Source organism: Electrona antarctica (genome assembly GCF_951216825.1).
Source record: "Electrona antarctica genome assembly, chromosome: 22".
Taxonomy (NCBI): Eukaryota; Metazoa; Chordata; class Actinopteri; order Myctophiformes; family Myctophidae; genus Electrona; species Electrona antarctica.
Genome location: NC_136805.1, coordinates 23902487 through 23974575, shown reverse-complemented (window position 1 = coordinate 23974575; position 72089 = coordinate 23902487). Strand labels below are relative to the sequence as shown.

The following is a 72089-nucleotide window of genomic DNA, read 5'->3' as shown; positions in this document are numbered from 1 at the left end:
TCTGCTTTTTCTGAAAATCTTCATCCCATTTCCTGAAAAGTAAGTGGTAACTGTTTTGGACATGCAAGGTTTCCACCCTGACAGCGATTCTCTGTAAGTTTTTTGAGATCAGGGGTCGATCTGTGCAGGTGGAGATGAGAGGTGTGGTGCTAGAGGCAGGTTTATAGGATGATAGGCAGGCGGTGGCCCCCTTGGCTGAGGGCTCCTCAGTTTAGGGTCAAACTGCATGGGGAACAGAAGTTCATTGCAATAGCAAATAGTGTTTTTTTTATTAGACACTCAAAAGGGAATGGGTCTTACAGTTCCTTCTTTGGATGAAACAACAGTTTTTCAGAATAATAACAGATGCCAGACAATAATAATAATTGTCTGGCATCTGTGATGAGCTTATATGGTACAGTAAAAGCAAGAAATCAGTAAAACTGAGAGAAACTGAATGGGGGAGACTAAATGCCCCCCGACCGCCGGGGCAAAATACGTCATCGGGGGGCCGGGGTGGTGATCGCCAGCCATCAGTGGGTTCCGGTCGCCCTCGCCGTCTTTTTTTAAATGTATTGTATTAACCGGGGCCCTGCGCGCTTGCTGGTATATTTGGTTGCTAACTATCATCATTTAAATGGGGACACCTCAGTCAGGTCCCTGGACCCCTCTTTGAGAACCACTGAACTTAAGTGTAAGTATCATACCAGTGAGTATGGTGGTGGGGGGTCTACTGTGCTGTAGCGAGGAGGGAGTCTGGTGGTGGGGGGTCTACTGTGCTGTAGCGAGGAGGGAGTCTGGTGGTGTGTCTGTCGCCCTCTTCCTGTGTAACAGACAAATTGATGACACAGATTGAGGAGGGCCTGTCAGCTTGTGCTGGCACGGCGGCACGGCTTGCCCTATTCTTCCTGGCATGTATATAGATGCTATGAACACCACCATGATGGGATATCTGGGGGAATATATTTACATTGCAGAATCTGAGAGAGTTTATTGTCACACCTTAAAAATACTTTACAGAAAAATATGACATTCATTTGCCTGGGCTCCTCAGACTTACAACACCATCAGATCACATCATCAGGCATCAACATCTAATAAAAACTATGGAATTAAAAATAGATATTCCTTTATTTTAAATAAAGGAATAATTCTGTAATACTGAAGCCTAAACATCACATTTGCATGTGTGTATATATATAAATTATATATCAGGGTGAACATTATTCCTTATTCAAAAGTCTGATTTCTTGATTAAGTTGATATAGGCCTACAAGTGATCTCCCAAACCATCTTCATTATGCTGGAGGCCATTTTGACCTGTTGCTTAGCCATACTTACATGTACTCATTGGGCGTGACAGCCATGGCTAGACTTATAACAAGGTTGCTGACATTACTGAGGAAGAGGAAAAACAATAATTATAGGAACAGCAGATCCAGCTGGTGACGATTGTGTCATTTTATCAAAATAATAAGGGGAACTGTTGGCTTCTGCTATGTTAACTCGGTTCTCATATCAGACTTCCCTTTGCTTTCCCTTTACAGGTGTTTCAGATGACCCTGAGGTTAACTACAGTAATACTTAACTAGGCAAGATCTCTATGACATTGTGTCAAGAGGATAAATTCAGCAGACTTTGGTCATTGCAAATGACACATGGTCATCAAATGGGTGTGACCTGATGTCACACAGATCAAGACAATGTTTCAATTTTGTTCTGCAATCAGTCCAAATCGAATGTATAGCACCAGTTGAACTAATTGATTAGTGAATGTGCTATCATGGCGGTTATGAGACCTTTCCTGACTAGTGTTATTATAGACTTATTTAAGGAGATATTGCCATGTTAAGGAAAACAGACTGGAAATTCCTGCATGTTCAGATCAAAATGAGTGACCAGACTGTCCTTCTGAATGTCTAAATCAAGATGTTATGTGCATAAATAAGAAAGTTGTGATAAACGCATTATGTAGCAAGGCAACATTCACATAAACCATATTTCAGTTCAGGTTCATTTATTAGTTTGTCCCCGAGGGGCGATTTGTTGTACAGCAAAGCATCATAACAGGCAGACAAAATAAATCACATAAAATACAGTAAAGACACATGGGTACACATAAAACAGGAAGTCAGTTCAAGTTATCAGTGTAGCATTGGAATTCATCACTCACACATACAATTGTGAAGAAGAGAATATGATCTTTTGAATGTGCCTTAATGTTCTGTGCAGTATTCAAGTTTAATGATTGAGGTTATAGACCATATAAGCCTGTAAAATATTTTCTTATCCCAGCTTTCGAAAACCAACAGTTTGACACAACATTGAGAGCAATAAGCACATCAGCACATTGTGAATCTTTGTGAATGTAATCTTACCTTTAGTTAATTAAGATCTCAACATGTATACTTCTCTTAACCTAAGTGAGTTTTCTTGGAAACTTGAGTCACAAAGGAGAGGTTTTATAGCCTTATTTCTCAGTTTAAAGTCACAGCTCTTAAAGTGCAGCACTATGTTCTGATAGGCGGAACATACTGTTATTGGATGGAACCAACCTGAATGACCCGAGTCTAATCTCCCGATCACACACACACACACACACACACACACACACACACACACTTTGTCTTGCTGCACAGGTCTCTTGGTGGCACGATATAACCAAGTTAAATTATACACAAAAATTGGGGTAGTCTTAAAGGGAAATGAGAAGAATTGTGGTTTTACTTGTAGGCCTACATAGCAAAAAGCTACTACGTGCCATATTTTGTAAAATCCATTACCATGAATGGGATTTTGTTATCACAATGACAAATTATTCAATTGATTCGCCTCAAAGACTGCTGTCTAGAAACTTTGAAAAACAAAGATATACTGTACTTACTCAATCGTGATCATGGAATTCTTTCTTTTTCTTTCATTTGATGGATGCAGAAGTTTGTAACTTGGAGATTGTGGCTAGCTATTTACATTCAGTGCACATAAAATGTAATCTAATAGCTCAATTTCACCCCCAAGTCTATCTCCATGCTCGGTTGTCAAACCTATTTACATCCCATGAAGAAATAATCAGAGTGTGTGTCCCGCTGTGATTATGTGTCAGAGTTGCTTAATGTCTGAGATTTTCTGCGGGTATTCTCATTTTGTGGGCACTACACTAGACTTGTTCTTATTGACAGATCAACACAGATGTTTAATAATGTTTAGAATTATTTTAATCATTTTCTGATTCAAATACCTAAATTGAGCCTAATATTGTAACTATTGTTGTAATTGTGAAATTTTGGGCTCAGCACCTTTGATTATACACAAACTAAGGCATTTTCCTATTAATTGCACTATTCAAATAATGCTTGGTTTGTTTAGATCTACAATAGGCCTAGTAGTGTAAATTGCCACAGTATTCCGTTCAATAGAGGTTACCTTAAAATATAATCTGTATGGTGTAGTTGAGCACAATAGAAATTAACTGTCCAATTATGAGTTTCCTGTAGGGACTCTTCAATAACAACTCCAAGACAAATATGCAACATGAGGCGTTCCACAGCCTCAGCAACCTTTTTAAAGTAGCAGAGCTTACCTGGGTTACAGTCAGTGACGCAAACAATTTACAGTATCATCATCACTGTTTTGACACAGTTGGGAGGGTGAATCAGTGTTGAATCCCAGGGGCCTGTGCCAGGTGAAAAGCCTTTGATGGGCACGGTATACAATAGGGGTAAACATGACTGTCAATTAATTGTGGTGATAAATAAAACGATAAATATGTAATGACAAGGCAAAATAACATTACCATCCATTACAATAAAGGGAGCGGAATAGGTGTGTAATCCACGTTTCAGCATGTACCGTAGCTCAGGAATGCAGCCTCAGTGCTGTTGAAACATGTAGAATGGAGCTCCTTGGCTGCACTCCATGCATAGGAATGTTCGCTTTTGAGGGGAGGTGGGGGACGGCATTGTGCTTTGCAGAAAAAAACAATTTGCTCGAATTAATACTTTGATGCCGGTTTCATGCAACAGCAGCCCAATACAACACCTCTTCTTCATACACGTTCTTTTATTCATGTTTATCAAAGTATCTCTCTGTTATATAATAAGCTTGTATGTTGTGTGCTTATGCAGCAGCAGCACAATACAAAGCCATTCTATGGTCAACCCAACCGCAAGCGCGCTCATCTACACAGCTCATACGGTTAGGAATACATGACGAGGTTAACACCATAATGTTCACTATCGTAGGACTGGTGGTGGTGGTGGAGGAGGAGGTGGGGGTGGAGGAGGTACACCTGATGAAGGAGGAGGAGGAGGAGGAGGCGGTGGAGGTACACCTCCTGATCCAGGTGGGGGGGGTGGTGGTGGTGGTGGAGGAGGTACACCTCCTGATCCAGGTGGGGGTGGTGGTGGTGGAGGAGGTAGACCACCTGATGAAGGTGGGGGTGGGGGAGGGGGAGGAGGAGGAGGAGGGGGGACACCTCCTGTTCCGGGTGGGGGTGGCGGTGGAGAGGGAAGCCCATTAGATGGACTGATGGGTGGTGGGGGTGGAGGTGGTGGGAGGCCGGTGGGTGAGCTCATGGAGGGTGGAGGAGGTGGAGGAGGCGGAGGGGCAGGGAGGCCCGAATCCAGGGTGGCAGGAGGAGGAGGTGGAGGTGCGCTGGAGGCGGATGGAAAGGTGGGCACTGACGGTGGGGCCACTGCTATACCATGGCTGGATCTGGATGGATCAAACAAATGCACCGTCAACACCTATGAACAGTTGTCCAAATACCATACTGCTTGCATGTCATTAAGCGGGACAAGAACTCTTTTTATCCCACGATTTTGTAACCCATTTGTGCCAATTGTTGTGGTATTATATGCTGTTGTATCATGTGAGTGTGTGGAAGTGTGTTTAATTGTTGTGTGCATGGGTGGGATTAAACCAGCATATTTTCTTGTATGAAGTTATGAAGATATTTGACAATAATTCCTGATTGTGATTGGTTAAATGGAACAGGGAGGAGCTATTCTTACCCGTAGCAGTCAGTAAAGCTGGACATGGACTCGCCAGGCACAGTGGGAGGAGCCACAGGACACTCCACTGGCCCTGGAACTCGACTGCTGAAATGAAATGATGGCAGTCAAATGTCAACAGGTGATCCCCACACAAAAGTCAGTTCAATAACACTTATTCCTGGAAAACAAAGGTTACTGGTACACCCTCAGGAAAAGGCTTGGGTTATATTCAAGTATTAAAAAATTGGAAGACAACACACTATTTTAATACCGGTACAATGCTCTGTGTATTAATCAAAGAATGTACGGTATTAACTAGTAAGTAACACTTCATGAAAACACATATTGGGGAAAAGCATTTCGGATTTATAACTAAAAAACATTTACAGTAAATTGAAATTATGATACAGAAGTATTGCAGCAGGTACAACAGTGTCGGAGTACTGAAAACAGACAGCCTATAACCCATGCTAGCAGCTTTCAATATATTACATGACTCTTTGAATGTTTTGTAAACTGACTGCTGTGGATATTGTGTGCACTGCTGCAAAGCTTATTTCCCAATTCCCATCGGTGATGAATTAAAACCTTGAAGTTGAACATACCCAGAGTTGCTCCCAGAACTCTGTGTGCTGTCTGTGGTTCCAGCTCTCGGTCTGTGCTGCTGCACCTGGGGAAAAGAAGATGAATGGAGGTAAAGAGACATGCCTGATCTATGACTATGCCAGAGTCGGCCATATATCACGCCAGAAGTCCAACTGGGACCGTGGCGTGCAATAGAGAATGCATCGTGCTATGGATCTTAAATCTAGTGCTAAAGTATTCCGATGATGAAAATGAATGTGAGCAGTAGTTTGATGTGGAAAGTGGCACTATCAAGGTTTTTTATGGAGTTTGTTTTGTGATGATATAATTTATGTTTTAATATAAGAGACGTTTTAAATCTCACCAATAGCGCTGGCCTAGCGGCCCGGGCTTATTAACTAAATGTAACTTAAATCAAGGATCTGTCAAAATCCTCACCTGATGGAAGCAGTGTCCGATGTTGTCCAGAATGGTGTATGATATGGGGACTCTTGAGTAGCGGCCATCTGGCTCCATTCCAGATTTAGGTGGGGCCATACATTTGTTGCGGGACATCTTCTTTACGGTAGTGTTGACGCCGATCTCTCTCCTCGCCACCTTTTCATGATGTATAGCTACAGTCTGGTTGAGACCACAGTTTTAATCATCCTTACTCCATTGAACAAACACATTTTCACTTCGTTCATATGATCAGTACTAGATATCAGGTGTTTATGTGTGTGCTGCCCCTGTATATACAGGTGCTGCCTCAAGAGATGACTATAAGTAGAGATGCACGATATGATCGGTAGCATATATTTATGGCTATATCAGCCATAAAAATGCAATATCGGTGTCGGATCGGTCTCAAAATAATCCCGATTATTTTCACTGATATTGATGACACAATAATGTCACCGCCAATGGCTTTGTGCTCGCAGAGCAGGGCCAGTCTGCCTGTCTCTGTCTCTTTAAGAGCATCAGCTGTTATTGGGAAGGTTTGCTTACTATCTACTTTCACCAGCAAAACAAAAATTTAAAATTTCAGTTCATCAATATAAATATATAATTTAGGCTAATAATGTAATATATTGGTATCAGAATCGGTATCGGCCGATATGACCCTGCAAATAATTGGAGATCGGATATCGGTCATAATTTCAATATTGTGCATACAGTGAGCATCGCAGTCCCGCCCCCTTTCTTGACACGACAGGCCCAGGAAATAATTCCCCCTGCATTTTTCCCATAGACATTTCAAAAAGTATTTATTTAAAGATATGTAAGCCTCGAACAAAGCCAACTCGGATCGTGACAAATCATGACAACAAACACAATATTTTGGGCCGAACATATAATTACAAAGAAGAAAAACAAGAAAACTTTTTTTTCTTGTGTTCGGCCTTAAAAAAAATTGTTTGTTGTCATGATTTGTCACGATCCGAGTTGGCTTTGTTCGAGGCTTACAGATCTTTAAATAAATACTTTTTGAAATGTCTATGGGAAAAATGAATGGGGAATTATTTCCTGGGCCTGTCGTGGTCTTGAAAGGGGGCGGGACTGCGACGCTCTATACTGTAAGCAAGCATGTTGGAGGTAGAGCATGAAAGGAGTAGCTCAGCCTACCTATTATCCAGTGAGTTATGAAATACCCTCCATGCCACTGATGAATACAGTCATTTTCTGACCAACAAGGTGGCTGCCAACAACATGTCATTATAACAATACTATTCTTCTTGGCAGACATTTATTTGGTGTTTTTCCTTTTCTTTTTAACCACTTTCAAGCTGGCATCCATATTTTGGGCATAGTATAGGACGGTAATTTATTTTCCAAAATATTAAAAACATTTCTGAATTGTCTAAAATAGCATAAATAGAAGCTATACAAGCTCACAGCACATTGCACCGTGAGCTTGCATTTGCTATTTCCTAAAGATGTTAATACATGTTGAACTTGTGAAATTGAACATTCGGCACAAAGAGTACTTTTACTTTTGGCACTTTAAGTATATTTTGATGCCAATACTTTTGTACATAATAGTACATTTTGAATACAGGACTAACTTCTAACATAGCATTGATACTTAGGGCCGATTCATACTCCTATTTTACCGCTGTTTCGGCGCTGTAGTGCCGAAATGATTTCGGCTCGTCAGAAATTTTCAGTAGCACCGAAGAGCCGACTTTAGGACGGTACCCGCCCCCCCGAACCTCAAATGACGTCACATTGTAGGCTCTACAGCGCCGAACCGACTTTTATTCGGCTCTAAAATAGGAGTATGAATCGCGCCTTAGTTAGCTACTTCTTCCATCCCTGTTTTGGACTGTGATTGCTCACCAGTGAAAGCATATTGACTGAAGACTCCATGTGTTTCATCTGCACGGCCTGTGCATCCAGCAGTCTGAGCACAGCGGTGGCCAGGCTGTTGATCTGATACGTCACACTGGCCAGTGACTGGGTGGTCAACGCCTTGGCCTCTTCAATAGTTGAGTTCTCTGCCTGTAAAAGAGTTCAAGTCACGGCAGTACCATATTTTATTATGGGATAACTGTATTCTACAACATTTCAATATCTATTCTTGAAGCCACTTCACTTCACGTAGGCTACAATGTTATTGTAAGCCATGATGAGACAGTAAATAAATAAATACAAATATTAAAATAAAAAAACGACACATAACTGCAACCCGGAACTTTATTCCGGGTTTAATGAATAGCCACACAACCCATTTTACCTAGTTTGTTCAAGTTATGTGTGTATTCCTCAAAGTCACTCACCTGAAGATAATTATTCTCGCAGTAATCTGCTACTTTAAGGAGGTTACAGTGGTTCTCGATTAGCCCTTTCCTCGCAGCTGGTCCTTCTTGTAGTATTTGCGAAATAAGCTCTGACATTTTAGTTTGGTCCGCCATGATTTCTCCCTAATCGTTGGTATTAAACAACTTTAAAAAAGAAAGAAAATAATTATGTTTAGCTGCTGAGACCGAGTAGGCTTAGTTTGTACTAACCTACCGCTTCATAGTCCGCCGGGAGGGTGAAAAACTGTTGGGAAGTGTCAGTCGCTCGTAGGGAGGGACCGCTGCTGAATGCGGAATGACCGCAGGCTACGAGCTTTCGCGTCTCAGCCTCTCAGGTAAGGAGGAACCATTGGTCCATTGGTGGTTCTCAAACGTTTTATTTCAACTCAATACCTCCCGCCTCCCGGCCATAACTCCGAGAATGTAGCCTACAGTACAATATGGTCCGCAAGGCACAAGGCAAGGGTCCATTTGTAAGTGTCCATTTGGAGACCTGACGGTCCCTCCCTGGCCCAGTGGCCCTGCATGATGGACCTTGGACCCCAATTTGAAAAACACTGCACTACAACACCACACAGCAGGTCCAATTTGAGCTCTGCGCTGTGGAAGATCGAAAACAGTTGATTTCATTGTACAAGACAGGCTGTATCCCACCGTTGTCTTGGTGGGCTACTGCTAACTGCGCTAATTAATACTTCATTTATGTCCGAAACATGAGCCAAACATGAAGGGAAATAAACAGAACATGCGTCGATCGAAATAATAATTTAATTTGACCAGCAGAGGTCAGTGTAGGCAAATAATCTATGGTGAGGGAAAGTTAAGCAGTCAGATACTCAGATTCATAGGTCGGACTCGGACGCATTTACCTGATAATAATGATAATGATCAGTGCATGGTGGTCAGTATATACAAATGGTACACTTACAGATTTACTCTAGTACTGTTTCTTTGAGTATCTATGTAGGCGGCAGCCGGCAGGCCTATCTGTAACGTTAGCATGCTTGAATTGTATTTGTAGGCCTACAATACTTTTGACTCCACTACATTTTCAAGAAAGGAAAACAGTAGGTAGGGGCCTAATAATTTGGTTGAACTAGTAGGCCTACTTATAGTCCACCACTGATGATGATGATGATGATGATGATGATGATGATGGTGACAAGGAGGAGGATAATTATTTTCAGAGTACAGTACAGAACAGAACATAGCCGGATAGCACCACTGATGATGATGATGATGATGATGGTGATGGTGACAAGGAGCTAGGAGGAGAATTATTTTCAGAGTACAGTAGGCCTACAGAACAGAACATAGCCGTATAGATTTAGAAGTTATGCAGTGAGATGGCTAATTATAACAACCTCAACAACACTGGTTTGCTTCTAATTTTAAACAATCTGACATGTAATGTGATTATAATGACCGAATATTCAATTTAAGTAAACATCCATTGTTTTGTTAAGGATATCCTGTATCAAAGGCTGAACTAAACATGGTTGTGTGTGTGTGTGTGTGTGTGTGTGTGTGTGTGTGTGTGTGTGTGTGTGTGTGTGTGTGTGTGTGTGTGTGTGTGTGTGTGTGTGTGTGTGTGTGTGTGTGTGTGTGCGTGTGTGTGTGTGTGCGCGCGCGCCGTACGGTCATCACTACCAACATTTTCTCAGTTAGCCCTGACATAATCTTTGACATAGAATACATTTCAGCTTGGGCCATTTTGCATATTTAATGACACAATTTGCGTAAAATAAATAAATAATGAGTAGTGGTGGAGTAGTGGTCAGTCAACGTTTGTGGTAAATTAATATTTAAGTGGTGCAACCACTTCATTAAGGAGCTATGTGTGTCTGTACCTGCCTGGGTCCCTGGCTGGGTCCCTGGTTGGGTCTGAGCACGAAAATAGCGTTTGGTTTGTTTTCACAACCAAGTGTCACTGTTGCGCAGCCTAACACACACATACACACACACACACATATTGGCTGGGTTTCCCGAATGCATTTAGTGTAAGACTATATATATATATATATATATATGCGCACACACACACACACACACACACACACACATTATTTCTTTCTTTTTTTAAATATTTTTTTTAATTGAATTTTTATGTTTTCACATAAAGATGAATCAAATGAGACAAACTAGAAAGGTATAAATTAAAAGCACAATACAATAAAACAGACAAGAAAAACAAAAAGCACAAAAACAAAAAGAAAATGGCGAGCAGCACATACACAATACAGTCAGTTATTTTTTAGGGGAAAAAAAATATATACAAATATAAATACACATATATATACATATATACATACACAACACACATGGGCACATCAGAAGGCAAATTGCAAGAGTACAGCTGGGGCTCTCCAATCCAATGAATCACTTCCTTTATAAATCACAGTAGATAGATCCCTGGGCAAGTAATCTATCAGCGGCTGCCATATATTCATAAAGTTATTTTCTCTCTCTTTTAATTTGGCACTGAGCCTTTCCATTGGAAGTACTCTGTAGATTTCTCTATAACACTGAGTCACTGATGTTTTTCGTGTATCCAATTAAACAAAATGCATTTTCTAGCTACACAGAGAAGCTTATTAAGTAGCTTAGCTCTTCTATAGGATCTAGCACCCCAAATTTGGATGGCAGCCCTAATGAAAATTGCAAAACACGTTATTTCAATGGTAGTGGATGGAGAGAAAGGATTTTTGTCCAACCACGAAACGGCAAGCAATGGGTGCGAAGAGGGGCACAACCACGGGCGGGACTTGACAAAGGGTGAATTGGGCAATATGGAGGACTGGAGTTCAATTATCATAGATTATGCACATGTAACGACTCAAACATGGTAGGCTACTTTTTGGTTTTTAAGTTATTCTATTAAGCACTTATTTTTTACAAATAGTATTATTCCTGAGACCGTTCAACTCATCACTACAGAGGCAGCAAATACCACAACAAACTGTTATTTGTCCAGCTAATATTTACATAAAAATAATTTATTATGACTTTTAGACACATGTGGTCACTAGTCACTATCAAAAGTCATAATTTTTGTATTGTGGAAATCATTATACAATAAATACATGCTTTGATAATGGTGTAATTTCTTTTGGGTTACTTTAGGATAAAGAAACAAATGTATATGCAAATTAGGGGACACTAAAATGGACACCCTGTATTTATCCAAATATGCAAATGATCTCTAAATATGCACAATATTACAATGGCCCAAGCAGAAGTACACTTGAAAAGAAAAAAGAACACACATTAGGATCAACTGAGAGAACTTTGGTAGTGACGATTATCAAATAGTTCTAGGATTTGCCCAGTCTATTTGTATGCTGCTGTACTCCATTATCTCTAGAGAGCTTTTCCCTGGCTGCAGACAGTGTTTACAGAACTAATGGGATCACATTCTTTGTACACAACATTGGTATGCATCTATTCTGTCATCAGGCAAATTTTAACAATCATACCACCTTGGGGACACTCATTACTAAAGCACATAATGGTGTCCCTTTCCTGCATATTGTACGGCTCTTCCTGTCAAATGGTGAACAATCTAGCTGCAGAAAGCACTGCTACAGCTTTGATATCTATTCTGTAAGGCTGATAAGATGGTTGTGAGCAAAGTGTCAGCGCCATCCTTGATCATTATTCCTGTGCTCATATGTATGTCAACAAGACTGTAAATCACACGTGATAATGGCTCCAGTGCACCTTTTGTCCATTATGAGTTGCTCTCTGTACCTATAGTACCATTTAAAACAAGGCAATATTCATTTGTAAATTAATTAATGGTTGATGGACAATTATGACCCCATTAATTGAGTCAAAGTATAGATACTGCTGGTCAAATATTACTCGTATAAGGTGACAGTTGCTCAGTCAACTAAATGTGTAAATATTCAAAAGTACAAATTCCGAAGTATATTTTCTTTTTAACATCAATGCATTATTATATTAAAATGTAGGCGTTATTGTCCACCACTGGTTTAGTGACACAGAGTTACATTAATTCACAACATAGCTGGAGATCAACTCCTATAATGTGTAGACATACAGTTTTGTTAAATGTTTAACCTAGTCAGTCAGATTGATGGCTATATTGCCTACTACGGTATACTGTATAACTTTGACTGTGATCGGTTTGGATTCATACAGGGCATGTAAAAACAAGCAATGAGAAATATCTGACGTTGCCATTGGACTTGATACATGCTTCTTCTATCTATCCAAAGCTTTCTTTGGAAGGGAATCATTTATTTTAGTAGACATATCAGCAGTGTTGATTTTGACAGCAAATTTTGATTTAGTTTGGTCATAGTTTATTGAATAAAATGTCATTTAGTCATATTTTAGTCATCTGAAAAGTTTTCGTTTTATTTATGAGTAAATGTCATAAGAATTTAGTTGACTAAATCTACAGTTGATTTTTGTCAAATAAAATGTATTTTGGTGGGTCTTGATTTCATGCTTGGTTGCATGCTGGAAATAGCTGATCTACAAGCGACACGTTGTGCACTTGTAGATCTGCTATTTTTAGAGCACAACACCCTAGCAACCAAACATAAAATGGCTTGTCTTTTAGTTCTTATTTGGAGATGAAATTGACAATATATTTAGTCTTAGTTTTAGTCATTGTTATAGTTTTAGTCGACACAATGAACACTGCCTATCAGTACGTATGTCATCAGCCATTTAGTTTATCTCTATTTACGAGTCATTAGAGAAACATTAAGATCTTTAGTTATTCATTAAAAAAAGATAAGGCTTCCTGCAATTAGCCTTTTATTTGTTTATGGTGTGCGGCGTGCGTTCATTCTCTCCTCTTGTTCTGTCATCCAGAGTCATATTAAAGGTCATATCATTAGCAATACTGGCATGGTTTTAATTAGCAAAATTGCAAATGTTAAATTCACACACTGTTAGCCATGTGCCTACATTTTTGCTGTACATACACAAAGTTTGAACACTAGCACCTAACAGTTTACTACCGGTATATTCATCTTGTACAGTTAGCATACAGTTTTGGAACAGAAAACAATACCCAAAGCATTTTAAGGTTGGATCTTAGTTTTGTTCGCTTCGAAAAATCATTTTGTGGATAAAGTAGGATTGATTTGCACTGCATGCACACATATTAATTTCCCTTAATGGTGTTGTAATGCATGGCAATAACATAAACCACCTGTATCTGGCAATGATAAATCATTTTAAGTCATTTTATAATGTTTTCTGTTCTGCATGATAATGCATGTAATGTATACCCATAAAGACGCTAGTTGGATACAGTATGCTACCCCACATTTGAAATAAACATGACCTAATTATGAACTATAGGCGCTCTCTGATGGGGCACAATATATCCACTTAATCTGCTGACTCTGAGGAGACTGCGTAGCCTGCAATGTGTTGTGTGAACAATAATTAGCTAAGATAATGTTTGGCAACCTGATAGCTGAGTTATTAGGGCCTTGATTCTCAGTTTCTATGCATTAGGGGTTACCAGTGAGTTACCAGTCATTTTGCTGGGGGCCCCCTGGAACCTCCTCCACTCACCTACTCTCTCTCAGTTTTTGAGTGGTGTAAACCACTCCTACAACTGGCTTTGTTAGTTTACGTGTCTGTCCGTACCAAAAAAAATGAGCATGGTTGCTATGGTCACCCAGTTCACACGGGTGTGATTTCATTACGTCAGACATTACGTCAGACCACAGCTGATCAGTCTATATAAGACCTTACACCACTCAGTTCACACGGGTGCGATTTTTTCTATGTACAGTACCTATCAAATATATATTGACCCAAAAATGCCCCCCAAAATAATAACTTTAACCACAACCCTAGCATCCCTATTTTGGGCACACCGTAATAGGCAAACATTTTGGAAAAATGGGCGTGTCATGGTTGAGAGTCTTGTGAAGCTTTGTGCCTCATTCATTGTATGTAGGTCATTCATTGTAGGTCTTGTATTTCTATTTATTATGTTCCCTAGTCTAGTTATCTCAGTTCTATGGCGCTGTCTGCCCCAGCTGTATCGTGTTTGCAATCACCCCTCTTGTGTACTGTATATGAGTCTTATTCCTTGTTGGGTCATTGTTATGTGTTACATGCAGGGGTGGATTAGTGAACGGGCCTACTGGGGCTCAGAGGACCACTAAACCAATTATTATATTTACATTTCCTATCAAAGTGCTTATACTAGTACTTTACTCATGTCAATGAGAGCTCCAAAAGCCGTACTAAAAACTGAGGGATTAACCTAAACACTGACTTTGAGGATATCACAAGAAACAAACCATCATGATACTATTGTTATTTGTTATTGTTGTTTTATACAGCGGTGTCACTGCGACTATGGCTCAAAATGAGCCGTACAAGCTCATAATGCGTTGAATGCAAAAGGTGTTATGAGCTTGTAGATCAGCTATTCTTGGCATGCGACACCAACTACAACGAAGCTTAAATTCCATACTAGTTAACTTTATATGATTTTTCAGTTAAGTGTGTATGTGCACTGTTGCTGCTGTTGGGGTAAAGGTAAATGTAGTTATTCTCCTCAAAGTGCTTAGTGCAAACTGACTGTTGTTCTGAAGTACCATTGATCGACGGCCCCCGTTATAACTAACGCAAACCCTAACCTCTCACTAAACTAAATAACGCTTGTGGGACTACTGAGACGTTGGGTTAATGGGCAGTCCCTGATCCCAGTCTCAGTCTCCATGTCTCTTTCCTGTTCCAGCAATGGAAGAATGTTGGAACAGCATAGATTCAGTATACAGTTGCGGGTGCCACCGATATTGTCCCTTATCATTTGACCCATTTAGGCCTGACCTCAACATTTTAAAAAATCCTTCTAAATCCTCCAGTTTTCTGAAATAAATATTTTCACGATATTTCAAAAATAGCAGACCTACAAGCTCGTAGCGCGCCACTCGGTGGCACGCTATGAGCTTGTAGATATGCTATTTTTCAATAGCTAAATTATAACATAATGTTTAAAACACCAAAAGGGGTTCCCGCCCAAAATGGGTTAACTGTCCTTTTGCGCAGATCACGCAAACCTCAGCAAAAAGAAAAGGACAATATCGATGGCCTCCAACTGTATACAGCGAACCTGCCCTGGTCCTTGTGTCACGTCTCTTAGCTGCCCCAGCAATATAATAAAGCTTCAAGGGGTTTCAGCCCCTTTCCATGCCTGCATGTTTGTTTTACAGTACCTGCACACTCAATTCCCTATGCTCCCAGTCCTCAAGTCCCCTTCCTCGTGGACCTTGGGCGATGTCAGCAGCCGTCCTAGACGCTTGTGTCACTTATTTCTAGTTCCCTAGTCTAGTTATCTTAGTTCTAGGGTCCAGCTGTATCTTGTTTGTAATCACCCCTCGTGTATATCAGTCTCAGCTCCCCCAGTCAGTTCCTTTTTGGGTCAATGTTTTGTGTTGCATGCGTTAGTTTACACTTTACAGTATGTTCTTGAGTTCTTGTCTTTGTTACTTGTTTCACTTGTATGTGTTATACATCCAAACTTGGGTTTTTGATCTTTGCCTGCCTCGCTGTACTGCATTTTGGTTCTCACCCACACACAAGGCGAACATTTTCCGAATATATCAGATCTACAAGCACATTAAATCAGCTATTTTCAGTGAAGATGTTTGATCTAGAGGTAAAAAGGAGTGGGCCAAATATAGACCTCAGGGGGACCCCGGTAAAAGAAAATGTGCCTGAAAGTATAGGCATTCAACCATTTTGTCGCTGTACTAGTCTGACCCCCCAGCTATTACATCAGCCTCTCTTTACATTTCTAAAAGACTGAAGTGCACACCTGCAAGCTTTTGTAACCATCAATTACCTATTCAGTCATTGTCCCACACAAATAACGATTACTTCCACACACTTTATCTGCTGAGATGTCAACAAGGGAAAGGTCACTTCCTCTTTGAGTAAGTTCCATCATTCGTGAATTGTATTTTGTTAAGCCATAAACAAATTCAATGACATTGTGACCGCAGGGGCTAATAAAATCCAATATGACCCTATACCCTGGCCCTGACCACCCGTCCCCCAGCAACCAAGGAACCTATTTAAGAAGGAACGGACATTATGTCACTTTGTCTGTCCAGAAATTCCAGGTATACATATTTATATTACTGTACATAACTTTGAATGCAGGACTTTTACATTTTAACAAAGCATTTCCACTTGAACCCCAGCATCCATACAAGTAAGACGCGCGAACGCGGGAAGTGAACGCAGCTCGTAAATTGCAATAACAACAATTAGAATAAATTACGTACTTTTTTAAGGTTTTTTTTAAGTTCTCTTTTTTTTAGTTTTTCTAAGATTTGTTTTAAGATTTTTTTTTAAGTTAAGTTTTTTTTAAAGATTCTTTTTAAGTTACGTTTTTTTTAAAGTTTTTTCTTTTTAAGTTTTTTTTTTAAGTTAAGTTTTTTTTAAAGTTAAGTTAAGTTAAGTTAAGTTAAGTTAAGTTAAGTTAAGTTGTGTGTGTGTGTGTGTGTGTGTGTGTGTGTGTGTGTGTGTGTGTGTGTGTGTGTGTGTGTGTGTGTGTGTGTGTGTGTGTGCGTGCATGTGTGTGTGTATGTTTTTGTGTGTGATACAGCTGCGCCCTCTGGTGGTGGGCGGGTGGTGTTACAGCGTGACACACAGACACACAGACAGACAGACATAATCTGCTGGGTCTCATAGTAAATGCTCACTGCGTTCGCAATCACTGCGTTCGCAATTATGGTGAGAACATTAGCCACAAATAGTAAATCTACAGTACAAGATCATATAGAGCTTGTAGATCGGCTAAGAGATTTGTTGACGGAAAAAAAACGTCTCATTTTACAGGGTTTATGTAATTAAGGAAAAGAAAAACACACACACACAACTTACACCACTGAGTAAGTGTTGTTGGGAAGCCAATGTTAGCTTCCCAACAACACAAAAAAATAACCCATTCAAGAGGGCATTTCTACATCGCTGACCGTTTGTATGGAGTTTTAATTGACATCCAATGAGTAATGTGAATGAAGAATGAAAGGTGGCAGCGGTCAAATGAGTTATGATGATTCAGTGTATTATGATAATACAGCCTGAGATGAGCTGCGGATAATGATGCACATTTAGCCACACACACTTTTCATTCCCTCGCTGTCCAGGAAATAAAGAAACCTTGTATCTCCAATATTTCAACTTTATTCCGTAAATCAACCACTTTGGCATTAGCCCAAAATAGCCGATCTACAAGCTTTGTGTTTGTTCTCTTTTGACAAAGAGAAAAGCGGTCCAGTGCAGAAGCAACTATGGTCCAGTTTTCTAAGTGTGGAGGGTTTAAGTGGTTAACTTAATTCCCTACTTTGTCGCATGACCACGCAAACATAGCGAAAATGGTCGATCTGCCATTGCGTTGTTAGTTTGTAGATCTGCTATTTCCTCTATTGTTTTTTTTATATTTTTTTGTACTCATAGTGCACAAAAAATTCACATAAAGTGCACAAAGACCCGCATACCGTCTGCACTTGCAATATGAACACGTTTATTAGGCAACGTCTCGGTCAAAGACCTTCTTCAGGCATCAGTATTCATAGTGCAAACATGACAGCTTCAGATGAACATTCAGTTTCCAATGCACCTTTTTCCCCTTTTGAGCTGACAAACAAACACAAAACCTAGTGTTCAAAGCTGAAATAATAATAATAAAAGCAAATGAAGAAAAGAAAATAATAATAATGTAAATAATAATAATACTATATGATATACGAAAAAACTATATAACCTATAATAACTAATAAGTAGAGGACAAAGAATAAATAACAATAATTATATATGAAATATATTGCATCAAGGTATGTGGATGTGTCCATTAATCAATCAATATAATTGTAGTAAGGGAAAGAAAGGATAAAGATTTGTGGCACTGGGAGGCAAACTGGAGCTTTAAGTTGGAGGGAATGCATTGAAGTGGACGAGCCAGGTGGGCAAGCTTATGAATAACACTATTAGTATTTCTGAATGATTGTGTAAAATAATCAGTTCAGGAAAATAAAATGCATCATCACACATTGTTTTCTGCTGTCTTGCTTTTCAATGTGTATGTGCAACAGAGTATGTAAAGAGTACAGAGCACGGTACTCTCCAATGGACTACTGTTATCACAAGAATGTCAATCATTAACAGCCTGTCAACCAATTCTCGCGATACTGCTGATCGCCAGTGCTATTTAGATACTTCAATAGAATTGCATTGTGTGCACATCATAAAACAACGGATGTCTTTTATTATATGACAAAGGTTGCAATCATTCAAAAATATTGTTTGTTCATAAACTATTCCAACTGGCTCTCCTGTTCCAGTTTGTCTCCCATATGTGTCAGTGTTCTTGCCTGGCACAGAACGCTTCCCTTCATTTAGTTCAGTCAGACAACTCTTAGAGTGAATTTAGAATATATATTATTTATTGAGCATAATTGAGCATAGATATATGAAGCATAGATTGGCGTCAGGGCTCTGTCCCTATTCATTCCCTGTAACATTAACATTTTAGTTAAGTTGTAAGCCGAATAGAATTACAGGGAATGAATAAGACCCCCATGCAGGGGGATCTAGAAACAGAGCCTGTATACAGGTGGATGCTGGGGAGGGGGTGGGATTTGCAAAAACTTCATGAGCAGCAGGTTAGCAGCAAGCAAGGCAGGGAGACAGCAGCAGCACGTCCGCACAGCAGGAGAGAAACCAGGAATGAGCAGGTAGGCAGATAGCCTCCTCTGATCAGGCAAAGAGTGCATGAGACTAGTCACCTGATCAGGTAGGCACGCTCACGAGTTGTCTGCCTGAACTAGCTACGCAAGCTTCGCATCATAAGTTGTCTGCCAGGAACCAGGATAATCATTCAATTGCTTGTCATTCAGTTAGAACTGTTTATATCCTCTTGGGGAATATTTACAGTTACTGGTTTTGTAACACCATTATGTAATCATTGTAATGTGAAAGTAACATTCTGTAAAAGCTGATTCTTAAAGGACCACTTCACCACTTTTCAACCTATCTTCATATAATAGGTCCTCACTAATAATCATGAAAAAATGGCGCAACTTTTTTCTACTCGGTCTGTGTCTCATAGGAGGGCTGTGGGCAGTCCTCCAGTGACATCGATGTGGAATACAAGGTAATAGAAACTGCAGGCTTTCTAGTCCTGAAAAGTTGCAATACGAAAATGGAAGTCATCGTTATCACGATAATGAAAATCTAAACATTTTTGTTTAAAAGAAAATCTGCCTAATGATGATGTCACTGGAGGACGGTTTCTAAACTGCCCACAGCCCTGAGTAGAAAAAAAATCGTGCCATTTTATCATGATTATTAGTGAGGACCTATTATATGAAGATAGGTTGAAAAGTGGTGAAGTGGTCCTTTAATATTCGGCTCAAATCGCCTGAGAACACAGCTTGTGAAATAAAAAGAAGGCATATTGTACTGTAACATTGCACCCCTGGCAGAAACATAATGCACTGCTGTTTTATGAGCTTGTTTTTGCTGCAGAGCTTTGTACTGTAAGCGCTTAACCAGCCATTTGACTTTAAATGGCCTCAACTCAATTATGACTTCAAGTAAAATCACAAAAGTCTCATAAACCAGGGATGAATTACCTCTATATTACTAAAATGATTAAGTCTAGTTTAGATATAAGTATGTTGAACAATAATAGTATTGACAGCCTAGATATTCCCTTTTGAGATAACATTAATAACATTTGATTAACATGATGATTGTATCAAAACGTGTCAATGGCTTCTGTAGATCTGCTAATTTTGGGAAGATGAACAGGAAGAATGTCAAACTAATTTATTTACTGGACTGTTAAGTAAAGGAGGAAACCGTTAAATTATTTATGACATTTGATTTGTAGCAAAGCATATTTGATGTTTATTTTACCTGTTAAATTATGTATGACATTTTTTATCCATAAAACCTGAGTTACGCATGCTTGTGTACTACTGGTGCCGTGCACCAAAAGATGTACAAATTCACATATCGCACCGTGATGCTTTGTGAGCTTGTATCTGCAATTTCTGGTGCATGACACCAGCACAACCACCACAATATTATTTTTAAATCACTATCAGGCATAACTCTAAAGGTCCCTGCACACCGGACGCGTTTTCGGATTCTTAGCAGTCGTTTTTCCGTCGGTTTTCCGAAAAAACGCGCCCAGTGTGCAACCACCTTAACCCCTAACCCCAACCTCTGACCGTAACCTCTGGATGCCTAATCCTTCTTAACCAAGCCAGCAAGGCTGGCCAGCATTGAAGCGCTGAGCCCTACTGGTTAGAGCTGGTACTGCAGGCGGGCCTGTGCATTCATGACGAGAAAACCTGACAGCAGCTGGGGTTTAACATTGAGCGCTCGTTTGCACTTCCGCATTTGACCACCAAAATTTGGTGGTCAAGTGCGGAAGTAGAGCGTTCTTCCAGGTGCTTCAAAACGCCACTGAGCAACTTCCATTGAAATAGCTGTCGCTCCGGTCCTCCCTCTATCCTTTATAACTCTATGATCCTAACCCCCCAACAGAATATTTTCCTAATAACCAGTAAGACACCGTGGGGGCGAGAAGCGACGGAGGTTGCGTGCATGCATCCGCCTGGGTGACGGCAGACTGCTGGGCAAGCGCTTGCTCTTTGGCATGGGATGGGGGGCCCAGGTAGAGAACTCTACAGTCTACACTCTTTTCGCCGGCTGCCGGGCTCGGCTCAGCTGCACTAACTAACTAGAGTTTGAATGGACAGGTATCAGTCAAATGGGAGACATCGAAGGTGAAGGACGGGTGGGGAAGGATCAATATATGGAATGTCAGAACCGGTCAGCTCCATATTTGGAGATCTAAGGATTTGAGGTTTGAGGTCAGATGTAGAGTTGCTGGCCGGCTCTATATATGCAGATCTAGGTGATGCAATCTTCTCCATGTATGGATATCCAGGGTTTGATGAGGTTAGTGTCGAACTTCATATAAGGAGACGGCCATATATGGAGCGTGTTACGAGGCGTGATGGACCATATATCGTGGCATGACGTGTCATGATGTGTGACGGACTGACGGCCATATCTGGTGGGGTGATGGAGCCACTGAGAGATTTTGCAGGTTTTCATAGTAATCTGCGACCTATGGTCGCAATAAGCCTTACTCCAACACCATAAAACAACCATTTCCTTTGTGAGGGCCCAGGAATATTATTGGCCCTCACAAGCATAGTAATACAAGTACACTACACCACTACGCTGTCATACTGGATGCACAAATGGACTCACAGCGGCCACATCGAGTGGTGTACAACATATGCCGCTTTTATCTGTGGAGATTGGATGCTGTAGTAGGCCATCGCAGCTTCACCACACTTCACAGACTGCCATTACGGCTGCCGAATTCAATTACGGTGCCGAAGTGTGCAGGAAGGCTAAGCTGCACGGACACACTCCCCTACACACAAACACGCACACGCACACGCACACGCACACACACACACACACACACACACACACACACACACACACACACACACACACACACACACACACACACACACACACACACACACACACACACACACACATAAACCTAGCAGCAGCACACACTCATGTTAACTCTTTTATTGGCTGGTGTCAAAGACTTTGGACTCAATTCCAAATGTCTATTAACACATTTACAACATGTTCTGATTCAGAGCTTAAGACAGGGCCCCTGTCACATTCTTCTCGACCTGCTGCTGTTGGTCATGTTACGATTTGTGAGACATTGTTATGAACCATTTTTCTTCTTTTCTTTTCCTTCTGAATTGCCAGTCTGAACCAGGCATACAGTATAGAAATGTGAATAATTTCAATGTATATTCATTTCCTAGTCACATAGTCACCATACCTGTTAATGGACAATCTGGTTGTTGCAGAAATCAAATGTTTGACCTTTAGATGTACTGTTTTTTTGTGGCTTTCGCCTTTATTTTATATTTTTTATGGAGGGATAGAAAGTAGGCTGACATAAAAATGGGGAGAGAGATGGGGGGGTGACATGCAGTAAAGGCCGTCGGGATCGGGAGTTGAACCCGTGGCACACTGCCAAACTGGATTACCAGCCAAGGTGCCTGGACCGGCCTTGATGTACTGTATTAAAGGGACATTTTCTGATTTCTGATCTATATCTGATCTTTATCTATCATAGATAGAGTTAATTGTCTGGCTAATGATGATGATAGATCAATAAGTAACCAAACGCACACCAGCTTTCACTGTTTCATGTGTGTCACACGTGCCTCAAGGTTCCTGAGGTCATAAATACGATATCAACCAGCTCGTTGATTGGCCCAATGGTTAGGAGAAGTTAGGTTGGTTAGTCAGACATTTGTTTTTCAAAAGATTCAGAATGTTGGCATTTTTAGAGTGAGGATGGATGGATTGTCTGGAGCAGGTTTTTCAGATTCTCTGCATATAGGAGTTGACTTTTCAAAGTTAAAATGTTGACCTTTAATTATAGCAGCCTCATCAGGCTGATTGGCGTCATATTTGTTGTGCAAGTCATGCACACAACTTCCAATCATTGATGAAAATGTCATCCCTCCACATTTACCATCTGACAGGAATTTGCTAAACCATGGCAGGATGAGAAAAATTATAATCCGGCACAATACAAAAACAATAGGTTTTGAGTCCTTCGGGGCTAAATAAAATAAAATCAGGCAGTAACGGTCGGAGATATAGGCGTAGTTAGGCTTTCATGTTCATTTTCTATTCGAGTCTAAATGTGTATGCGTTTCTTAATGTGCACGTTTGAATATGTAGGCGTAAGATGTAACAACTTCACTGGATATGCAAGTATTATGCAAACCAGGGTTATTGCTGTAATCACACTAATGATATGCATGCAAAAGCTTCAATTGAATTATAGACATAACCTGATTGTTCCCAGTAATCAGGCTATTTGTGTGTATATGTAAATGCATGTCATGTGACAATGACCTTGGCTATTAGGACTTGGATGAAGAAATATTCGGTTGAAAGGAGTTCTTGGTAATAGTCACATCACATTATTCACAGTAAGAAGAAGAATCACCCTTTAGTTTACACATCTATATTTAAATAATTATGCATCATTAATCGTTCCAATCATTAACCACATACCCACAGTCCCTATTGTGGGGGCAAACATTTGGCAAAAATGTCAGATCTATATGAACTTGTAGATCGGCTATTTTGACGAACAGGTTAGGAATAGAGGGGAAAGGAAGGGGTCTATTGTGGAACTTCAGTCAATGAAGTATATGGTTTAGGTGTTTAACAGATTTGATGGTGTGCCCTGCCACATGTTGCAAGGGTTCATAATGCTATTTGGAGCGAGAGCCATTTGAACGTAGTTGTATAAAGTCCAACAACAACAAATGTGGAACATCGGCATAATCAAAAATGACGTGTTTATCAGATCCACAAGAGAAGTAGTCCTTATCTGTGCTGTGCTTACCTGTACTTTGACTTTCAGGATAGTATAGGTAGGGCAGAGGTCGTCAGTGCCAGCTGGGAGGACCCAGGCCTAATGCTCAAGAACAAGCTCCACTCCACTTCTCTCTCTTTTGTCTTAGTTTGTGTGTGTTTGCATAGGTAAGCAGACTATTGTTATTGCACTCCAGCGCTTAAATCGTTGAAAATGTTTACATTGTTTAAAAACGTTTAAATTGTTCAATAACTCTCTATTCTCCCCTCCAATTGGCCAGCAATTCAGAACTCTTCCCAAGGCATTTGTGCGCTTTGCCAACTGAACTCTTCTTATTGAACAATATTCCTATAGAGATACGCAACTACACTCTTTCTAGTTCTTTTGTGTTACTGTTACACCATGCACATAACACTCTTATGCCACCTATTTATCACCTAGGACAAAGGAAGGAAACGCAACATACACACATTTAAAAGATAAGTAAAACAATGTAGAAAAATACATGCATTGTGGGGAGATGGAATTATCAATAACATCAGTAATGTAGAAGATGCATGATGAGATGAAAATGTGAATCATGTGGGTGTTGTATGGTATTACACAAAATAAGGATAATAAAAGCCAATCACAAACTAAACCCAAACATAATGTCTTGCTGTGTCCCAAACAGAAACAAATCTGCCTGCAAGGACAGCATTTGAATGCAGGAAGGCATCAAGGCCTGTCCCATTCAGAATTCATTCAAGTCAACATAAAATGCTGACTGCTAAGGTGCCAATTCTGAAGACGGCACTGGCGTACGGTTCTCAGGGTAGGATATCCACAGTTACATGTAAAATATTAATATTGTTGTTAATGTAGGGCTAAATGACTCAATTATTGCAGACATAACCTAATGTTAGTTTTGTGGTACTGTACCAATATCATTAATCAAAACGTTTTATTCTTGCTTATACCTGCTTGTGCTTGTAGAAACTAGTTTATTTTTTAACTACATTTTACATTTAATATTGTATTATAGTGAAAATGGGATGGCATATTAAAAATAACAAAAAGATTGTTTAAACATAGATACAGTAACTGTTTCTAACATTAGCCTTTAAGACATGGCTTATGTAAAGAAAACAGCTTTGACTGGATGTAAGCCATGAAAAGGTTCATGATGAGCTTCACTTCTTGGAAGCCTGTCTCAATCACAATCATTTCCACACAAAAATGCTACACTCTGAGGATGGCAGAAGCTAGCCTTCTGTAGTAAGGCAAACATTGCTTAAAGCCTGAGAGCACTGTGCCCATGCAGCACCTCAGTTGGCATTGAAAAACATTGAAGACCCCTACTGTAGGGGATCAATCTTTTTTTATATGTCTTATCCTGTTTACTATACCTCTTTCTACAACTTTCTCTGGAAGTCTGCTTGTGATTATGAAGTTATGTTAATAATAACACATTTCCTTTGCTGGCTTGTTAATTTGGTATGAATCATTCTTTTACTCACTACCAGAATGGGATTGTAAAAAGCAGCACAGATACAACTAGAAAAAGTGCCCTTCTGGGCACAGGTCTCCACCAGGAGGATAGGACTGTGTGAGATGTTTGGCAAAATGTTTAGGAGTAATATAAACATGTTTTTTTGTTTTAGTTTTTTGCAACAATTTTCTTCATTTTGTTGAGGAAATGCAGAGCCACTCATAGCATCTCTGAGGATAGAATTCTGGATGAGCAGGACATGTGCAGCATTTTGAACGAAAAAGAGAAATCCAACAGACTCGTCTTGATCACATGACTACAGAGATCATGTGGACCGATTTGCGTGAGATTTGGATGAAATCTGTGTGGCTAACATAAGCAATGTGTTTTGCAGAAATCGGCCTCATGGTGGCGCTATAACCGGCAGATGTGGAGGGATGCAGGGACAATGTTTTTCCATGGCCTCTAGGGAATGCGCATACATAAGTTGTATACAGATCGATGCAGTTATAGCTAAAAACAGGAATTGGCCTGTTATAGCGCCACCGTGAGGCTGATTTGGGGAAACATTTTGTGGCATGTCGTCCTCGGCCTAGTGGAAATGTGCGTGTATAATTTCACGGAAATTACACACTGTGTTTGTGATTTGTGGCATTTTGTTCGAAACGGACCAATCGTGTGAGCTTTTGAAGCCAATCTTAGCCAATCAGGATGGAAGATGGGAAATGGTGCCGCTCCGTGTTGATCACATGACTATGGAGATAGTGTATAACGAATTGTGTGATGTATGGATAAAATGTGTAAGAGTAATCTACGTAAATGTGTTTTGCCTAAATCAGCCTCATGGTGGTGCTATAACAGGCCGTTGAGGAATATTTGGGGCAGAGGTTCGTCGTTGGCATCCAGGGAGTGTGTGTGCAAAGTTTGGCATGGATCGGGCCAACGGTGCCGGAGATTAGCTGATAACGGACGGACGGACGGACGGACGGACGGACGGACGGACGGACGGAAGGAAGGACACACACACACACACACACACACACGGACGGAGTGCAAAACATACTCTCTCCCCATGCCTTAGGCCTGGTGGAGACAAATATAACCATTTTTCAGGACAAGCTTGATACCTTCCTACCTTAGTGACATTTGTAGCATTTGTGGTTTCTCCCTATTGGTGGAAGTGAAATACATTTAGACTCACTTGGAGGGGCTACCCCTGTCACTAAGGGTTTCTCCTGTAACACATAAAATAAATTTAGAATAAACGATACAACATAGAACAACGCAACACATGAATGAATCCCCTCCAATATACTGTACATGTATTTACCATATTAGAAATCACAACTAAACCAGAATTCAGTTAGACACTTCAGCTCAGGACTAACCATTTACCATTTATTGCAATGCTATTGCATTCAGATTGGTGGTGTGACTCTGCTCCTGTGATACTATAGATTATCTGCATGAGCATGACACAGAATCTGAGTTCACAAACCCCCCAAGCAGAGACTAAAATACAGTTATTACACAAACATAAAATGGAACCTTTTACCCGTCTGGACTGTCTGGTAACCACGGAGCAAAGAGGCAGGCAGGGTCTTTACGCAAAGATGTTGGTCTGCTTAAAGATGGAGTGCCATGATTTTTTTTACTGTTTCTGTTTTGTATGTTGTCTATGGAGTTAACATTCTAGTCAAATAGACTAGAAAATTCAAATAATATATCGTCCCTGTATATTTTTGTTTTTTTCCTGAAAGCTGAAAGCCTTTGAGTCAAAAGGCCCAATCAAAAATACACAATTTTTGTGAGATTATTACCCTAACCCCCCATCATTTTAACACTTTCTTCCACACTTTCTTCCTCCTAGTATAATCATACCTGATTATCATGTTTTATGGGGGGAAAAATCACGGCACTCCATCTTTAAAGTCCACTTGAGTTGCAATGTGGGAATTAATGAGGCCTTGTGTGAGTTAGCTTGTAGCGAATGAGAGTGAAGTAAGGAGAGTGAGGTTGAACGTGGAGAATCAGACTGATTGAGACTGATTATAAATATTTCGGTTTGGCGATTCTTTCTTCGCCTGCTGGGTGTGTGCACGGACGGTCCAGTGGTGCCTGGGATTAGCTGCTCACAGACACTGCCCAGACACAAACGGGGCAAAAATGTAATCCCTGCCACCTGGCTGTTCCGGCCTGGCGGAGATAATAATATAGGATTTTCAAACCTGCCATTTGAGCACTGCCTAAAGATGATGACACATACAGTACAGAGTACTGTAATGAAACCTCTCTGAGAAGATTCCTGTGGCATGACATACCATTGTTCATGCCAGAATTGAGAACAACTCAACGGATTTGTTTCATTTACACAATAATTATTACTTCAAATCCCTATTCACACTTCACACATGTTTCATATTGTTGCTGTCGGACAGAAACATTGTATCTTCATATTTCGTACAAATATTTCGTTTTATGTTTTTTCATAAATAAATTCCTTACTACTTCATCAAACAAAAGTAGCAAAACATTTTTTTTAAGTTAAAGTGGTTAAGTCTGTGGGTGTTATTGAACCAATAAAAAGTATTAATAAGAGCTTCTGACTAAATCCATTGCAACAAAGGTTCTTTTAGTCCATATCCTGAAAAGTAACAGTTTTGGACATACAAGGTTTACACCCCACAGTGACGATATTTCCATGTTAAGGCACTATTATATGAGGTCCACGGAGCACAATATACCCACTTCTATGAACACTCAAGCCCTCTATATTGATGGAGTAATATGTTCTTTTCTTTTTAGAGTCTCCCCCCAAGGAAATAGTGTGCTGGCAGTTGCTGTGCAACAGCCAATGACATGATGAGCTTCAGTGTATGCAGTGGTGCAGTTTGGACAATCATCCACAGTGCAGATGGTAAGAATGGAGACTGAAGAACAAAATAAAAAAAAGATCCAAGGCACTCTTCTGGCAAAAAGTTACAAAGCCTTTATTAATAGGACTGTTTCATGGTGAAAATATTACAAACAATAAATGTGCATGTTAAGACATGGGTCACACCCTGCTACGCGTGGGCTGATGCTCAATTATTGTTTTTAATATTTTCACCATGAAATAGTAAAAAGAATGAAGAGCACCTTCATTGTGCTTATTTGGACTTCCAAGAACACCAGATCTTTTATAGACCGTTTTACAGCTTTTACAGCTTGTACAATCCTTACACTATTTGACAGTTTACACACCTCCCCTTCCTATTGATTAAGAACTAACAATCTCAGCTTAAAACAGCAATGGGCCTGGCTGCAGTTTTTTTTAATCATTTGGAGGGAGAGTTGGCCGAGTTGCACTTACCAATAAACTCTGTCCATTTGATGAGATAATCAATCTTCCCTCAGATGAGAGAGAGATAGAGACAGAGTGAAAGAATGAGTAAAAGTGTGGTTTCAGCAAAGATAATTCAAAGACGAGTTCCTGCCAGGCTTACTCTCCTCTATACATCTGTTTCCCTCTGCCACTTTCTCCTTTCCCTTCTCTCTGTCATTATGCCCGGTCTGTCTAATTCTCCCTCCCCTTCTCAGTTCTCGCTGAGCCGAGTGAAGGAGCTGGGAGCGGAGTGCGCGGAGTGCCTCCCTCCAGATCCCCCCCAGTGCTTATGACTGGGGAGCTGCCACACTGCAATCAGGCAGACAGGGAGCGATGTTGTGTCACTGCTTCTCTCCTATCAGTCACAGTATTGCAGTTCCTGAGACTTGGATGATCAAAGCTATCACTGACCAACCAAATCCTGAGACGAGGACTGTTAAAAAAAAAAGTAAGGTAAGGAGTGAGTAAAGAATGTGGAGAGGATAGGCTGTGCTGTAAAGTGGTCAGGGGAAGGCTGCAGAAGTGGGCTGGGTTAAACCGGTACTGTAGTTTAAAAGGAGCTGGCTGTGGCTGCCTCTGTCTGTGCAGTTGAGGCAGTCAGGCTGGGAGGGGAACAGTGGAAGAACAGCCCCGGGGCAAGTGATCTCTCACATCACTGGATAAAGTGTATTTTTAGTCCACTCCTCCAACACTTATTTTTCTTTGTAGTTTGTTTTCCATTTCTCGTGTTGGAGAGAGAGAGACACACACAGAATGAGGAGCAGAATGGCCAGGTTTCTGTGGGCAGCTGTGCTCCTGTTGCCAGTCCTGGGACTCTGCGAGGCTCTGCCAAGCGACTGGCTTCCCGGGGAGTATAACAGCACCGAGGAGAATGCATTGAGATTTGTAGATGAATACAACACCACAGCTGAGGAGGTCCTGTACCACAGCGTCTTGGCCAGCTGGAACTATAACACCAACTTGACGGACCACAACTCTCAACTCCAGGTGGGTACAGAGTACAGACAGTAGGTCAACAGCTCTGCAGAAATGCAGGGTGATTGGTTTAGACTTGAGTGCATACAGGTGTGTCACATACTGTAGGTTGACATATGCTGATGATGTTGGCACGCTCTGAGTGGTGTGGCGTTTAGTTATTAAGAGGGGCGCTTTCCCGGACCGATTCCTTCTGATTGCAAACACGCGTGGTCGGGGGGTTTCTGTGGAGAGCTAGGCCCCTGCTTGACTTGGAGCTCACCCCTATTCAGCCCTATCCAGAATTACATGCCCAGCTTCCTCCACAAAGCAGCCAACTCAGCTTGTGTGTTTGTGGAAGTAAGGAACGGATCCGAAAGCCTGTGGCCTCAAGCGTCTTCGAGTTTTGAATGAATTCTGGGGGGGTGGTGTGGGGGGGGCTGTCTATTTGTTCGAGTGCCCAATTGAACAGTACTTACACCTCATGCCGAACATGAGGAATGAAAATGCCATTCCTACAGATTGAGACATTAGTTTTAACGTGCAATGTTATTCACCGACACCCCTTTTGCTTTAACGGCTTAGCCTAGAGATGTTTGAAGTCACGATGGGTGCCTCTTTCGCTACAATCAATGTAACTATATTTTTCTCAGAGGCATTCCATGACCCATAAACATGCATGGCAGATGGCTTCAATTTTGCAGTCATGCTCGAAGTGTGTGTTAGTATATCCATAGAGAACCAGGAAGATTTGACACAGACTGTAAACTGGCAGTTGGGGGGACCAACAGAATTGCAGAGGCGTGCAGACTGCAGTGCTGGCCTTAGGACAGAGAGGAATGCACACACACACACACACACACACACACACACACACACACACACACACACACACACACACACACACACACACACACACACACACACACACACACACACTCATGAATGACATAACTCATTTATGTGCACATTACATATACCCACATGTACAGTACACACACTTGCAGGCAAAGGCACTGACACATTCTGTATGCGCGCAGGCACACACGCATGCATGCACGCTCATGAAAGCGTGCGTGCATGCGTGTGTGCGTGCGTGCGTGTGTGTGGACAGCTGTCTCAACAAGATTTCAGTACACTAAGCAGGCTCAGGGAGGCAGACTCTAAACACGCGCTGAACACAACAGGTGTAACCCGCTCACCCCCCTGCAGTGGCAGTGTGAGGAGGGCATTGCGCTGTCCAGAGTACGTCCAGGATGTGAGGTGAAAGACAAGCAAGCTCGAGCAGGCTGACTGACCTGTACGCTGCCAGCGATGAGCGTTATTGTTCCAGACACTTCAAAAGATTTGATCAAAGAGAAGCCAAGTGTTGAACCCTATTGGCTCTGGCAGACAGAGTGAGCACACGCTGCGCCACTCAGCAAGACCTGACACCAAATGAGCATGAGACACATACACACAGACACACTCACGTCAGTATTCCAATCAAACCTGCACCGCCAGATATATCATTAGCTGTTAATGTAGGGTTTCATCCTTCCCAATTAGCCTGGTTTAAAAATCGATTACAGTTTGCGCGGGAATGATAATGCCGTAGTGAGAGAGAGCACTTTGTGCAATGTGCCCCCATACACACACACACACACACACACACACACACACACACACACACACACACACACACACACACACACACACACACGTCATTATTATTTTCTCAGTGCAAATGAGGTGCTGGGATCAGAGCCAGCCAGGGAAATCAAACAGCATGACGATCAGACCACAGGCCTCTCATCAGAATGCATAAAACCAAGATGTGAGGTGGGACTGGACATTAAACCTGCCAGTCAAATCCAAGCCTGAGCCTCTGTTACCTTCAAAGAAACTGATTTAAACATTCATCACACCACATACGGTTTATTATTATTATTATTATTATTATTATTATTATTATTATTATTATTATTATTATTATTATTATTATTATTATTATTATTATTATTATTATTATGGGGGCGTGAAGGGGGGGCGTGAAGGGGGGGTATGCATACTGTGTGTACAATATATAAATGTATGCATACTGTGTGTACAATTTATACATTCACATATGTGTACATTAGCGCAAGTAAACCATGTGAGAAAATCAGCAAGGACATATTTACATATTTATTTTTGTTTGTTTGTTTGCTTTTTGTCCAAATAACTCTTACTGAGCCTTGAGCCCTGGGCTTTGAGACACCTCAGGCACTTTGCCAGTCTGCAATGGCACAAACATTCCAGTGCCGGGGGGAGGGGGTGGTGTTTGTTCTTCCTAATTCTTTCTGCCCTGCTCAAAAACACCTGCTGTCATACAGTATGTGTCCTGCAGGGACAGGAGGGAGGGAGCTCCCTGTGGTGAGTTTGACTGACCGCACCACCTTCTGCAGGGCTATAGCAGGTCCTGGGAGGTGCTGGTCCCATTCATGATGCTCTGGGCGATAGCGTAGTAAAAGGATGTCAGGAATGGATGTTCTCTGAGACCTTGAACTTCCTCAGCGGCTTGTGGTTGGTACAGGCGTTGTCTGGTCTTCTTTGCTTTCATGTTATAGGCCCTCTGTGACGAGCACGCCAAGGTACTTGAAATTGCTTAAACAGAAAAACAATAAAGTCTGCAGCACTGGTATTATTCCTCAGCTCCACTTGTTTATTGTATTGTAAGCAATAAACAGGTCGAGCTGAGAAATATACCAGTGTTACAGACTTTATTGTTTTTCTGTTGAATCGCTGATTGCCCATCACCTGGGTGAGGTTGGATGTGCATGCACTATTGCCTTTGTCACTTGAAACGGCTTACCCTCTTCACTGGTGTACAATGATCAAGAGAGGCATATAGGACTTCTGCCATAGATAAGTCCACATTCATTTCCTTAAGGTCTTGCTGATGTTCAAGAAAGGGCAGTTTCCCAGGTTCCACTGCGACCGGTCTGCCACCTCGTCCAGATAGGCCCCTTCCTTGTGATTTGAGACCGGCCCACCACAGTCTACACTACAGCTATATGTCGTCAGTAAACTTGCAGATGGTATTTGAGCGGTTTCTGACAACACAATCATGGCTGTACAGCAGAGGGCTCAGTATGCAACCCTGGGGGACTCAAGTATAGAGATGTGACTCTGACTACCCACCTTGACCACGTGGGGTTTGGCAGACAATAAGTCCAGGACACAGGCACACACCGCAGGGTTCAATCCCAGGTCAGTCAGTTTGCTAGCTAGCCTGGTGGGGACTGTGACGTTAAAGGCAGAGCCGAAGTCAATAAATAACAGCCTAAGATAGCCCCCTTCACTGTTGTTGTTGAGATGGGAGAGGGTGGCGTGAAGTCTGCAAATTCATGTGCTTTGCGTCAATGAAAACATTCTGATAGTACCCAAGTGACCTGTTTCCTGTGGTCAATATGATGTCACAGATCACTCAATTTAATAGAACATGTTGATCATATGCAGTGATGTGATTGCACATGTTTTAACACACAGTGAGGATTCATGGTCAAGTCAAGGTCAAGTGAGTTGTCCTCCGGGAAACTACATTACATGGATACGACAGTGTCCATGTAATGTTCTCCCATTGGCCTTGCCTCAGCACATTTATCCAACACTACAATTATGTAGTGAACAGGCCACAGATAAAGAAAGGTAGTGTACACGTGCAGTATATTGCTGTCCCGTGGTTTATTAGCACCTATACAAAGAAATGCTTTGCCCAGGAAGGGCTTCGTCAGGTTCACTCACAGATAGCCATGACCTTTCAAGATACCATAAAGACAAGCTACTGTCGGTCACACATGTTTATACTGTATGTACTTCAGAGTAATTTCCTTGGCTACTATCCTTGAGCTCGGGATGCTGTTACGGACATGTTCTTGCTCAAGTCTCTTTCCTACACTTGACTCTTTCTTCATCCCAGAACTTGTCAAGATAACTAATGTGCAGTGGTGTAAAGTAACTAAGTACATGCACTCAAGTACTGTAGTATATAAGAGCACTTTGGGTTAGTTTGTAGATTTTAGACATGTATTTGTAACAGAGTATTTCTACATTGTGCATGCGGTATTGCTACTTTTACTGAAGTACATGTGTAAATGTGAGTAGCCTACGTCTCCCACCACTGCTAATGTGCATAATGGTTTAGTTTTCTTTCTCTTCCAATGGCACTGCTGCAGACTGCCGGTGTGGACTATTAGTAAAACATGGGGTCATTGACTGACTCATTCATTCATTCATTCATTCATTGGAAATGAAAGTAGGTGGATAGTCAGTAGTTGTCCAATCACTTGCCTGCATGCAAATTATGGTCGGTATAGTATAAGAGGAAAATGACAGAACAAGAAATTAGAGGCAATAGAAGGCATTTAATGGGATGTGTGGCCGAAGGCCAAGCCGTCTAGAACGGGGTTTGTCAGTAGCCTACACGTACAGTATGAAAAGTAGACCAGTCAGAAACGCACGTTGCTACGTGCATGGCATCACAAAAGAGAACCATCTCTGAAATACCAAGATGTATCACAGTATCACATGCGTGTAAAAAAAAATACTTTTATTCTCCAGTGAATTACTTAGTTACACAAACAATGCTCTTGGGAAGAACTTGTACTATATAAGCAAAGTATCTATAAACATCGCTATTTGTATTTGACCAAAGGCCATCACCACACTAGTCACCAAGACTAGCCATGTCCACAAGCAGCCCACTTGTTCATGTGGGTACGATGCCATCCTAATTCTTCCTGTATAGTGTGGCTTTGTCAGAAATTGTCACTGAACACCAGTTGTACACCAACTGCACACATACTGTACATAGTACCTTACTATTTATAACTAAAGATTGAACAGGGAGGCCATGGTGTTTTAGACATGATGTTGTCTTTGTCCAGGTGAATGCCGCCATGGAGGAGCAGGCCTTCACTGAGGCATGGGGAAAGAAGGCCAAAGATGTATTCCCTCCAGAGCTTGTTAACCTGACTGACCCTGATGTCCTGAAGCTAATGAAGAAGATCAGTGAACTGGGCCCTGCAAACCTGCCAGAGAACGAGAGACAGGAGGTACGTTTTCATGTCTGGATATAGCCTACTGTACTGCTACGTATGTCTGTGTGTGAAATACTGTGTGTAGCTAGTCAATGGCAGATTTCCTTAGAATTATATTTGTTATTATATAGTAGATGTACAGTACAGTGTATAGTACTGAAGTTTAACATTGATTGCTCCCCTTTTCTATAACTTATTTCTAGTACAACACCATTCTTAGCACCATGGACAAAATATATTCAACAGCCAAGGTGTGTCCAGATTGGCTAAATAATACGTGCTGGAATCTGGAGCCTGGTAAGTTTGTATATATGAATATTTTATATTCATTTTAAAAAATTTACAAAACACAGTACACATACAACTCCCCACATCCCTCCCCTCTCCCCATATACAAACAAACCCACATACATAAAGGACAAAACAGATAAACCATAACAATCAAAATAAAAGAAGAGACAAATCTACTGTATAGATATTAAATAGCTTCAGGAAATAATAGCTCTTTACTGAGAACAATAGATACCAACCTATATAACATTAACATCTCTGATACAGGTAGGGATACATTTTCCATATAATCCAATTAAGGTTGCCAAATCTTCAAAAATGTGTCAAATCTTCTCAAGAAGAACATAACTTTTCAAATCATTTCTGAGTGAGAATCTCGCAATGAGGAAGGGGGAGTCAGACTTCCATGTTATTGCAATGCATTTCCCAGAAACTCCAAGTGCCAAGCGTTGTCTTAGATTTGCAGTTACGGTATACAGTAGTAGTGAAATTGCCTAAAGAGGCAAACTTCAGGGTTCAATGGGAATTGATTGAAAAATGTATTAACAGTTTTACAGTACATTTCAAGCACAAACTCAATACAAAGGCTGTTAACTGTGAGTGGACGACCCAATTAAGCATTACACTTGTTTACAACAGGGTCCACCATGTTCAATTCATCAAGGGAGGGAGCATCTGTAATTTTAGCCAGACAGATATCATACCAAAACATTTTAACTTTTATACATTGCCATGTATAATGCAAAAAGGGGCCTTCTTCTGTATCACGCCTAAAACATAATGTCCGACAGCTCTCTTCTGAGGTACTTAATAAAGTTATAACGAGTCAGTCTATATCTTAAATTAATAGTAGCAGAGATGCTATCATGACACTTAAATTGTGTATGCCCACTCTTGGGCATTGGATTCAGTAATAAAAAGTAAATTTTAGAAATTAATCTGTATCCTGGTAAATTTGTCAAAGAATAATGTAATGTATGTTCTGATTCAGATAATCGTGCAAACGTCATATGTCCAAAACTGTTATTTTCAGGACTGAAAAGTAGCAGATCTACGGGCGTTAATTTATGAAAAAACACAAGTTAGAATATGGAGATAGGAGGTTTCTGCCTGACAGTGACAATGTATGCGTCTTGTGGAAACACTATCTTCATCCGAAACATTAACAATAAGAATAAGCCGCATGAAGCTGACTCAACAATGGCTAAGTGGATATGGGAACATGGGCTTAACAGCCCTAACCCTCGGAAAAACAACAGGATAGGAACAATTACCTCACAGATCTAAAAAGGAAGTGTTTTAGCTGTGCTTAATGGGGTGTACAGTATATTGTTTATTTGGATCCCCATTAGCTACTACCTTAACAGTAGCTACTCTTCCTGGGGTCCACACAGAAATAAATTACATTACATTTTTAAAAGGTTTTACATGACAGTATAAGAGAACAGTTAAAAACAAAAGTGCTCCTCAGAGCACAGGTCTCCGCCAGGTCAGGTAGGTTATTGTGGCCTCCTGGTGGCACTATAATAGGTCAATGTGAAAAGGGGGGCATTTCTTCCTCTGCCTAGTGAGAGTCTCACGGAAATCACACACTGGCACTGCTTTCATGATTTCAGGCATTTTGTTGAAATGGTAAATCTTTACATAAATATAATATCTAAATGATACAACCATAGTTACATTTTCAGGTTTACAGGTGTTGAGTAGGGTTGGCGTGCACAGTCATTTTGACGGGCAGGTGCTCAAGTGAAAAAAGGAAACCTCTGTGGCAAGTAGAACCTCCGGCTGCCTTAATAGTGTGTGAGATTTATAGATTTTGGGGCATAAATAATATATTAGCAGCTTTTAATCCAGAATTGGTTGATGTCACCATGTACCATGTACTGTACACTCTACAAAATAAAATTAACAAACTGTACAAAAAACAAACTTTCAAAAGGGCACATTGCTGTCCAGAGGGCAAAAGGACAGGTTCTCTAGCACAGGGGTTCTCAACCCGTGGGTCGCGACCCCTCGGGGGGTCGCCAAATTATTTTAGGGGGTCCCCAAATTATTTTCAAAAAAAAAAAAAAAAAAAAAGATTTTGTTTTTTAATTCTTTTTTCACGATTTTTCAAAAAGAGCAGACCTACAAGCTCGTAGCGCGCCACTCGGTGGCGCGCTATGAGCTTGTAGATCTGCTATTTTTAAATAGCTAAATTATAACAATGCTTAAAACACCAAAAGGGGTTCCCGCCCAAAATGGTTTAAGGTTATTGTAGCAGTCAATTTATATTGGGGGTCGGGAGCGGGCGGGGCGGGGGTCCCGAGACGTTGCCAAAGCATTTCCGGGGGTCCCCGGCCAAAAACGTTGAGAACCCCTGCTCTAGCACTAGCTAGTCAAGTGTCTATTTGTGCACCCCTGGGAGCTATGCAAATAGCAATATTAGCTCTCAACTCTTAACTTGCATGCCGTGACATCCATTCATTGACTACTCATTGCTCACTCAACATCCACCCTGGGCGCGTTCCTGTCGGTCTGGATGTTCTGGGTACCCCCATGCAGTAACGCTGTCATTTCTCAACCGTTTCGGACGCGGGCGGCTTGCCGATTATTATTTTTTTTACAAACAATGGCCCAGCTCTTTGTTACAGTAGGAGCCGATGCCAAAACATTGTTGTGAACAATGCTTGCCAAAAGAACAGTGGCACAACACAAGGGGAAACAACGCTTTAAATTGGTATACTGTACAGTAGGTATGAAAAAAGCTGCTCTGAATTATAAATGGGCTTATTATGACCCTAACTGGTTCCATAATCTTGCAAAGTAAAGTAAACATAAAAGGGTGGAACAGGGTAATTCTAAGTATCTCTTTGTGCAAGCCTTTCACAAAACAACCAACCACTCCATTATAATAACAAATAGAGACCACGAGAGGCTATCTCCTTTTCCCACCCAGCTATCAATGTTCTGTGGCCTTCGACTCTCCTCTTTTCCTTGCCTTCATTTCCTACGCCCAGCCTTTTGAAGATATATGTTGTTTTAGGCCACACTAAGAATGCCAAGGCTAATCTTTTGGCCAATGTGTCTGTTCTGTTTCTTTTCCTGCTGACAAAGAGCATTAACTCATCTAAACACCAGTGCATCTTAAACATCTTTTGGAGGGCACTGCTATTTGTACAATTTACATTCGAATTTAGATATTAACCCTTTTAGGACTGAGACCGATTAACAAAATTCTAAATCCTGACCTGTTTTCTGAAAAACATTAAATATTGATAAAAAATATGAAAATGTTATGTTGCTATACTGTACATATAGCAACAAGAACCTCAAAATGGGTTCCGTCCTAAATGGTTAAGCAGACACTTTGTAAGAGTGCCTTACAAAGTGCAAGATCAGAGTGAATGGCATGTAGAACAGAGAGAATGGCATTTACTTTACTTTATTTACCTTCCTTTTACACCATTTTATTGAGGTAACTACTGTTCTATCTACATGGCCGCGGGAAGATATTTACAGTAGGAGGAGCTGAGCGTTCAGTAGGGGGTGTGCGCGCATGAGCGCGCGCCGCAAAATCCTCGTGCACGCGCATTTTCGCGCATTTTCACACGGAAAAGTGGCTTTTACATTCCCTCTCCACACGCATGAGCAAACTGACACAGGCAATTAACCAGGATAAGATGCCGATACTGTGATACATCATATTTATTAGGCCTAGTAACAAAAATCTGTTTAGATTCAAATTATTATTTTTCCCTTCGTGTCCGAGGGGGGGTTGTGCCTGGGGGGAGGGGGTGCTCCAGCCCCTCCAGCACCCCTACTTCCCTCAGCCATGACTATCTATAACTATAAAGGAACACTACCGCTTTTTTGTGTGTGTGTGAACGAATTGTATTGGATCCCTTCAATTAATTGATGTCTATGCTGTAGATGTGTTGAATGATGAGTTTTGTTAAGCTTGTGGTGTCCGAATGCAGCAGTTACCTGTAGTGTACTGTGGTTTCAGTGTTTAAAGGTGTGTTGGATTGGCTTATTTTGGCTTATTCCCCTGCAGAGCTGACAGACATTATGGCCAACTCCAGGAGTTACAGGAAGCTGCTGTACGCATGGGAGAGTTGGCACAATGAAGCAGGAGTACCTCTTCGGGAGCATTACCCCAGATTTGTGGACCTCAGCAACAAGGCAACTGTGGCCGATGGTATGAACCATAACTCTGTTCCTGAAAGTACACAATTAGTGGAAGACTATTAGAATTGTATTGTTTAAGACTATTAAAATTGTATTGCTTATTATTATTCTGATATATTTCTGATTAACATTTGACAGCAAATGTGTTATGTGATTCCTTCTTTATTTCTGGCATGATAACCAAGACAAAGAGAAATTCATAAATGTTATCATTGTCATGTCAAGGTTTTAAGGATACGGGTGATTACTGGCGTTCTTGGTACGAGAAGCCCACCTTTGAAGAGGACCTGGAGAAGCTGTACAAGACTATAGAGCCCCTCTACCAGCACCTGCATGCATTTGTACGACGCAAACTCTACAATCAATATGGAGACAAATATATCAACCTTAAAGGACCCATCCCTGCTCATCTGTTAGGTCAGTGGTTGTCAAACATTTTCACATACAGCACCCTCCAAAATGGACATGTGGAACCCCATTTGAAAAGTGACCCCGGCAAGAGAAGATTTGTGAGCTTGTTGATCGGCTATTTCCGCTACTGTAGCACGACACTCTTGTGAGACAAAGCTCTGCAAAAAATTCTCTCTGAGTTTGATTTCCCCAAAACATTGCATTTCTACTAGTAGCTGCTTGTATTAGATACTGTTAATTAAGATAGTCTTAATGAATTCCCTGTAATTCTAATTCTATTCATGCTTTAATACAGGGAATAAATAGAGACAGAGCCTTGACGACAAACTATACTTCAAATATCTATGCTCAAGGTTGATGCACAATAGAAATAATTATTTCAATCCAAGAAGCGTCTGAACTTTATTTGTTCTTTTAGATACTAGACTAGAGTATTTACTTGAGTATTATCGTCTCCGTCTGGTGGAAGCCTCATATGTCCAAAACTGGACATATGAGCGTTGGGCATTAATTCATGAAAAAACACAAAAGGTTGGAGATAAGAGGTTTCTGCCTGTCCACCACTGTGACACCAATGTCTCTCCTCCTGGCTCTTCCTCCAGGGAACATGTGGGCTCAGACCTGGAACAACGTTTACGGCATGATGATCCCCTTTCCTGACGAACCCAACGTGGATGTGACTGAGACCATGAAATCACAGGTGAGAGTTGTGGCAGACCATCGAGACCATGTAGTACATTTTGTGCCAATGCAAGACACTGGAAAAGTATTGCCATTTAAAAAACAAAACAAAACTGAAGTTTACTTTGTCTTTCGACACAGTATGCATTCTCAAGTTATAAATATATGTGTTTTTCTCCAGCTGAATTTGGAATAGTTTAGGCCATATTTAAACACATACATATTACATACAACATACATGCATAAATATATACACACATACAGTAATTGTATGTAGAGAGCGAAGACGGTCATCTTTGTCTGAGCTTATCCAACGGATGGCAACAATTAATGCTAATTAATGATTAACACTTTAAGGGGTAGGCAACCTTAGGCATGGGTGCCACAATTGGCAATGGGGTGGCTGTGTTCACTGGCACACTGGCATAGGTGTGAGAGATAGGGTTTTTATTTTATTTTTTTAGATGTCAATTAAATTGAAGTCCCCTCACATCTGTGTGCAAATGACATCCTGCACATTCAAATTCTGAACTCTGACTGGGGAGGGAGTCTGGGAGATAGGTAGGTTTTCATGTTAAAGAAAGAAAAAATAATAATAATAATTACAATATACTGTATATAAGAAGCGACCTCGCCCTAAAGGGCGAGCACTGGCGCTTTGGCATGGGGGACCAGATCAACATATGGAATGAATTCTGTACTGGCCATATATGGAGTGTGTCTAGGGTTTGATGAGGTCAGATCAACATATGGGCCCAGCCCAGGTAAGGCCGGGCCTTAATTTTCGGGCCGGTTGAGAACTCTAGTTTTCGCCGGCTGCCGGGCACGGCTGCATTAATAACTTTTGGGCGGGCCCGTCTAGAGTTTGAATGGACAGGTATCAGTCAAAAAGGAGACATCGAAGATGAAGGACGGGTGGTGAGGATCAACATATGGAATGTCAGAGCAGGTCAGCTCCATATATGGAGATCTAAGGGTTTGAGGTCAGATGTAGAGTTGCTGGCTGGCTCCATATATGCAGATCTAGGTGATGATCCAGTCTTCTTCATGTATGGCTATCCAGGGTTGGTGAGGTCAGTGTCGTGATCTTCATATACAGTATGGCGACGGCCATATATGGTCACAATAATATATAATTGATGTGGTGTCATAATACAATGTAATGTTGATATGGGACACTGACTATCAAGAAAATAAAAGCATGGCACTTCATGTCAAAATGGTTGCCGATGCCGACCCCTGGAGCAGACTTTATTTACTGGCGATGAGATAATAGTTGGCTGTGAACCTGGCAGCCTGGCAGCTTCATCTTTGTTGGTTCACAGCCATTCTGTGAACCATAAAAGGTTGCTGTTTTTGTGTTTTTGTTGCTTTTGCGCCTGGATAAACTCCAGTGTCTCATCTCCTGAATTGCAGCAACTTTGTTGGATGGCTGTGTTTTGTCCATGGTGATTTTGCAGTGCCACTTTAACAGTGCCAAATGTACAGTAGTAGGGGCCCCCCTGGGCTAGACAAAATTTCAGGGCCCCCTCGGGGGTCTTCACTGAGAAATTACTTGCTTAAGAATGGGACAAAAACTAAAAAATCTCAATGAATTCAAGGCTTCATGGTGTAATTGATAGAAAATAAGTCCGTTTTTGGGTGAACTACAGCTTTAACAAGGGTGAGTAAATAATTACTAACACAGGTTCTTCTTATGCCATTTCCTGAAAAGTAACAGTTTTGGAAATACAAGGTTTCCACCTGACAGTGATGATATTGTAGCCTGCAGTGCATGTGACCTCATACACCTATCCCTCCTCCTCCTCCGCCTCCACCAGGGCTACAACGCCACACACATGTTCCGTGTTGCCGAGGAGTTCTTCACCTCTCTGGGTCTCATCAAGATGCCCCAGGAGTTCTGGGACGAGTCCATGCTGGAGAAGCCCGAAGGTCGAGAAGTGGTGTGTCACGCCTCCGCCTGGGACTTCTACAACCGCAAAGACTTCAGGTTAGCGTGATTTAACTCTCTATTCTTACCTGAGTTACAGCTGTACTGTCCCACTCTACACCAAATCTCAGATCTACAAATAGCAGATCTACAAGGCATCCTTATTTTGGGCATGACTGATCAAAATGTTCTAAAATAGCGGATCAGAAATTGTAGGTTGGCTATTTTCGACACAACATACAAAGGAAGTATATATAGAGCTTAAAGCTGCAATTCAAATACCGGTACTTGTTTTTAGTGAATAAAGCGTGCATTTGACTCAATGTATAATAGTAATAATAATAATAATCAAGAAGCATATGTTCGTACGGTATATGAACAACTCAATTTCTGGGTAGCTCAGTTGGTAGATCATTCTCCTTTGGGCTAAGGTTTTGGTTTTGATATCAGGCACTGCCAACTCGCATGTCTATGAGGATCGACTCCTGCGTGTTCTTGGCAGATACTGACAATAAGACCTACCTACTAACTAACACAAAACATAATTGACTTTTATAAGCAACTACTAAACCAATAAGTCAGCTGATTAACCACTTAAGTCCTGTTTTATACTGTGTTGTATGACGGTGGCATGCAAAAGTTGCAAACATGATGGTGAATAGCGAGAATTGCATGTAATAATCATCAATTAAATGTAACCGAGGAAGTAATTGTGGTATTGTTTTGAAGTCACATGGCTCAGGCCCTACTATAACTATAACCTGCATGCTTCCTTTGTCTGTAGGATCAAGCAGTGTACCACGGTGACAATGGAGCAGCTCTTCACCGTGCACCATGAGATGGGACATGTGGAGTACTACCTGCAGTACAAGGACCAGCCTGTGGGCTACCGCCGCGGAGCCAACCCGGGCTTCCATGAGGCTATTGGGGATGTGCTGTCTCTGTCCGTCTCCACCCCCAAACATCTGGTTGAGATCGGCCTGCTGGACAATTCCACCAATGACACTGGTATTCATGACCCCATATGGTTGACTGGAGTCCCTCAGGGCTCCATACTAGTGGATTTTTATTTTTTCCTTTTATTGTGGAGAAAGCCGTAGTCTGATATCTCACCTCTTCAGACTTCACTTTAGCCCGTAGCACTTGCCCTAGCCTCGACGACCTTGCAGGCGTATGCAAAGGCTACAACAATATTGTAGCCATTGCATACGCCTGTGCAAGGTCGTCGAAAGGTCATCTAAATGACATATAGATAGCATGTTATGTAGACAGATGCCAGGTCAGGTCATTATTGATCTGGAATCCTATAGTGTTTATAGTTTCAATGTGCAGATATTCTATCGACGGATGATAGGTTCTTGGTTTACTTATGATCCTAGTTGACTATTTCTATGCATTTGATGTATTACCTTGTGTTGTTCTTGCTTACTGTAAATCGCTCTGGATTACGAGCGTCTGCTAAATGCCTTAATTGTAAATTGAAAACTTTCGCTGAAAATAGCCGATCGACAAGCTCACAACGTGTCACGAATAAGGATGCTTTTGATTGATTGAATACTTTATTAGATATAAATGCAAACAGTCATACACTTGGTCTAAACTGATACCACAAAGGTCCTGTGGACTTGTTTTCATTGAGGTCCTACAGTATGACCTCATCATGTCCTATGCTGGGGTTTAAGTGGTTAATACGGTACATTCATCCATTTAAATATGTAAAGGGGTAGTTCACTTTGAAACACTTCTGGGGTCAGGTCTACTCAGGTTTTTGTGTGCACCCCAGATAGTTTTTAGGTGCTTGTTTAAATTGTATCAGACACGTCATCTAGCTCACAATGCGTTGCATCGCGGCACGTTGTGAGCTTGCACATCAGCTATTTCCGCGTTTAGTTTTCATAATCAAATCGAGGCAAAATCCCTAGGCCATGATCAGATCTGCACAGTATCAGTCATTTAAATGAGTTATTGGCTTTGTTTACGCACATGGGAAGGCTAAACAATGCATTGTTTTTCTATACAGGAAATCAAACTCAGAGAGACCTCAACTACCTGTTGAAGATGGCCCTAGAGAAAATGGCTTTCCTGCCCTTTGGCTACCTCATAGACCAGTGGCGATGGGGGGTGTTCAGCGGGCAAACGCCACCAGAACGATACAACGCTGAGTGGTGGTACCTCAGGTAATCCTTTTCAAATAAATACAAATATGTTTTGTAACTTTTATTATTGTTGTTTAATCATTTTAAGGCCTATGGAACATTACACTTACTGGGTTTGTCAATAAACGTGTTCCTGAATCTAGGATGTATATCGCCACTGTCGGTTGTTAACGTTGTTTGTCCAAAATCATCACTTTTCAGGAAATACCTTAAAAGTACCTGTGGTGGACCCATTGTAGTATTATTATTGTCTTATTTGGTCCCAGGCTCTTGTTAACACTACTACAAGAGTACAAGAAATCTACACCCACAAATAGCGAGAAACGACAAACTCAAACAAACAAGTTGCAATGTGACGCATTGTGAGCTTGTAGATCGGCTATATATCTTTGCTACTTTTGCGCAACACTATTGTATGACTAAGTAGGGCAACAATTTATGAAAAAATGAAAAAGAAAAGAAAAGAAAAGCATGGCAATAAAAGGTTTCTGTCCCACAACAATGATATACTGTAATCTACTGAATCATAGCAGTGGTTCCCAAACCTTTTAGCTCGAGACCCAAAAGAGAAATTTGATGTCTCTCCGGTTGTTGACCTCCTCCCACGGGGAAACCCCATCCGGGTCACGGCATTATGTTGTATTCTTTTTCTTTCTCTTTACTTTTTTATCTACTCACGAGCCATACAAATTGGTCCACGACCCAAAAATGACTCCCAGCGGGAAACACTGCCATACAGTATGGAGACAGAAAGGATCATTTTGAGTTGCCACACACCAATGTGTTGTGAATCCGCCTTGCCCTTCTCCTGTTCCATTTTAAAGGACAAAGTACCAAGGAATCTGCCCACCGATCAAGCGTACAGAGGAACACTTTGATGCTGGAGCAAAATACCACATTCCTGGCAACACACCGTACATCAGGTATAGTAGCATCGACCAGCAGCACTGCATAGTAGAATACAAGCCAAATGTAGCAACATATTGTTTTTTCTCTTTAATATTGTTACTTATTTTTGTGACATCAATCGTTTCTTCCACTGTCCACAGATTTCTTTTCTTTCTTTCTTTTGTGTGCAGTTAACCAATTTCACCTGGATCAGGATTTAATTAACACATTTTTCTGAAGACAAAGTTTACACTTTTGCATGACATACATGTAGATATCAGTGACTATATCTAATCTATCCACTTCTGCATCGTGGGGGGTTTAGTATGCAACCAACACAAAATGCCAAATAAATATTCATGAGGTCGCCTTGCCTGAAAATCTCCCAACACCTAATATTGTAACAGTTCTACAATGATAGCACATTTGAGCTACTGATTTCATTTTAATGCTATCATGTATTTATAGTTTTCCACTTTCCAGTGCAGATCGAATCAATCTTGTGCTGTAAAGGTTATAAATCTAAATCTTAAGTTAAAACTGATATTTGAATCGTCAGAGAAATGAACTGTCTAGCCTGGACTAGCCTGGGTCCACACCATAGCTAGAACCTGCCCACTCCACTGAGTGAACTGCATGATTCAGTCTGATATATTTTTCAGGCTAGACGCTAGAGGTGTACACCAGCTAAATGCATTTACTTGAGTACTGTACTTAAGTACATTTGAGTATTCTTTTCTTTTTTTGGAAAGCTGATGACTTTCACGCCACTACATTTCTTTTCAGTATTTTCACTACTTTTGAAAATGTCTGATTTAGTTTTTATTTGTTTTTTCATCATAATTTGAGTACTTGAATACTTATTTATTTGAGTATATACTTTGTCCCCCGCTGCATAAATTACCTCAAAATGCAACTTGGTATGAATGAGACAACTCAGCAACCGACTGGCTCCCCTGCAGGTATTTTGTCAGCTTCATCCTGCAGTTCCAATTCCACGAGAAACTGTGCGAGGCAGCCGGACAGACGGGTCCCCTGCACACATGTGACATCTACCGTTCAGAGGCAGCCGGAGCCATCTTAGAGTAAGTGCTCTTATACAGGAGTTTACTTATTTCACAAACATCATAGAATATCAAAATATGGGTGACTTGCAGTATGGGTGTCATAATTCTTAACCACTTGGACCCTAGCGTCCCTATTCTGAGGGAAACATTCAGCCTGTCACGGGGCAGCCCGTGCCCTAGACCAGGGGTTCTCAACCCGTGGGTCGCGACCCCTCGGGGGGTCGCCAAATTATTTTAGGGGGTCCCCAAATTATTTTATTAAAATAATTTTTTTAAATAAAAAATTTAAAAAAAAAAACGATTTTTCAAAAATAGCAGACCTACAAGCTCGTGGCGCGCTATGAGCTTGTAGATCTGCTATTTTTAAATAGCTAAATTATAACAATGCTTAAAACACCAAAAGGGGTTCCCGCCCAAAATGGTTTAAGGTTATTGTAGCAGTCAATTTATATTGGGGGTCGGGAGGGGGCGGGGCGGGGGTCCCGAGACGTTGCCAAAGCATTTTCGGGGGTCCCCGGCCAAAAACGTTGAGAACCCCTGCCCTAGACAATATCAAGGATCTTGCACACAGACCTCCTAACTAAGTCAACTTGACAAACAAGCTGGATTGGAAGTGACGGTTCATATATATTGTACAATGACATTTTTAGTAATTAACACAATGATTGAAAGATTTTTAAATATGTTTATATTTGTATTTATTGACACTGAAGTTGAATTATGTTTGTCACCTGTCTCTCCTCTGCAGTGCTGGCACTCCTCTCTAGATTGGAGGGGCCAAGTACTGTAGAGGAAGAGGGGTGTTTGTTCATGTCTTATTTTTGTTAGGCTCTGTAAATTAATTGGGCCTGTGAAATGTAAATGTATATTTAATGTATAGTGAGGTGGCAGATTAGTGAGATTACTCATAGGCTTAGTTAGCCATGTGGTGAGTTAACTAATGACCACTTACTAATTAGAGGATGGTGTGCCCCACCTGTTTAAGAGCAGGATTGCTGCAGGTGAAGGCAGTTCAGTTCAGTCTCACTTGAGGCAGGTAAGAGGCAACAGGGGAGAACTGCAAGCCAGGGAAAACCCTGTAACAGTTCCTGCTTGTCTCTTGAGTGTATATGGTTTTCAAGTGTTCATTTTGTTTTATTGGAATGTGGTTTTGGCCAGTATTATTTATTTTTTGTACTTTGTCACCGACTTGCACTGCACTTTCAAGGTACATTAAAATGTACTTGTGGACTTGTCTACTTCATGGAGCCTCGACCAACGGCTGGCAAATAGCTGATGTACAAGCTCCCCTTCCCTTTTAGCCATTTTTATTTGATTTTATACATTGGCTAATGGCTATTAAAAAATAGCAGATATAGAAGCTCAGATAGGACATCAACTGTTTTTGACCATTTTCTTAAAATCTTGAAAGTAGATTTGGTGTAGAGGGAAATACTAATAGACCTATTATAGAGCCTCAGGGTTTAAGTTCAAGTTGTAAGCACATGTCCATGTGCTTTGTCCATGTGCTTACAACTTGTAAGCACATGGAACAGGCGTATCTACTGTATATATGCAGTCCTTTTTGTCCATCTTGCCTGCCCAAAATGTAATTCCTGGAAGTGCCACTGACATGGAATTTCACACACTTTTGATTTCACACCTGTAAATCTGACGTGACAATTAAGTTGAAGTGAGAAGTGACAATTAAGTTGAAGTGAGAAAAATTCCATGTTGCAGGAAGGTGCTGAAGGCTGGCTCTTCCAAACCCTGGCCTGAAGTGCTCCAGGAGGCCCTGGGCACTAACGAGATGGACGCCGGTGCCCTGATGAGATACTTTGATCCCGTCATCACATGGCTCCAAGAGCAGAACGCCGATGAGACCGTGGGGTGGCCTGACTTCAACTGGGTCCCACCTGTCCCAGAGGGCTACCCAGCGGGCGTTGGTAAGAGAGCCTATAGCTGACGGTTTAATGAGGGACATGGAGATTAAGAAATAAAGTACATAGCACCCAAAATCTCCATTGTTATATTAAGCTTCGACCTACCACAAACACACCAGTGAATCATCCCATGACCTTGAACCTGTCCTCCCAGATAAGAACACGGATGAGGAGCAGGCCAAGAAGTTCCTTGAGGAGTACAACAGCACAGCGGAGGTGGTGTGGAACACCTACACCGAGGCCTCCTGGGCGTACAACACTGATATCAATGAAGCCAACAAAGACACCATGGTGAGACCCTCAAGGCTAATCTATGCTTTGTCAGATGACCCTGTTGACGTACAGTTGGGCGTCTAGGTGGCGTAGAGCAGTGGTTCTCAAAGTGGGGTCCAGGGACCCCCAGGGATACTTGGGGAGGGGTTCCCGGAGGTCCCCAGCAAAATGTGTTGATACAGCATCACAATTATTTTATCCATATTTTATACGTAGCGGATATATAGCAGCAGATATACAAGCTCGCAGCGCGGCCTGAAGTGACACATTGTAAGCTTTTATATTTGCTATTTTTGAGCAGCAGCTAGATCGGCTACTTTTGTGTGTCATTGTAATATGACGATGTAGGGCATTATATATATATATATATATATATATATATATAAAGTTGAAATATGGAGATACAAGGTACAGTACATGTACCTTCCTGACAGCAACAATATGGTCTTTGTTGCTGCACTGGTGACCCCTGTGGGTTGAACGCTGCCTCTGCAGTGGGGGGAGGATCTGGGGGGAGATGGCTATCAGAATAGATTTTTTTGCAGAGGACCCCCATAAAATAATTTGTGTTAAGATTTTTCTAAATTAATATTTTTCACAATTCAAGATTTCACATGTTTTTCAAAATAACCAAACTACAATCGCGGTGCAACATGAGTTTCTAGATCTGCTTTTTTCAAATAGACCAAGTAGGGTTAAAGTGGTTAAACTGATTTTTTTGTTTTGTTATTGGGCCCCACTCCTTGTGATACAATACTAACTTAATTTAGCTGAGGACCCCCTGGATCTCCCTCAAGGACCCCTGGGAGACCCTGGACCGCACTTTGAGAACCACTGGCCTATACCCTCCTCATGCCAACAGTGGGTAGGTTGGCAGCCCCAGGGACCACAACATCTATTTCATTTGTTAGAATAGAATTGAATTGGGTGGAACAATGCAAAACAAAATTGTCAACACTTTTTTGCTGAGTGAGTGACACAGATGTGCAACAAAGTATGAACGAAACCTTATTCAGACCGCTGACTGCCATCATTTCATTGCCATCGGGCAGAAACCTTGTTTTTTTTATATATTTTTGGACATATACCAGGCCCAATCAATGTCCAATTTATTATACAGTATATATTATCCCCAGTGGTATTCAAACGTTTTCGTGATGTCTAGGACCCACAAGTTGATATGTATTGGCCCCATTTCACACCTGGCAAATGCTCCCCTTTCTCCATGACAAGGCTTGGACTATCCACTGATGTTCCACTGAAGTGCCAATGAGAGGCTCTTTGAAACTCTGTCTGTCTGTCGTCTGTCTGTCTGTCTGTCTGTCTGTCTGTCTGTCTGTCTGTCTGTCTGTCTGTCTGTCTGTCTGTCTGTCTGTCTGTCTGTCTGTCTGTCTGTCTGTCTGTCTGTCTGTCTGTCTGTCTGTCTGTCTGTCTGTCCGTCCGTCCGTCCGTCCGTCCGTCCGTCCGTCCGTCCGTCCGTCCGTCCGTCCGTCCGTCCGTCCGTCCGTCCGTCCGTCCGTCCGTCCGTCCGTCTGTCTGCTGTCTGTCCATCCACTATGCATCACTCCATCCTCATACACACAAACTCATACTCTTAGTCTTTTTCCTTATTCTGTCTGTATAGCTGGAGAAGAATCTGGAGATGTCAAAGCACACCCTGGAGTATGGACAGAAGGCACGCGACTTTGACACCACAGACTTCCAGGACGTGTCGGTCAAACGCATCGTCGAGCAACTCAGTGACATCGGGAGCGCAGCGCTACCCCCAACACAACTAGAGGAGGTAAGGGAAAGAAAGATGTTTTGGACAATAAGAAGAGACAATGTGTTGCATAGCGAGCTTGTAGTTCTCCCCCGAGAATATGGACGCTGGGGTTCAAGTGGTTAATGTTCAACTTTGCTGTTGGTTGAATTTTACTTGATTGCAAGCCAGTGTTGCGCACCAAAAATAACAGATCTACATAACACACAAGGCACATTGTGTCACCTTTGGCCTTGCAGTATAGCAATCTACTATCTACCATGGAGACCAAATACAGTGTTGCTGAGGTTTGCAGAGAGAATGGGACCTGCCATCCATTGGATCCAGGTACGATCACAAACCTCAACATTTTAGAGGTATTTTTGTTCTATAATGTGATTTGTGTACATTGTTGAACATTGAAATTGGTGTTTGTATGCCTGTTGAGGGGAAATGTTAATTGCTTAATGAATAATATTGAATAATGGATGGTGAGCTACAGTAGTAGGAAAGTAGCCTGGTAAACCACCCGTTTGTAGAATTCAATTTAATTTTCATTCTGAGAATTCCATGACCGGGTGGTTTACCAGTGACGTAAACTTGGTTCCAAAGTACAAACACAACAACCATGGCATAGCCCATTCCTTCAGCCTCTCGGCTTGGGGAACTCTAACGTGCATGTCAAGGAAAGGGTTTTAGGACCGCCTAAAACCAACTGGTCAACATCTCCATATTAGGTAACAGTAGGTGTTCTAACTTGCTCCAAGGAACACCAGACCATCTGTTTGTTATCTTCAATAGTGGCCAGTATAGCTATTTCAGTGGAATGCCAGCTGAAGACTCCCTGGGCTGCCTATATGCGTTGGTCAACATTTAGTGAGAGAGAGCAGCAACTTAGTTTAAATTAGACTGTCATCGTGGTTCATTTATGAAACAAATACACCAGTCTAGCAGGAAAGTGAGTGCATTTTACCGAAGCGCTTTATGATGTTCTACACCGGCTCCTATTGGGTGCTGGCCTACTCGTGGCCATGCATGTTGGGAACAATTCAAGTTGGGATTACATGGTCATACATACATACCTGTTGCAATAACCTCCTCTTTCCTACTTCTCATACCGTACTTTCCGTTTTCATCCACTTTTATTTTAATTTGACAGACCCTTTCCTTCTCCTCCTCCATCGAAACATCACTGCCATTCTTCTATCACATTGTTCTACATTATGGCTTTTTCCTACTTTCTGTTCCATTGCATTTGCTGTCACTTATATGGGCTATGTATTAATGTATTAAGTGAAGTTTTGGCCAATCAGTTGAGGTTGGCCAATCAGAGACTGGCCATTGTGGCCAAGTGGAACAAATGTGACGTGACACTTCGCCAATCCATGAAGCCAACGGTTTGGGTTGGCCAATCAGGGAAGCTGATGCATCTCCCAAAAACGCAGATAATTAATGCACCCTCACACCAGACCAAGAGGACGCTCTCAGGGAGCTTTTAGGGCAACATCAAGGATGAACTCTCTAATTCTCTACCACTGCCCCCCAGTAATTTAAGGTGTTTTTTCCCCTCAGATCTCCAGAAGATCATGGCCGAGTCCAGAGACTACAATGAACTGCTCTTTGCCTGGAAGGGCTGGAGAGACAGTGCCGGCAAAGTCCTGCGCAAGGATTTCGAGAGATATGTTGAGTTGGCCAACCAAGCTGCAAAAGCCAATGGTATGGCCTATATGTAAAAGCACTGCTTCTCACAAAGTCTGCACTCCTATGAGCTCACACAGTAAAATGTATGTGTTAATGTATCCATTATGTGTCCAGTGTGTACAAATGACCCACTCAGAGTTACTTAAATTAACACTGGGGATTTTACAGTTTGAGATTGCCTTTTTACAACTATTTGTTACCATGTCTGGCTGTAGATCACGCTGACAATGGGGCTTATTGGCGATCGTTGTACGAGACAGAGACTTTTGAGCAGGACCTGGAGGCTCTGTTTCAGGAGCTGCAGCCACTCTATTTGAACGTGCACGCCTACGTGCGCAGAGCTCTCTACAAAAAGTATGGTGCTGAGCACATTAACCTGAAAGGACCCATTCCTGCTCATCTCTTGGGTGAGTGCTGTCACTTGGTAGACATTCATTCATCCATTCATCCAGTGTGCCCCACAATGTCAATGTAATCACCTAGATTTGAACCCTGGTCTCCCACATAGGAAAACAAACATCTACCGTCCGCTAAGTCAAAGGGGAATCCATACTTGCCTGGGAAGATATTAGGTGTATGAGTATATTGGACCCACAATTTAGGCTGTAAACATGGCATGTTTTATCCATTTGGGCAATACATCATAAGTGGTTTTACACTGGCGTTAGACATTGTACTGTTTAAATATTCAACTGATGTGCCATATTAAAAAGAGCAAAGGAGCAGAGGAGCCAGGTCAGAGGACAAAAGCAGCACTTCAAGAAATATTCCACTAAGGAATCCAACATGGATTCTTCACTATGGCCAAGAGTCTCTTTTATGTGTGAGCATGCCCCCATTGATATCCCGCTGTTGGCCGTACATGCTCTCGGGTTTAGATGGGATTTAATATGCTTTCAGAGGCGTCAAGCGTGACAATTGTGGGTGACAGGTCCACATGGCGAGGGATTGGACCGATTCACAGTCTCAAATCCCACTGGGTTTAACATTGGCAGAGTGGAAGATAACTGCCCCCATGACTTCAGTTTCCTTTGCTGTGCAGTGTGCAGGGAAGAGGGTTAAATACCAGGTCTGTGCTGACTGTCTTGTGTGCTCTCAGGGAACATGTGGGCGCAGACGTGGTCTGGCATCATGGACCTAGTCATCCCCTTCCCTGACGCTACGCAGGTCGATGCCACGCCGGCCATGGTCGCACAGGTGAATACAAAAGCGCGTGCGACGTGCGTGCATGCAAGCGTGCATGCGTGCGAGCGACCTGCTCCAAAATCTACCAAACATTGTGAGCTTTATGGCTCCGTTTTCATACTGTACAATGTGTACATAACCATCTATTTTATGTTGTAAACTCTGAAGTCACTTTTTCCAACTGTTGGATGAGTTAACTTCAATACGTAATGTGACATACTGTACTTTACACGGCAGCATGTTTGTATTACAGAAATAATACTGGCATGTGAGAGCTGAGAATGTGTGCCCTTTGACGACATTGTGGTCAAACCACACACGCACGTGCACGTGCGTGCACACACACACACACACACACACACACACACACACACACACCCCCCTCCTTGTTCAAATCCTGCCAGAAGACTTCCTCATGTGCCTGCATTGCACTGTGTTCGTCTCAGCTTTGCTACTGTCTGCCTCTATAGAGCGTCGCAGTCCCGCCTCCTACCCGGGACCAGGAAATGAAATCCAATGCATTATTCTCATAGACATTTCGTAAAGTATTTATTTAAAGACGGTTACGCCGCGGACAAAGCCAACTCGAGTCGTGACAACTCATGACAACACAAACAATATTTTGGACCAAACAAATAATTAGAAAGAAGAAAAAAACGGCAGGTTACAACACTTTTTTTGTTGTTTTTCTTCTTTCTAATTATTTGTTTGGTCCAAAATATTGTTTGTGTTGTCATGAGTTGTCACGACTCGAGTTGGCTTTGTCCGCGGCGTAACCGTCTTTAAATAAATACTTTACGAAATGTCTATGAGAATAATGCATTGGATTTCATTTCCTGGTCCCGGGTAGGAGGCGCATAGATATATATAAACTCTAGATAGCTCACCCGCGCTGTTGGCCAATGGCGAGCGACGTCGTTACGTGGCGGCCATCTTACCTCGGGACACATAACATTGTGTCTATGGGGCATGTACTCTTAAATGACCATAACTTGCTCAATTTTCAACCGATTTTCAAACGGTTTGGTTTGTTATAAACGTCAGAGACGTGCGCATACGTATATGATTTTATACGACGTTCATATAAAAAACATAAATTAAGCAGATAAGCGTCCTGAATCATAGCCACGTTGACAACGTTTGTAATAAACCAACCCGTTTGTAAATCCGTCAAGATTTGAGCGAGTTATGACTGTTTCTGTTTGAGCTGCCATTGAACATACTGTACTGTAGCCCCGAAGTAAGATGGCTGCCGGGTGAACGACGTCAGAAACTCCGCCTTGAGCCATCTAGTGTTTATATATATCTATGAGGAGGCGGGACTGCGACGCTCTATGGAGACACATTCTCATTCTGCCTTCTATTTTTGGTGAGACCGCAAACAGCCCTATAGTGGTTCCCAAACAGTGGGTTATGGATTTTCTAGAATAGAATAAAACAATTTAAAAAAAAAAGAATCAAAAGAATGTCATTAAGAAGTAGTGAAACAAGCAGATACATACAAGCTCGCAATGTGATGCGTTATGAGCTTGTAGGTGTGTGCTATTTTCACTATTGTGTGACACTCTTTCTCTTGCACGATGAATTAGGGAATTAGTACATGTCACGTTCTCCTTCTTTACACCTGTGATGTGACAGTAAAGTTTGATTCTGATTGTGATTCTCTCCACTGACGTCTGCAGGGCTGGAACGCCACCAGGATGTTCCAAGAATCGGACAATTTCTTCACGTCTCTGGGTCTGATTCCCATGCCCCAGGAGTTCTGGAACAAGTCCATGCTGGTGAAACCGGACGACAAACAGGTGGTGTGTCACGCCTCTGCCTGGGACTTCTACAACCGCAAGGACTTCAGGTTAGAACTCAACAGTGGTGGACAATAACTAAGTACATTTACTTGAATACGGCCCTTTTTTTTTTTTTTTTTTTTTTTTTATATACAAGCTTTCATTTCAAATAGAGATACTATTGTTGGACTACACTACATTTCAAGGAAGGGGAAATCCAAACTTACAAAAATATATTATGAATAAACCACTTTAAAAAATAAACCTAAATATAGTTGTGGTGATGGTGTGACGTTGTATATTGGCTATTTTCAATCTTCACTATTTTTGAAAATGTCTTAAAATTAGCATTTTTGAAATTTCAGTACAGTAATCCATTGAAAATTGAACAGAACATCTGCTTTGGTAATTTGTACTTTTGAATTCTTGAGTATAGACTGTGATTTGGTCCATCAGACCACTAAATAATGGAATGTACCTGAGAATAGAACAGCTTTCTGCTGTTAAGACTGGCAAGACCACACGCTTCAATTAAAGTTTTCAACGGGCCTTAAAATTAAGGCAGAGGCCCTAACTGAGCCCGACTAATTAACATAATGTTTGGCCCGAAAACCCCAAAACACACCATTGTTGCACTCTATTGTCACCAGTTTGTGTAATGTTTTGTATTTTATTACGTTTACCTCTGTGTTTTATCACTGTGCTGACAAATCAAACTGTTCATTTACCTCAGAGTGTTCAAATCAGACCCGGCGCCACAGGGGTGCCGGGTCTGAATTTGTAACCCTCAGTTACAAATTCTGCCCCCTCAGTTTAAGTTTTATGTACATATTGTCTTACTACCGGTATATAAAAATGATGTGCCCCCTCAACATTTTCAACTGCCCCCCTCAGCCATTTCATCCTGGAGCCGGGCCTGAACAAATACACTGAAACACCTAAAACATATCCCATTCGAAAGCCTCCTTCATCGAAAATGACACATCGGACACCTTCCTATTCCTGTTCAACTGTCCCTTTCAAGCAGTGCGCTCTGTGGTTACCATGGACGACCGCATCACGTACCTCTTCCTCGTTGTTGTTTTCCTCGCTGAACAGGATCAAGCAGTGCACAGTGATCACCATGGACGACCTCATCACCGTGCACCATGAGATGGGCCACGTGCAGTACTTCCTGCAGTACAAGGACCAGCCCGTGACCTTCCGCGGTGGCGCCAACCCCGGCTTCCACGAGGCCATCGGCGACGTGCTGGCTCTGTCCGTGTCCACGCCCAAGCACCTAGAGGAAATAGGCCTCTTAGAAAATGTGGAAACCAACCATGGTGGGTGACCGAACAGGACCTGAGATGTCTCTGTACTTGGACCACTTTTTCCTGTGCACACAAAATGTCTTCGGCAAAAATAGGTGATCTACAAGTAGATTGGCTATGTTTGGCTAATTTTCCCCCAGAATATGGATGCTGGGGTTCAAGTAGTTAAGGTGGAGCTGATTATTGTATGGTAAAGTCTTTTACAAAAGCGTAGTAAAGCACCATGTCCACCCAACAGCTAATTCAGTCGTGGCACTTCTCCCATCTCATCAGAGAGTACCATCAACTTCCTGATGAACATGGCCCTGGACAAGATTGCCTTCCTGCCCTTCGGTTACCTGATGGACCAGTGGAGATGGAAGGTGTTCGATGGACGAATCCCCAAATCCGAGTACAACAAAGAGTGGTGGAACCTCAGGTAAACGGCACCAGGATTTTACTGTGTACATGCTACTGTGAAAGCACTATCACAGGTCAATTTCAGACAGTTGAAATCCTCTGGATTTTCATGCACACAGATGAAATGGTCAAAGACTGCTCCAGCACCAAATAAATACATTCCAGACACAAATACATCTACAGAAGGTAGATTTAATAACTTTCGGTACATATAAGACCTTTTCCATTCAGATATATGGATGGATCGCAGAAACAACACCACAGACCACCTCTCAGACAGGAAGCAGCACATGCAACAGCTTGAATTAATTATTCACTTTGATAATCATGCTTCGATAACACTTATCATTCTTTATCTTCTCCTCACAGAATGAAATACCAGGGCTTGTGTCCGCCAGTAACCCGTACGGAGGAGGATTTTGACCCCGGCGCAAAGTTCCACATCCCTGCTAACGTTCCCTACGTGAGGTAGGTTATCCGCAGTGATGGACAGTAATAATGAAGTACTGTACTAAAATACATATATATTCTTTTTCATTGATATTTTTATTAGAGGTTAGGCAACAGTATATGGTGTCATTTCAGTCACATCATATATACACTAGTTGTTTAGGCATACTGCACATGGAATGACAACCTTTTACAATACTTTTGATTAAATTGCTTTGCCCACTCCATTTTTCATTTCAAAACCCATACACAAAAAAACATAACAGACATCAGAAAGTAATACAATAAAAAGTGCATAAAGAACATGGTACAATATATCACATTTTTTAAATGAATACAATAAAAAATTTAAAACATGTACAAATAATAATCATAAGCAGACAGAGAGAAGAATAAAGTATAGAAGGAAGGATAGAAAGAAGGGAAAGAGAGAAGGGGGGAGGGGGGGGGCGATCACTCAATGAGTAGGGACTAGTTGGCTATTAAAGAATAACAATAAAGGGTTCCATTTCTCTTGGAATGTATTGAGATTACCTCTGGTAGAATATCTGATTTTCTCCAATTTCAAAAAGGACATTACTTCTCAGCCATTGGGTACTAGAGGGTGGTCTAGTAGATTTCCACTGGAGAAGTAGATGGCGTCTTACTATTAGGGAGGTAAAAGCCAAAACCTCCAGCTGTCTGGGAGTGTATAGATCGTAGTCTTCTGGGACCCCAAAAATTGCAATGTGTGGAGAAATGTTTACAGGAAATGTGAATATTTTGGACATTGTGTCGAAGTAATTCTTCCAGAGGTTAACCAGAAGTGGACATGAATAAAACATATGTGTTAAATTACAGGGTGAGGAGTGGCATTTGTCACAGCTATCTGCTACGTTGGGATAAATTCGTGATAGTTTGGCTTTGGAGAAATGAATTCTAAATAATACCTTAAATTGAATTAGAGTGAGACGCGCACAGGTTGAGCTTTTGTAAAAAGTACTTAGAGCTGCATCCCACCAATCATCATCGAATGTCAGACCAAGTTCAGCCTCCTTGATCCTGTTATTGTTAGGGGCACTATCTAAAGATAGGAGATTATCATAAATCTGAGATATTCGTGATTTCTCAAACGGGTCGGACTGAATGAACTGCTCCCATACCTGAGTCGGAGGTAGCTGTGGAAAGTTTGGGAATAGTGATTGAACACAATGTCTGACTTGAAAATACCGAAAAAGATGGGAGGTTGGGAGACCAAACTTAGCAGATAGGTAGGCAAAACTACAGAATATACCATTCTTGTATACATTTTTAAAAGATTTAAGACCCCTTTCGTGCCAGACTGAATAACCTGAATCCGAGCTAGCAGGGTTAAATAAATGGTTCCTCAATAGAGGGCTTGAGGCGGATGGAAATTTAAATTTAAAATGGCTTCTGAATTGGTACCAGATTCTGAGAGTGGAACGAACAATTGGATTCCGTGTATATCCAGAGGGGTTGGTTGGAATAGGAGCAGTAAGTAGAGCTGACAATGAGGATGAGGTGCATGATTTTGATTCAAACTTACACCAAAGCGGATTTGCTGATGCATACCAGTATGAAATCTTATGAATGTGTGCAGCCCAATAATACAGTTGGAAATTTGGCAATGACAACCCTCCATTGAATTTGCATCTTTGAAGTACAGATTTTCGAATCCTGGGTGCCTTACCATTCCATAGGAATTTAGAGATCGTTTGATCAATGTTTTTAAAGAATTTTTTTGTCAGAAAAATGGGCAGGCATTGAAATAAGAATAAAAACTATGTTCATTTTAATCGTGTTGATTCTTCCAATTAATGATAATGGTAAACTTTCCCACCTCTGAAGATCAGTTTTAAGATTAGACACTAAGGGGGAGAAATTGGCCGAGAAGAGAGAGGAGATTGTTCTTGTTACATTTACACCCAGATATTTAAAGCCAGAAGGACTCAATTTAAAGGGTATATCAGATTGTGTTAATTTCAGTGCTAATTGATTAACAGGATAGCATTCACTTTTGGAATTATTTATTTTAAAGCCCGAAAAAGACCCAAATCGTTTAAGGAATGTTAGGATCCGAGGTATCGACGTGCATGGGTCGGATATATACAGCAATAAATCGTCTGCGTAAAGCGACAATTTAAATTCTATCCCTGATCTCGTTATCCCATTATACGTTTGAGAGGACCTCAGGTATATCGACAGTGGTTCGATTGCGAGCGCGAATAAAAGTGCGGACAGCGGGCAGCCCTGCCGGTTTCCACGCGATAGCGAGAAGAAAGCTGATTGGACGCCGTTAGTGCGAATATTAGCTTGCGGTGAAGAATAGAGAAGACGTATCCATGAAATGAATACTTCGCCTAGTCCGAATTTGCTCAGTACCGCAAACAAATAGTTAAATTCCACTCTATCAAAGGCTTTACATATTTTGAGTGTACACGCACGCACGCACGTACGTACGTACGCACGCACGCGCACACACACACACACGCACACGCACACTCACACAGCCACTCACGCACACACAGCCACACACGCACACACACACGTGCGCACGCACACAAACACACACACACAATCAATTACAGATGGATGATAAGATTGACTCACAGTAAACATGTGCACGTAAGCTAGAGAACATAACATGCTGCTTCTGTTCACATGTGGAAATTTAATCTGCACCACCTGTTTTTTATTAGGAATAACGGTTAAGTTTTGTTTTACTGGATTGGAAACAGACACGGTTTTCATTCTACGCGTATTTTCATGTGTGTGCGTGTGCGTGTGTGTGCACCACTGCACCTCACCCCCTTTTTTCCAAAATAAATGTATGCTTTGCATGGTACTGTACATCATTATCAGACCTAACTTTACCCTTCAACTATGCCCACAATCACTGTGCGTGGTCATGATGGTATTCAGTGTTTTTGTGTTGTAAAATGTACAGTTTTACGTCTTTTTTTTAGTGCTGCAAGAACGTGGATATTTAATAAACGGATTGCATATCCAAAATGATGCAACAGCTTTGGACATTGAATTAAACATGCCGCCCGCGTCAAGCTAAAGTCATCCAGTTGCCTTGCAGGTTTTCTATCTGAAAATACACATTTTAACATGAATCATTAGAAGAGAAAAAACACACTGATGATAGTGCTGTCATGAAGTCTATGAGGCCATCTATGAAATCTATGAATCTATGATCTTTTGTACAGTATATAGTGTGGGGTGGCGTCCCTGCTCAACACTGTCTCAGCTAAGGGGTCCTTGGCCTTAAAAAACGTTGAAGACCCCTGCTCTATAGGTAACCATGTGACTCTGTCTCCATCAGGTACTTTGTCAGCTTCGTCATTCAGTTCCAGTTCCATGAGGCTCTGTGTAAGGCTGCTAACCAACCATTACCCCTACACACCTGTGATATTTACAAGTCCAAAGAGGCTGGAAAGCTGCTAGGGTAAAGAGACACACACACACACACACACACACACACACACACACACACACACACACACACACACACACACACACATACTTGCTTATATTTCTACTTAAATTAATGGAATTTATTTGATTTTTATTGATCTTTATTAAATTACTGATAAAATCATTGAATTCGTTTTGAATCCATGGCATTTGGAAAATGTTTTGAAAAAAATAAAAAAATTAAAAACAAAATTTAGTAAAGCAAAAAAATATAGGGACCTACAAAAATGTGTCCGCGACCCACAATGGACGACCCAGTGTTTGGGCATACAGATTGGACAAAATAAAATTGTATTCACACAAACGTTACGTAATGCAGCTATATGTACTGTATGTATGTACAGTATGTATAGTGAAATATGCATGTATCAGCGCCGTGACTATACTCTCTGACCCACCATGAGTATCACTGACCTTTCTCCTCATTCCAATGTGACCCTGTGGTGTTGGCAGGGACGTGATGAAGCTCGGCTTCAGTAAACCTTGGCCAGAGGCGATGCAACAGATGACCGGACAGCCCAAAATGAATGCCACGTCCCTGATGAAGTACTTCCAGCCTCTGATTGAGTGGCTCGAGGTGCAGAACGCTGGGGAGACGCTGGGATGGCCAGAGTATGACTGGGTGCCCCCAAGTACGTCCCACATGCATTTGCACGCACAAACGCACGCACGAACACATGAACACGCACGCACGAACACATGAACACGCACGCATGAACACGCACGCACGAACACATGAACACGCACGCACGCACGTATTTATACAATGGTAGTAGCAGTGGTGAAATGGGAGTCGAGTGGAAAGGATGCAAGTTGTCTTTCTTCCAGGACCTGCCACGGGAATGGACGGAGAAGAGGAAAAAGTTTTCCGAAGTGAGGGAAAAGTTGCACTCTCTGGATGTAAGGTTTACGGTGGCGCCGCCTGCACAAATGCGCTTCACATGGAACGGGAAGAGGATGAGGTTTGACGATCACCGCAGCGCAATGACGTTCCTGAATAGAGAATCTACCAGGGGCTCCGGCGAGGCTGATGGTGGTGCTGGTGCATAGGAACATAGGATCAGTAGAGAGAATAGGTACGGTTTGGGAGGCCTCCAAGGCATATATTATAGGTAAATTAATAGCCCGTGCAAGTAAGAAAAAAAGAGACAGTAAGGCAGAATTACTAAGATTAGAAACCCAGCTCAAGGATGCAGAAAAAGACTTGGTGGATAACCACAATGAGGCTCGCTTAAGAAAAGTATGTGAATTGAAATTACAATTAAATGACTTATATAATAAAAAGGTAGAATATGCTATGTTTAGATTGAAAAGTAACTTCTATGAAAGTGGCGAGAAGGCTAGTAAACTATTGGCTAGGCAATTAAAAAAGCAAGATGCTAGTTTTTTAATACCAGCAGTCAAAAACACAAATGGGGATCTAGTGACGAGCACCAAAGACATTAATTAAGTATTTAAAGACTTCTATATGAAACTCTATAGATCTGAAGTAGATCCGTCAGAAGGACAATATGAGGCCTTTTTCGCGAACCTAAATATCCCAAAATTGTCAGAGGGACAAGTAGCACAGATGGAGGGAGTTGTTACTGAAGGGGAAGTTAGAGATGCAATTATATCACTGAAAATGGGTAAATCACCAGGGTTAGACGGATTGCCTGTTGAATATTATAGAAAATATATTGACATAGTGGCGCCTATACTGACACAAGTTTACAAAGAATCTTTCGATCTGGGGCAATTACCAGATACGTTTAATGAGGCAATTATAACTCAAATCCTGAAGAAAGACAGAGACTCTACGGATCCGGGGAGCTATAGATCTATAAGTCTGATAGATGTTGACAGCAAAATTCTCACGAAAGTACTGGCGACAAGAATAGAGCATTCGCTGCCATCTGTGGTGCATTCGGACCAAGTTGGTTTTGTGCAAGGACGCACATCATCAGACAATGTCAGGCGGTTATTACACCTTATGTGGGCTAGTCGTGGCGTGGACACGCCCACTGCGGCGTTCTCATTGGACGCAGAGAAGGCCTATGACCGATGTGAATTGGCCTATCTTCTCTACGCTGAGGGTGTTTGGATTTGGAGAGGGTTTCATAAAGTGGATAAAGATTATATACTTGTCCCCTAAGGCATCTGTCTTGACGAATGGTATGAAATCCCCTCTCTTTGGGCTCACGAGAGGCCAGAGGATCCATTGAGTCCGCTACTCTTCACCATATTTCTCGAACCGTTGGCTGTGGCTTTAAGAGCAGATGCAGGTATTAAAGGTGTGTGGGGTGGGGGTGCGGAACATAAGCTATTTTTATATGCGGATGACATTTTGGTACTGGTGTCGGATCCTGCTACCTCTATTCCCATAATTCTTAATAGGATTGAAATGTTCTCTGAAATATCTGGGTATAAAATCAATTGGCAGAAGTCAGAGGTGATGCCTGTATCTAGGTCATGTGCCCGGTCAGAGGTTTCCAGTTTTCCATTTAGATGGATACCAGTGGGAATGAAGTATTTGGGTCTAAAGCTAAGTGCTGAGTTGACAGATATAATAGAAATTAATCTTGCACCACTACTTCAAGAGATGAAAAACAATTTGGAAAGGTGGAAAATAATTAATCTTACTTTATGGGGCAAAGTTAATACTATTAAGATGGTTATAGCGCCACAATTTAATTATGTATCAATGATGCTACAACTGACTATTCCTAGTGGGATATACAAACAATATAATCAGATGGTGAGAGATTATTTGTGGAATGGGAAAAAGCCAAGGATTAATATAAAAAAGATGTGTTCCCCTAGGGAGTGTGGCGGCTTGGCTCTTCCGAATGTAGAAATGTATAATCTATCTTTTGAATTGTCTAAACTAGCGAGGCATTGGGCTGAAGGGGATAACCAACTGGACTGGGTAAAGATAGAAACGTTTATGGTAGCTCCTTTCAAGCCCATACAGGTTCTCTCTCAGATTAAAATGGTAGAAGGGGGGAAGAGTCCCATTTTGAAACATTCCCATTGGGTATGGTCTGAGGTCCATAGGCTGATGGGGAAATCCCAATATAAACAGGGATATTCTTCTATATGGGATAATCCACGCATCTCGATAGGTAAACATTCATTCTGCTGGGAGCCTTGGCAAAGAAATGGCATAGGTGTAATTGATGATTTATATATGGATGCAACTTTTAAGTCATATCAGGAGTTGGGGAATCAATTTAACCTGATGGGTAGGGGTGAATTTTGGAAATATCTTCAACTAAGAAGTAGTGTTGGAAGTGCGTTCAACCTTAACAGGGGTATAGAGGAATCTAATATGTTGAAAACTATTTTTGACTGGCCACCAACAATGCATAGGGCCTCAATAATTTACAAAAATATAATGGAATTACAAAGTGCAAAGACTGAAAATCTTAGATTAATATGGCAAAGGGATTTAGGATGTGAAATAAGTGAAGAGAAATGGTCAAATATAATTTCCAAAGTTGGGTGGGCCACTAGGGATATTAAAAGCAAATTTATACATTACAAAATTACATACATAGATTCTACTATACCCCTGTGAAACTGTTTAGGATGGGCTTGGTGGAAGACAAACGGTGTTTGAAATGTAAAGGGGAAAATGGTACATTTTTACATGCTTTTTGGGAACCATTCTGGAAAGAGGTACTGGGGAAACTTTGAGACTGGATGGGGCTAATACTACCAGAATGCCCGAGGTTATGGGCCCGATTAAGCAGGTGAAATCTAATTACATATCATATTACAGTTTTTAAGACGTGGAGGCGTGGGCAATGTCATATTACAATTATGGGCCTGGTAAGAAGCGCTTTCGACACCCCGTGGTGTGAGCAAAACGGCCTTGAATTAGTCATGGGAGTGTTTTAGGGAGTTTTGAGGCTTACCCAATGAACATGTCCGTACTATTCTCTTTACGAGTCAGCTGATGTCCTCATACGGAATGCGCCCTTTTCTGCAAGCGGTATTACATTTCTGCAGACTGGCACCATAGACATGACATGACTTTGTCACATTTGGGTTAATTATTCCTATTGCACTGCATGCTGTCACCTTTATGCCTCAAAAGAACAGATCCACAAGCTGTCACAGCCATGCTGTGCATAGCTTGTAGGCCTATGTCTCTATTTTGTTAAGTAACTTGCAGTGTTCATTGGAAAGTCATTACAGCGGCGCAGCCATATGCTAAGGGAGGGAGATATACGCACATCATCACTTCATTTGTTTCTGTTCTAAGCATGAAAAACAGCTGTAAAAATCTTTATTCTAGTTCATTTGATTCATAAATGAATAACTAAGCCTTTGAAATGGCACCTACCTATACCTTTCAGATCGGAATGGAACTGCGAGTAGATACGCAGCATTGGCTGGCAAATTGGCAATCCATGCGTAATGTTCCCAGAATCGTCTAACCCCCGAACATACAAGTTCGTTTGATATTGTTTAATTCGATAAAAATAGAACCATGTACCATACAGCGAATGAAAGCAAGAAAAAACGGTTGAGAAATGAGAGAACCATGAGTGTTTATAATATCAAATATTATAAGAATAATATGAAAGACAGAGCTGTGAAGAGCTCACATCCCGACAAGGAGGAAATATAGCATATAGTGCATGCACGTATATGCACTGTTGCACACACGCTCTTTATTTGTTTCTTTTGAAAAACACCAGTAAAATAACGTTTATTTTATTTTATTTCATTCGAGTCACGACGAAGGAATGAGTTGAAATGCCATACGTGCGCCATGCGTATTGCTGCGGCCCCAATGTTATGGTCTTCGCTCGTAGCATTTTATTGAAGAAGAATTGAGTCGGGTGTGATACAGCGTATGAAAGCAAACTTCCCAATGATTATGGAGATGTTTTAATTTTTAAAAAAGGTTGAGAAATGAGCGATATATGACCCTTTACAATCTCAACAACAGAAAGCCAGACAGCCAGAAAGCTCGCTGTTGCCATGTCTCATAGAAACAAGTAAATAGGTCTATAAACATACTCCCAAAAGAATATAACAGGGGTCTGCAACCTATTTTAAATGAAGTGCCATGTTTTTATTTTCTAGATAGTGAGTCTGCCATATCAAGATTCCTTTTAATGACACCACATTAAAATTTCCAGCATATTTTGATTGTCCACAAATATAAAAATCTTCCTTCTTTTTACATATTTTCTTGCACATTGTTATAATGATCATTATAAATATATATCCCCCTGCAGTCAGAGTTCATAGTTTTAATTAATGAATGTGATGCATTGTGAGCTGGTAGATCTGCTATTTTGAAAAAAGTGACAATTGTGGAATATTTTTGAAAAATGTTATTGAAACATTTAAAAACACAAATCTGTCATGGGGGTCACTGGCTTAGTTGGGCAAATGCATTCATCTGGGGGTCCTTGACATGGGAATGTCGCTGTGTGAGGATCACTGGTTTAAACAACATTAGGAGAAAAGCCCAAATAAGCACTTTAGAAACAAGAAAAGCAACCACAACTACCAATATTTACAAGCAACTTTGCAGAAAAAGAAGCCGCTTATAATAAACAGCAAACAGACATGGCAACACTCCAGAGCCGCTCAAGTGTAAAATCAAACAGTGCTTTTTGCTTTTAAGACGTGGTCAGACCCAGGTGGAATCGGTATGCGCTGAGTGTTTTTAGGTCAAGGGGCTTAATAGCAAATAGCGCAAAGCGAAAATAATTAACATATGGACACTCCCCCAATGCTAAAATATTCAGGAACGTGGTATTCCATATGAGTGAGCGTTCACCACGGCTTCCATAATACGAAAAGGCGCAGAGCGAGGCCAAAATCTGTATTACCGCATGGGTTTTTCGACTTGCTTAATCGGGCCCTATGTCTCTTGGGTGATCGCACAGTGCTGCCACAGGGGGTCACCAAGGCACAACATGCATTAGTGACTGCAGGTCTTATTACTGCAGCCAGGTTGATTTTGAGAAACTGGAAGAGCTCTGTTACGCCAGAGATCACAGACTGGACCCAACTTATGACGGAAACTGCATCCTTCGAATACTCAATTGCCAGGAGGAACAATGTCAAAGGGAAGTTCCATGAAATATGGGACTACTTTTATTTGTATATTAAAGGATGGTTGCATTAACAATTTGTAATTGGTAATACATTACGGATATAATCACTATTGTCAACAACAGAATGTGGAGGGGTGTTGTCCATTGGGGTTTTTCTTTTTTGACTGCTAGTTGTTTTGTTTTGTTTGTTTTTCTTGTCTTTTTCTTTTGTGTAAGTCATGTGTATTTTGTATGCTTTATTGTAAAATCATTAAAAAACTTTGATGACAAAAAAAATAGACAGAGCTGTCAAAAATTGGATTACAGCGATCCCATTGTATATTATTATAAAAAAAGACTAAAAGACGTTAAAGGTATATTCAGTGATTTGACTTAATTCAAATATCACTTATTTTTTCTTTTTTTCTGGATAATCCTCCCTACTATAGAGTGTGCTGACCATATAAGGAGTTCCTCCCTGTCCCCAGTGAGCCCCTGGGGTCAAAAAACCCTAGTTTCAGTTTTGGTGGCGGGTGGCAAAACCTTCATCCAATCAGGATGAGTGGGGCCTTCCTCCAATCATGATCGAGTGGGGGCGGGCCTTGGTGCACATGCTGTTGGCCTGTTGCACTTCCCCCCACTGTAGAGCGTGCATGTGCACATTTTGTTACCGGGGCGGACTGGGTGGTTTTCCAAATCACTGAATGCTCCTTTAAGTGACACTACAAAATGTGTCTGTTGCATACAACTGTTTATATAGCGTATTTTTTATGTCTATTAGGTTTTGATTATCTCGTTTTATAAAAACTGCTGCTCACTCTGACAGTTGACTGTGTGTGTGTGTGTGTGTGTGTGTGTGTGTGTGTGTGTGTGTGTGTGTGTGTGTGTGTGTGTGTGTGTGTGTGTGTGTGTGTGTGTGTGTGTGTGTGTGTGTGTGCGCGGTACAGCTGATAGTGCACCTACACCTACACCTACAGCTACAGCTGCTGCTAAAGTGGACTTCCTGGGTCTGAGCGTGGACCAGGCAGCCGCCGTGGCTGGCCAGTGGATCCTGTTGGTCGTCGGTATGGTCCTGCTGGTCGCCACCATCCTATTGGTCTACAAGAGCAGGAAGTCAAACAGTAAAAGATCTTCGTCCGAAATGGAGCTAAAGTCGTAGTCGTGATAAAAGCTGTCTAACGCAGCGATTCTCAACCTCCGGGCCCGGGGCCCACTGGTGGGCCGTGAGGATATTGCATGTGCCCCCCCCCCCCCCTCCCCAAATACACTAAGATTTAAACACTTGAACCCTCTAGACTTAGTAAACTGGACCTGAGTTGCAACTGTACTTGGACCGCTTTTTTCCATCTTTACCAAATCGCTTCAACAAAAAGTTGTGATCTGCAATTTTTTGGTGAATGTTCGGCCAAGAATAAGCATGCTCTGGTTCAAGTGGTTAAAAAAAGTTTTTTTTTTTTTACATTGAAAATTTTGTTTTAATTGTGAAACCGATAGATAAGAACTTACAGTATACAATGTTAGTTCCTGATCCAAGCCGCAACACGTACAATCAATCGACTGATTAAAAAAAGCAACATGCTCTGAAAATCCACCTTCGGCTGCCGTGTTAGATGGGTGGGCCCGAACGCTTTTGAGATTTCAAGTGGGCCCTGATCCAGAAACGGTTGAGAACCACTGGTCTAACCTATGGCTAAAGTGAGGCCTTGCTTACTGTAGCTAGCACAATACCAACCTCAGTGTGCACCTTTGATGTTTATGTGTACTGTACAGTACAATGGATCAAATTTGCTTTTCTTTTTGTTCTGCCTTTATGTGTCTTGTATATGTATTGTATACATTTGGAGTCCGATTATTTTTGGCAAAGCAAAATGACCATACTGTTTTGTAATTTATTTGTAATATTTGAATGCTGATGGGGTGGGCGGGGCAATGTTTGAAAATGAATGTTTGTAAACTCTTTGTGTATGCATTTTCAAATATTTGATTTTCAGTGAATCCTCTTGCTTTTCTAGAATAAAGAATGATATTTCTTTTGTAGAGTGGACTGGGAAAGAAATACACAGACAAATAACCAGAACAGAAAACATGTCATGGATTTGGTGTCTAACACCATCACACATATAATGCTCTCATTCTGGAAGTTGTGTAATCAGCATCTGCCTTCAAAGTGCATATTGGTCACGTCAAACAGACGAACCTGAGTGGTTTTACAAAAGGGGTCTTCAATGTTTTTTCAGGCCAAAATGACCCTCAGCTGAGAGAGACGATGAGGCACTGTACATTGTGTTGCAGATTAAACTTTTTCGTGTGTGACCAATAGGCCTATCTCACAGCCCGCTTTCCACGCCCACTTCCGGTAAATAGTGGTGTCTTTAACATGAGCATTTACACGTTTTTTTCTCTGGAGAATCTAAGTACATTTTCTAATGTAAAAATGTGACAGACCAATATTATTATGAAGCAAACAAGATGGTAAGTCAGGTCGAACAGATAGAACAAACCTTACCTTGAGAAAACAAAAGTTGTAGACTTCTTAAATTACCTCTGTTAACATGTATTGTCTATGGAGTGACGTCACGCTATCACCACTAACCCCGAAAGGGGGGCGTATTTAGGGGGGCGGGGAAATTCTGTGAGATAGGCTTATTGGATACTTGGTCACACACACACACACACACAACTAGAAAATAGACTTTTTACAATGCCGTGTTGCATTGTGAGCTTGTAGATCGGCTATTTTTGGTATGTTTCCCTCAGAATAGGGATTGTAGGGTTCAGTTGTTAATGTAAAAAGAAACTTCGTACCACAGGAACCCCCCTGTAGTAACTCTGAGGACCGCTAGGGGTTCCGGACCCCCTGTTGAAGACCCCTGTAGTAACTCTGAGGACCGCTAGGGGTTCCGGACCCCCTGTTGAAGACCCCCCTGTAGTAACTCTGAGGACCGCTAGGGGTTCCGGACCCCCTGTTGAAGACCCCTGGTCTACAGTATTCACAGGAACCCCCCTGTAGTAACTCTGAGGACCGCTAGGGGTTCCGGACCCCCTGTTGAAGACCCCTGTAGTAACTCTGAGGACCCCTAGGGGTTCCGGACCCCCTGTTGAAGACCCCTGGTCTACAGTATTTGGGCGTATAAAATATATTTAAAGACAAATCATATCCAACTGCTCAGGGTACCACTAAAACAAATATGGAGTCAAAGATATTCTTTTAAAATAGATAATAAAAACTAAAAACATGTGTTGTATTATGTATGACCCTAAGCTCATATTATGTAGGTGTAGAATCTTCTTAGGCCTATGTGCTAAAGGTCAGGTCAAGTCACCCATTGATGCTGAGTGCCATGCAGGGAGGCTGGGTCCCATTTGTACAGTCTTTGGTATGACTGACTGGCCGGGGATCAAACCCTGACCTCCCACTTTCAGGGCGGACACTCTAACCACAAGGGCACTGTCTGGCACCCTCTCATCCAAACGTGTCCAAGCAGGCAGCGGATATGGTCACTGGTTGACACGTACCGTATTCCACTCACCTTTGACATGCAGCTGTTTGTTGTTCCCACTGGTGCAAGGATATACACATCACATTATTTTCTAACTCAAAATAACTAGAAACCTAAAAACTCCATTCACACTTTTTACAATTCAGCTTACTGTGGAGACACATGCTGGAACTTTTTACTTTGAAATGTTTTGTAGTTTCTGAGTTATTTAACTTAAACGCCCAATGCATTCTCAATGGCAATAGCACAAACTTTGGCATGCTACTAGTCCTACATACTTACACCTAGAAACCCCATTCAAACCTATTTAGGTTAATCTTATGGTGGACATGTTTGCCTGAAAAGGAATCTTTGAAATGTTTCATAGTTTTAGAAATATAGTGCTTTCAAATTTGAGAAATGTATAATGCGTTTAAGTTAAATAACTCAGAAACTACAAAACATTTCAAAGTAAAAAGTTCCAGCATGTGTCTCCACCGTAAGATGAGCCTAAATAGGTTTGAATGGGGTTTCTAGGTGAAAGTATGTAGGACTAGTAGCATGCCAAAGTTTGTGCTATTGCCATTGAGAATGCATTGGGCGTTTAAGTTAAATAACTCAGAAACTATAAAACATTTCAAAGTAAAAAGTTCCAGCATGTGTGCCCACAGTAAGTTGAATTATAAAAAGGGTGAATGGAGTTTCTAGGTGGAAGTGATTTTTTTACTTCAAGGTCCTTTTCTTTACCAACTTCACCATCATCACTACCTTATAGGCTGATGGAGTGAGACTTCCGGGGGCTTTTATCTTCTTCTTTCTTCAAAGTAAAGTATCCACAACATCTGGATCATGTGGACAGCCACTTAACACATTGCGCTACTATTATCTGATTAACATCCACGATAACACTTAAAAGCACTAAAGACACCTTTGATGCACAGCACCATTCAAATGCTCTGTACATGATCCCAAGGCCCCATTTGAAAAGTGACACCAAGAAGAACAACTTACAACTTAAAATCACAGAGAGCTAGTGGCACCCTTGTTAAGATGAAGTCCATGTGAGCCAGAGATTGTGAGTTCAAATCCAGCTGAGTTCCTCCTACTTTAACTCTGCAGCATGTTTTGGAGAATAACATCCAGAAGAACACTAGAAAGAGATGGATAGCTGAGGAGATTCTCAGAGAGCATGGTGGCACTCTGTGATAAGCTGCTGTCTATGTGAGCCACATGTCGTGGGTTCAAGGCCCATGGCTTCGGACAGCATACTATGCCATGCCGTTTTTCATCATTTTTGATGATTAGAACAAAAGACGAAAATCACTCAGAAACTATAAAACATTTCAAAGTAAAATGTTCCAGCATGTGTCTCCACAGTAAGCTGAATTATAAAAAAGTGTGAATGGAGTTTCTAGGTGAAAGTGATTTTTGACGTGCCAATAGCTGCCATTGAGCCCCATTACTCAAATTTGAAAGGTCTAGTGGCACCCTTGTTAAGATGAAGTCCATGTGAACCAGAGATTGCGAGTTCAAATCCAGCTGAGTTCCTCCTACTTTCACTCTGCAGCACCACAGGTTGTGGGTTCAAGTTCAGCCCATGGCCTCAGACGGCATACTATGGCATGACGTTTTTCATCATTTTTGAGGATTTTAAAAAATGCCGAAAATCACTCCGAGACCATGGGCTATAGCCCAGAGGGCAGCTAGATGTTTACTCCTCCTACTATAGCATGCCGGTTTTCATCATTTTTGAGGATTTGAAAAAAAGCCGAAAATCACTGACCATGGGCTAGGCCTATAGCCCATGGCCTGGGACGGCATACTATACACGCCGGTTTTTATCCCAAATATAATGTAAGGCTTGTGTAGTTATAATAAACGATGAATAAAAAAAGGATAAACGTAAATGTATAAGCATAGGAAGCATGTTGATTGCATGTGTCTTACAGTGGATGGATGATGGATAACGGTACAATGGGCACCTGATTTATTTGATAAATGAGTGGCCAAATACACTATATATGTTTTATGGCCCTATATTTCTACAAAATACAAAACCTGT

At 41.4% G+C, this 72089-nt stretch overlaps 2 protein-coding genes across 4 annotated transcripts; one reads left to right on the top strand and one right to left on the bottom strand.

The window, feature by feature from the left end:
* Nucleotides 1-3392: 3392 nt before the first annotated feature.
* abi3b (ABI family, member 3b) lies at nucleotides 3393-8630 on the bottom strand. 3 transcript variants are annotated; one of them, XM_079492660.1, is made up of 7 exons: nucleotides 8553-8630; nucleotides 8318-8482; nucleotides 7878-8039; nucleotides 5997-6179; nucleotides 5579-5643; nucleotides 4992-5078; nucleotides 3393-4692 (listed from the first exon to the last, which is right to left on the bottom strand). In XM_079492660.1, the coding sequence occupies exons 2-7, from the start codon at nucleotides 8450-8452 to the stop codon at nucleotides 4212-4214; spliced, it is 1113 nt and encodes a 370-aa protein (XP_079348786.1). In that variant the 5' UTR covers nucleotides 8453-8482; nucleotides 8553-8630; the 3' UTR covers nucleotides 3393-4211. The 3 variants fall into 3 exon arrangements, with proteins under 3 accessions (XP_079348786.1, XP_079348785.1, XP_079348787.1); XM_079492659.1 differs by having other exon boundaries at nucleotides 8318-8627; XM_079492661.1 differs by having other exon boundaries at nucleotides 4992-5075; nucleotides 8318-8627.
* Nucleotides 8631-29297: 20667 nt separating this feature from the next.
* On the top strand, nucleotides 29298-68585 carry ace (angiotensin I converting enzyme (peptidyl-dipeptidase A) 1). The gene is made up of 25 exons (XM_079492696.1): nucleotides 29298-29638; nucleotides 34513-34680; nucleotides 34869-34962; nucleotides 38993-39136; nucleotides 39352-39543; nucleotides 40140-40237; nucleotides 42039-42208; nucleotides 42933-43156; nucleotides 44169-44325; nucleotides 45129-45227; nucleotides 46155-46277; nucleotides 47979-48184; nucleotides 48336-48472; nucleotides 50079-50237; nucleotides 50456-50543; nucleotides 51768-51911; nucleotides 52112-52303; nucleotides 52996-53093; nucleotides 54764-54933; nucleotides 55964-56187; nucleotides 56449-56593; nucleotides 56944-57042; nucleotides 60353-60475; nucleotides 60958-61136; nucleotides 67496-68585. The coding sequence occupies exons 1-25, from the start codon at nucleotides 29405-29407 to the stop codon at nucleotides 67705-67707; spliced, it is 3879 nt and encodes a 1292-aa protein (XP_079348822.1). The 5' UTR covers nucleotides 29298-29404; the 3' UTR covers nucleotides 67708-68585.
* Nucleotides 68586-72089: the final 3504 nt, after the last annotated feature.

What these genes read in the sequence shown, in the direction of transcription:
- abi3b (XM_079492660.1), bottom strand. Translation starts at nt 8,452, where the DNA reads ATGGCGGACCAAACTAAAATGTCAGAGCTTATTTCGCAAATACTACAA. An exon ending in CAGTCAATATGCTTTCACTG is followed by an intron (nt 6,180 to 7,877) that starts GTGAGCAATCAC and finishes GGTCTCAACCAG; the next exon opens with ACTGTAGCTATACATCATGA. An exon ending in AGCTTTACTGACTGCTACGG is followed by an intron (nt 4,693 to 4,991) that starts GTAAGAATAGCT and finishes TGATCCATCCAG; the next exon opens with ATCCAGCCATGGTATAGCAG.
- ace (XM_079492696.1), top strand. Translation starts at nt 29,405, where the DNA reads ATGAGGAGCAGAATGGCCAGGTTTCTGTGGGCAGCTGTGCTCCTGTTG. An exon ending in GCAGCCGGAGCCATCTTAGA is followed by an intron (nt 46,278 to 47,978) that starts GTAAGTGCTCTT and finishes TCCATGTTGCAG; the next exon opens with GAAGGTGCTGAAGGCTGGCT. An exon ending in CTGCCATCCATTGGATCCAG is followed by an intron (nt 50,544 to 51,767) that starts GTACGATCACAA and finishes TTTTCCCCTCAG; the next exon opens with ATCTCCAGAAGATCATGGCC.